This window comes from Engraulis encrasicolus, chromosome 5 (genome assembly GCF_034702125.1).
Source record: "Engraulis encrasicolus isolate BLACKSEA-1 chromosome 5, IST_EnEncr_1.0, whole genome shotgun sequence".
In the NCBI taxonomy this organism is placed as follows: domain Eukaryota; kingdom Metazoa; phylum Chordata; class Actinopteri; order Clupeiformes; family Engraulidae; genus Engraulis; species Engraulis encrasicolus.
The window spans coordinates 5,413,889-5,473,574 of record NC_085861.1 but is presented as its reverse complement, the minus strand read 5'-3'; the positions used below and the strand labels follow the sequence as shown (position 1 = coordinate 5,473,574).

Sequence of the window (59,686 nt, the reverse complement as noted above, 5' to 3'; positions counted from 1 at the left end):
CATGGAGCTTCACATGGAATATGACATGTTTTGTAATCTTAGAAATTTCATTTACAATACAATGAAGCAGGGCCGGAGCTATAGGGAGGGCCAGAAGGGCATTTGCCCCTGGGCCCAGGGCACTCTTGCATTGGTGGTGGGGGCCCAATTGTGATCTTGTCAGGTCATATAGGTGGCCCTATATGTGTGTTTTGCCCTAGGGCTCTGTGCACAATTGTTCCGCCACTGCAGTGAAGTTATATTTTCAGGGGACCTAGTGAAGGTGGGGTCTGTTGTAAAGGTGGCACTGGCCACCTTCAATGGGGCACCTAAGTCACGCCCTCTACTTCCTGGTTCATGGGGCAGGGGGAGTCAAAAAATAATTACTGGTCTTGAAAATGAGTGTTTTTTTTTGACACCAATCGAAACCTTGGACCTCCACCTATGCACCACAAATCCAAAAATCACTCATTTTCAAGCCCAGTAATCATTTTTTGACTCCCTCTGCCCCATGAACCAGGAAGTAGAGGGCGTGACTTAGGTGCCCCATATAGGTCTTAAGTGCAGGGGGAAATCCTGGTTTGTTTTCATTGTACGGCCCTTGGAGGACTTTATAAAATTTGAAGTGGCCCTTGAATGAAAACGGTTCCCCACCCCACCCCTGCTTTAAGCGGAGATTATGCGGGACAAGATCCGCTTGCAACCTGTGTATCCCTTGCCCCTGTGTGCAGTAGAGAGCAGGGTTGCCAGATGAGGCTGATAATTTCCAGCCCAAAACATGCTCAAAACTCGCCTAGAAGCACAAAATCCCGCCCAATTCTATTGATTTCTATGGCAGAAATTGGGCGGGGTTTTCTGCGAAATGCCATTTTTACCCGCACACGGCCATCCTCAGCAGCCCAATTGGGCGGGAAACAGCCCAATCTGGCAACACTGGTAGAGAGACGGTAGAGTGGGTCCACTAGTGTAGTGGAATAGAGGGGGTGGGGCAATTCGACAGCCTTCGCACAAGACAGATGAATTAAATCTCCATGAAGGCGGAAGCATGTCATGACAGCTGTCAGTTACTCAGCGGGCTTCCTCCCGAACTACATTTATGGAATCAACATTAAACTCATGACATTTCGCTCATATGCATACCGTTCATACGCTCACAGGCAGAGGAAAACAATTGCATCCAGGTACTGGGGCTGACACTAAGAAGCTGGCTAAGGTGCAAACTAGGTGAAGTTAAGGGTTAAATAATCTAATAGAAGAGCCTGAGTCCTCACGTTCTTAAGAAAATGAGGAGTCCAGGCTCTTCTATTAGTTGATTTACCTCTTAATGTAACCTGATTTACTCTTGAACCAGCTTCTTAGTATAGGCCCCAGATATTGCTATTATGCCTGTTTGTTTCTGCACTGCTCTGTTTGATAAAAAACAACCTCTTTTTGTTGCTGTCCCAAATAAAAGCTTCAGCTGCTGTTGTTGTCAATTCTTTTCTCATAAAACAACAGTACAGTCGTAATTGTAGAAAGCAGAGATTTCTACAAAGTACTTTTCTGTAAGTAAAAAAAAATCACATTGACAAACATCAACATGTATAAATGTTCAATGAATCACATGTTTTAATGGTTATAAATTAATGTTCAATAATTACAAAGAAATCAGTATTTACACAAGTTAGAAATGTACAGTAAGAGCATGATAGGTAGGGGGCGGAGCATGCAGACACAGCTTGCAGATGGCACTTAAGGTAGACAACATTTGGCAACAAAACTACTGTTAATGCGATCATGGGAGAAAACTTACTTTAGATTTTCAAGACAATTTCAACTGGAAAGTTAACACTTTTGGGGGAACAATTTTAGTGACTAGTGCCTATTTTTTTTCTTTTTTTCACAATGAAATGAAACGGTCTGAAATACTATACATCTCTCAGTGGTCAGATACTGGCTTCCTACCCATGGAACGCAAAGGATGTTGAATAATGAACTAATGAAAATTGTTATCAAATGAAATATTGCGAAACCGTACAGCTGCTACCAATTAATAAAACGAAATATTAGTGTCCAGCAGCATCATAGAATATTTTTTTATAAACGAAGGTTCACCTAAAAAATCTAAATAGATGACTTTACAGTACAGTACAGTACGGTTAAAAATGCGCAAGCATGTTCATGTCAGGCAAGTCAGTTCACTTACAAAAATAGAACGATTCATACAACTAACACATTGTCTGGATTAGCAAACAAATTGATAACACCTACAGACACCAGTTAGGGCGGCAAGTTATGAGGGGACACCATAACACTGGTGACTGAAGAGTACTTTGTGCGTATCTTTTTCTGTTTATTATTTCTTTATTGTTAAGGGTTCATCATCTCTATCATAACAGTCTCAGTTTGCTGTATTAAGAAACATTTTTGATGCTTTATCCATTCAAACGTCTCTGTTTAAGGACCAGCAATGTATGATTGTGCTTTTTTAAACTTCTTTTCCCCTTTTCTTGGTGGGACGGAGGCATGCGTAAGACGACTTAAGTCTTACTCTTCTGTAGATTGCTGAATAATATTGATGAATAGTTATTGTTTATTATTTGACGTACAGCTCAAAAGATGCAGATAGACTGAATTCACAGTGTCATGTATTTGTCATTATGTGATACGGTGTGTCTGCTATGTGCTACTATGTGACTACTACAGTACAGTACAGTACATAGTCGCCACTAATTGTCTAATAAGACTCCCTCCCTTCTTACCCTGTAGCCACACAAACACACAGACACCCTGCGTGCGATTTGTAAGGGGGGTGGGGTTGGGATTGTCCCTCCTTCTGGTTTTGACATCTGATCTTTTTATACATAGGTTTCCCGTTCACAAACATTCACGCTGTGATGAGGGGCACGATGCTAAGCAGCCACAGACGTGAGCTCGTTTTTTGAGTGACAGCAGTTTCCAACTATTAGAGGCTGAACAGTGTGCAGTCAGGAATTGTTTACAAACGGGAAACCCATTACTGTATTTAAAAAAAATCATCGCTGTTTACTGCAACTTTACGGCAACTTACTGCAATTTATATTGCTTAAAATCTGAAATGTACCCCCGCCCCCCTCTGATGTTTCGACAAATCGCACCCTGCAGACCAGGCTTGTACGAAATTCTGAATTGAATGAATTTCAATTCAAAGTAATGCCATAATACGAACACTAGGTGGTGTCATTACCTTGAATTTCTTTGAATTTAATCTACACCACCCATTGAAAGTACATAAAACACCACCACCTAGTGTTCGTATTATGGCATTACTTTGAATTGAAATTCTTTCAATTCGGAATTTCGTACAAGCCTGCTGCAGACCCCTATGGCACGCCTCATGGGTTGAGGCCTCCAATGCACATGTACTTGACGTCCAGGTACTCCTCGATGCCGTACTTGGAGCCCTCGCGGCCCAGGCCGGACTGCTTGACCCCGCCGAAGGAGGCCTCGGGGGTGGACAGCAGCGCCTCGTTCACCCCCACCATGCCCACCTCCAGCTCCTCGGCCACACGCCAGATCTGACTGAGGTCCTGCGAGTAGAAATAACCTGGCGGGCAAGAAATAATGATAATATATTATTATTAATAATAATAATACAAAGTCAATCGTCATCAGTCAAAATAACACAATGACATTTTACAGGACAGAATGAATGTGTATGTTCTGATCTGATCTGGCTAATGTCCTGGGAGTAGAAGTAACCTGGCGGACAAGAGAAATAATAACAATTATAATAATACATAATCATTTTTATGGAGCACATTTAAAGATACATAAATACAATCTACAGAGCAGAATGTTAAAATAGAAGTATGTTCTGATCTGATCTGGCTAATGTCCTGCCAGTGGAAGTAACCTGACGGACGAGAAAAATAATAATATATATATATTAATAATAATACATTTTACATGGAGCGCCTTTCAAGATACACTAGGACACTTTACAAGATTAAAGTAAAGTGTATACTTTACAAGATTACAACAAGGACACTCACATTACATTACATTACCTTGCATTTGGCAGACACTTTTTTTAACGACTTACAATCGAGGACATAATCATAGCTGACACTTTACAAGATTGCAATTTGCAACTTCACAAGATGCCTTTCAAGACACACAAATACACTTTACAGAGCAGAATGTTAAAATAGAAGTATGTTCTGATCTGATCTGGCTAATGTGAGTAGAAGTAACCTGACAGACAATAAAACACCAAAAAAGTTTGTTGACTGCGCCTATACTTTGGTTTTATACCCATTCTTTTGTTACTTTTCGGCTGCAACAATTTTGAGCATGAGACATTTTCTGCTACAGACAAGAAAAATGACAGCCATGACACTCTTGGCAACTTAGGGGAAAAAAAGACGTTACTGTAGTAAATAATTAAGTCTACTATAAAAAAGATTATAGTAAATCATTAAGTCAGCATTATATAATTAACAGACCTGCAAGGCCGACGTTGCACGCATTGGCAATGGCAAGAGCTTCATCCTCTGTGTTGAATCTGGAAAAGAACAAATAAGGTGAAAACTCATGTCAGACTTATTATTTTGCCTTTAAAATAAAAAAGGGAATGCTGTGTAAATTCCTTTTGCTATTCACAGCATAGCCACAAAATAGCCTCTTGATAAAAAAAAACTTTTAAATAACTTCAGTTAATTCAATTTACTTAAGATTGCGGATGCATTATTTGTCCCAAAAACGGACAATTAAATTTGACATTCCAAGTCTCAATAAATGAACCTGCCTCTCATCAGCTGCTATGTTTCTCCTTCAACATCACAATACCATCTGATCAGGATCCTTAAACAAATCCTTACATGCGATTGGATAAACGATCTATCGGTCACCTTTACTGACGTGCCGCCTCAGCCACTCACAATGAACTGACCCCATGGCGCAGCGGAGATCGACAGGTGGAAGAAACACCACCCAGCTACATACGTATGGAAAATCCCACCCGGCTATCCTGATATCCTGATATCCTCATATGCTCAGAAACACCTTCGACTTTTAGGTGAGGAAACCTTGCGTGGTGGAGTTTGGTGAAACAGCCAGATGCCAGGGTATCAATGTATAGTCCAAGTCCTGAATGTCTCCTCGCGGGTGCAGAGCATGTCAGTAGCTCACAGTACTCTGCACAATATCTCTTCTCCACAATATAGTATGAACCAAACATATTAGAGTTGATGAGTTGTCTCTTCTGGTTTGACTCACTTGAGGACGGGGACTAGAGCATGTCTATAGCTCACAGTGCTCTGCTCAGTATCTCTTCTCCATTATAAATGAACCAAACATACTCCTTATTCCATATGCTTTATGTCTATAAATGAGTTATGAATAAATGAGTTATTTCCCCTGGTTTGACTCAGGACGGGGACTAGCGCCCCAAAGGTCTCCTCGCGGGTGCAGAGCATGTCTATAGCTCACAGTGCTCTGCTCAGTATCTCTTCTCCATTATAAATGAACCAAAAATAATTTTTTGGTAACACTTTATTTTAGGGACACATCTACAAGTATAAGCACTAGAGATGCACCGGATCCAAGATCCGGTTCCGGATCCGGCAGGATGATAGGGTTTTTCACAGGATCCGGATCCGGCTCCAGGATCCTGGATCCTGGATCCGGTAGCCGAGGCTTTTCAGTCAAAACAGTTTGAGCCAACGTGATAAAAAGGGCCCACGTGTGTGAGTAGGCTATGTGTTTCAACCCTCCGGCAGGATCTTAAGCAGTGGATCCGGTATCCGGCAGGATCCTAAAAATCAGGATCCGGTGCATCTCTAATTAGCACTAATACATACAATGTTAATGCCTGCATAAGTAACTTGTAAGGCATGTACTAAGCAAACGCTAAGGCCTACTAGGTCCTTACTAAGGTTAAATTGGTAATAAATCCCTTATTGTGCATGAACAAGACATTTGCGAATACATGCCTAACAAATGTTTGATTTTGCTTTGTACATGTCTTACAAGTTACTTATACAGGGACATTGTAGGTATTAGTGCTAATAGATGTATCCCTAAAATAAAGTGTTACCAATATTTTTTATGTCTGAGTTGTTGCCCCTGGTTTAACTCTTAGTCACATTTCATTTCTACTCACTTGAGGAGGGGCCCGAAGGTCTCCTCGCGGGTGCAGAGCATGTCAATAGCTCACAGTACTCTGCACAATATCTCTTCTCCACAATATATGAAACAAACATACTATTTTTTTATGTCTGAGTCAGGGGTTCCCAACCTTTTTCAACGTGGGGCCCACTCGAAATTGTCAAAATGTTCAGGGCCCACCTCTGACCCAATTAAGAATAAAACTCAAATAAATCAATAGCAACACACCAAAATGTGATTATAATTTGTAGAAAATTATTCCAAGGCCCAATTGGAATATCTTCAGGGCCCACCAGTGGGCCCCCGTCCATAGGTTGAAAATCACTGGTCTGAGTTGTTTCCCCTGGTTCAACTCTTAGTCCCATTTCGTTTCTACTCACTTGAGGACGGGGAGGAGGGGCCCGAATGTCTCCTCGCGGGTGCAGAGCATGTTGGTGGTGACGTTGGTGAGCAGCGTGGGCTCCATGAAGGACCCCTCCAGCCGCTTGCCCCCCCTGACGATCACTGCCCCCTGGGACACCGCATCCTGCACCTGGTGCTCCACCTGCAGGAGAGAAACAGAACTGACATTAGCCACACAAACACTCTGAACGCTACAAGAGCGACAAAGGCACCGGAAGTAATTGTATAAACACACAGGGTGGAATACATATATGTGGACTCCCGTCCTTCACTTGTGCTTGTGGTATTGCGTTTGCTGACGCCTCGCCTCCGTGGAGAAAACAATACAGTTTCCCCGCTGTCAGCCTAGCCACAACAGCTTTTGGGGGACTGTTATATCCTTCATTCACCATCCCATTTGCAAATGAGAAAATTACATTAGAATTAAGCTTTAGTGAGGTATTGAAATATACAATTCTGTTGTCTGTGATGTCATCACAAGGTCACAAAGAGGCAAGTGAGCAAGGGAGGACGGGAGTCCGCATATCGCAGTGATTCTCAAACTGTGGGCCGGGGCCCACTAGTGGGCCCTGAAGGTATTCCAAGTGGGCCTTGAAATCATTTCCTAAAAATCTAAATCATTTGTTTGTGTGTGTCGCCATTGATTTATTTGAATTTTATTGTTTATTGAGTCAGAGGTGGGCCCCTAACATTTGTGAAAACTTGAAGTGGGCCCCAAGCAGAGAGATTCTAGAATGAGAGGGGACATATGGCGGCCATCTTGGTGACGCCTCCGGGGTGCTATTTCGCGATTAAGTAGACCAGATCTGAGAGTCAATGGGAAAAATGAATGGGGAAACTGAGTGTAGGACGGAGGGGAACCCAGCGGTTGTGAAACCCATATGGTTGAAACGACCGTGAAAAACTGATCAATCTAGACTACTTGGTTGTGTCATACGAGTCAAAATAAAGCTTTTTAAGCCACTTTTCTCACGGTTTTTTTGACAGAGCGCAGGCGCAGTAGTTCCATAACGGCACGAGAGCAACGGCTTTTCACAACTGAGCATGTGCATAATTTCGCGTGCGCCGATGCAGCCAGATGATTGGATCACTGGCAACGCAGCTCAGCAGGCACATTGGCTCTTGTTACCAGAAAGGCGGGAGATGTGCGGGTAGACGCCATATTTGCGTTACGAATCTTCACCGTTAACTTCTATGTACCTGTCCTATCTCCCCTTACTAGAATATTTCTCTGCCCCAAGTTGGAAAAGGTATATTGCGCATATTGGCATATTGCAATCCACACAATGAGTCTGAATAGGATAAGCCCTGTCACGTGTACTGTACCTTCTCTGCGGCGCGGGGGTTGATGAGGGGTCCCTGGGTGGTGGCGGGATCGGACCCGTGGCCCAGCCTCAGCTCCGCAGACATGGCCTTGGCCAAGCGCTCCACAAACACGTCGTGCACACCACTCTGCACCAAGAAGCGGTTGGAGCACACGCACGTCTAGAGGAGACACATTAAGTCAAGTCAGGTCAAGTGTACTTCATTGTCAAATACCTATGTTACAGGGTTAGCACAGAAGTTCGAAATTGCATTTAACCAGTCTCCAATGTGCAGTTTAACTAAAACATTTAAATAAGACATTGATAATAATCTCTCTCTCTCACACACACACACACACACACACACACACACACACACACACACACACACACACACACACACACACACACACACATCCATTGACTTTCACTGGCTTAGCGTCAGGCTCCCTCTTTTAACTTGGCCAACGATTTTAACTGTATTAAGCCCCAAAATAGTGGCATACCCCTTTACATTAAGAGAAATCGGAGCTTGGTGTGCAGACTTTATTTTTCAGTTTTCATAATTACAACCCTCAACACCATCAAAAGTGCCATACTTTTAGGATTACATTACAAAAGATAACAGAAGTGCCATATTTTTAAGATTACATTACATTTAGCCGACACATTTATCCACAGCAACTTACAAGCTGCAATGTTAATACACTACACACAGTCTTATGTGACACACAAGTGTATTTCATACGTGGTGCGGTATCTGTTGGGCAGCACCTTTAACTTGTCTATCCAATTTCTCTTATGTACCTAACATCTTTATGTACCTAATTCGCTTTGAACATCCGGTAACGCTTTACTTTACGGTACAGTATTTATAGTGTACTTTCTGCGTAACAACAGGGTAACAGACAGAAGTTACATGGTATCGAACAAGTAAAAAGGGGGTAATTACAAAGTAAATACTATGTAATACACATATCTCAAGAATTACTATGAAACTACTGCGTATTTTCTAACCATCTAATCATCAAACTTCTCTCTGTTACCCTGTTGTTACCCAATTAATGGTATTTACTTTGTAATTACCCCCTTTTTACCCATTAGATACCATGTAACTTCTCTCTGTTACCCTGTTGTTACCCAGAAAGTACAGAGTAATTACATATGGTAACTGTACCGTAAAGTAAAGCGTTACCGAACATCCTTTTTAAATCCTTTACTTATTTTGCTTTATCATTGTGTTGGACATTGTTGCCAGTGTTGCAACTGTACACTGCGCCTAGATGTCTTGCTTATTATCCAATTTGCCTTGTTACTTTCCTATTATTTAATGTTGCTTCTATTGTGTTGTCAGTGCTGCAACTGTACACTGCACCTTGAGGTCTTTGTTTACTTTTGCTACTTTTTAATGCATCGTCCTCTTCTTTACTCTGTGTAGGACAATGCTATCAGTGGTGCAACTGTACACTGTGCCTTACCCTGTTCTTGTTTAAATTGCTCCTTGTAAGTCGCTTTGAACAAAGGCGTCTGCTAAATACTAATGTAATGTAGATGTAATGTCTACTTGCTGGTTACCAGAATGCATCAAACTGGCAAAGTGCGCATGTGCGCTGCATCGCAAAAGTATCACTGCTTCATCACGAACGAACCCAATACAGTAATACTGTATGCCATCTGCTGACACTGAAATATTGCATGAATGAGTGCCGTAAAGTTGTCCCCCTACCGTACCTGGCCAGAGTTGCGGAACTTGGAGGCCATCAGGCCATTGACACAGAAAAGTATTTCATATGTGCAGTATCTTTTGGGCAGCACCTTTAACATGTCTACTTGCTGGTGTGACGGGGGTGTTCCTGCACAGTTCGTCCCCATAGGAGTGTGAACCTGCCACCTCGTCAACTACATCGCTTCGGCAATGGGAGTCACAGTACGAGCACGCTGAGCTAAAGGGCCGGTCTGATAGCCCAACGCTATACCACATTGTATTGAGGCTTCGGGAGGGAGGTTTACTAACATTCCACGCCACACTCTGCTAGTTGGCCTCCGTAACACTGGTGTTGTTACGTCGAAATATTCATATGCCATCTGCCTACCGTACCTGTCCAGAGTTGCGGAACTTGGAGGCCATGGCTCCTGCCACTGCCTTGTCGATGTCAGCGCTGTCGAAGACGATGAAGGGGGCGTGGCCCCCCAGTTCCATGGAGGCTTTCTTCACTGTGCTGGACGCCCACTTCAGCAAGATCTGGAGAGGGAGACATGTTCATGATAATGGGTTACTATGCTTTCCCGCCCAATTGGGCTGCTTAGGATGACAGTCTGCGGGTAAAAAGGGCATTTGGTTGGGTTTTTCTGCAGATTTATGGCCATAGAAATCAAAAGAGTTTCATTCAAATTGGGCGGGCTTTAGTGCCTCCAGGTGGGTTTTGAGCATTTTTTGGCTGAAAATCCCCAGCCTCAACTGGTAACCCTGGTCTGAATGTACTACATGTCTCCGGTGCTTAGCCCTTACCAGGCGATCACACCGCCGGCGTTGAAAGAGCTACAACACTGCTGACTCCTGCCTGGAAAGCACAGGTCAGGGCGTTGCACGCGGCAAAGGATTCAACCTGAAGCATTGGACCAAGAATCTCGACCAACCGAAGTTCGTGTTTAGAAAATGATGAACATTCCATTGGCTGATGCCTGCTGGCGTCGAGCTCATTACATATTTTTAGATGAAGTTCAACTTTTGACGCCCTCGGCTTTTGACTCCCTCGACTCTAGAAAAGCTTTTGCGGCTTTTAACGCTTCTGCCACCTGCTCTCCCATACAAAGTCAATTACCTCCGTACCTTTCCACGCGTTCAACGCCGGCGGTGTGATCACACGGTTAACCCTTACCTTGCCGGTGGCGGTGGAGCCGGTGAAGGAGACTTTGGCCACCAGGTTGTCTGTGCAGAGCAGCTCCCCCACAGCAGGAGTCGTCTCCCGGGAGCAGGGCACCACGTTAAACACCCCCGCGGGGATACCCGCCTGCTCCGCCAGCTGTAGGATACACACACACACACACACGCACACAAAGGGGCATATATTTACATTATTTTACATACTGTATAATCCCCCTAATCATCCATCAGTTAGCCGGGTGCTACAATGCTCTCATGGGATTTCCAGGTAATAGATCCATCTCTTTGGTTACACTTCCCGACATGCTGTAACATCGTTATTACAATCACCACGCCTCGCTGTTGTCCTTCACTTCCTGCATTCAGAATACTGCTATGCAATGCTACCAAATGTTTTCCATTGAAACACAGTGATGAATTAGTATCCAGGTAGCAGGTGTATCCAGGCGTGCCTCGTACCTCGGCCAATGCCAGTGCAGAGAGGGGGGTGTCTTCTTGTGTGTGTGTGAAGGGTGTTAAATACTAGTATAAGAGTGTATAGGAGTGCCACGTACCTCGGCCAATGCCAGTGCAGAGAGGGGGGTGTCTTCTTGTGTGTGTGTGTGTGTGTGTGTGAATGGTGTTAAATACTAGTATAAGAGTGTATAGGAGTGCCACGTACCTCGGCCAAGGCCAGTGCAGAGAGCGGGGTGTCTTCTTGTGTGTGTGTGTGTGTGTGTGTGTGTGTGTGTGTGTGTGTGTGTGTGTGTGTGTGTGGTGTTAAATACTAGTATAAGTATCCAGGTAGCAGGTGTTTCCAGGCGTGCCTCGTACCTAGGCCAATGTCAGTGCAGAGGGCGGGGTGTCTTCTTGTGTGTGTGTGAACGGTGTTAAAGGGACACTGTGCAGGAAATGGTCAAAAAAGGTACTGCAACTATGCTGCTCATTGAAACTGGGCTGCCAATTACCACATTTGATCTTCACATGAAAGTTTACAAATATTTTCTAGTATGGTCCAAGTACAGTCATTTTTGCAGCTAAAAATAGCTATTTTTGGAAATTCAAAATGGCGGGCCATGGAGAAGGTCCCCCTTTTCATGTATGAAAAGTGCCATTTTTCCAGTCATAATGAATACTTAGAGTGTGATGGTGGTGGTAAGTATTCATGAAAAAGGTAACATTAGTGAATGGGTAGCATGAATTCTGGAAATAAACAACTAAAAATCTCACACAGTGTCCCTTTAAATACTACTAGTATAACAGTGTATAGGAGTGCCCCGTACCTCGGCCAAGGCCAGTGCAGAGAGTGGGGTGTCTTCTTGTGTGTGTGTGTGTGTGTGTGTGTGTGTGTGTGTGTGTGTGTGTGTGTGTGTGTGTGTGTGTGTGTGTGTGTGTGTGTGTGTGTGTGTGTGTGTGGATGGTGTTAAATACTAGTATAACAGTGTATCCAGGAGAGCCACGTACCTCGTCCAAGGCCAGAGTGGGCTGTCTTCTTGTGTGTGTGTGTGTGTGTGTGTGTGTGTGTGTGTGTGTGTGTGTGTGTGTGTGTGTGTGTGTGTGTGAGTGAATGGTGTTAAATACTAGTATAACAGTGTATAGGAGTGCCGCGTACCTCGGCCAAGGCCAGTGCGGAGAGGGGCGTGTCTTCAGCCGGCTTCACCACCACCGTGCAGCCCGCCGCCAGAGCCGCCCCCACCTTCCTGGTGATCATGGCACTCGGGAAGTTCCACTGCAATGAGGACATTCACATTCACATGTTAATCAGGCAATTCATTACATCACATTCAGAGCTCTAAATAAACTGTTGATCCTGGTGATCATGGCACTCGGGAAGTTCCACTGCAACAACCACATTCACATGTTTTATTTTACTCAGGCAATTCACTCAACCGGATGATCACACCGCACTCCTGATTAAAAGGTGCCAAACATAAACAAAAACTGTGCAAAATAGAAAGTAAATGTCTACACACTTAAATCCTGTTTGTGTTCTTTTTAATAATAGGCCAAGCTTTTGGTCTCACCGAAAGCTTGGTTTGTTATCATTAAAAAGAACACAAAGAGGATTTAAGTGTGTAGACATTTACTTTCTATCTTACTCAGATAATTCATTACATTACATTCAGAGCTCTAAATAAACTGTTTTCATCAAAAGCCAAAATGGCTAGTAGATGTTAATCTAAACTAGCCAAACACGCACTAACTAATGGGTCTAAGTGGCTAGTAAGTTTAGTCTTCTCTACCAGCCAAACTGAAATTTCACCAGCATTTGGCCGGTTGGCTGGTGTTCATTTACAGCCCTGATTACATTACATTACATTAAACTGACGCTTTCATCCAAAACAACTAAAATATATTTACAAGGTATTGGTTACAGTCCCTGCAGCAGTATGGGGTTAGGTGCCTTGCTCAATGTTTCATAGTAAAAAAAAAAGTTGACATTGTTGGGGCTGTCTTTACCAAAACCGAATGTCACTTAATAATAACAGTCATAAGATGTTCATGACATTGACATAATGTCTATGACACGTCCATAACTGTATTATGACACTGTTCACTGTTCATACGTATGAGTGTTCACGCTGCCATCAAGTTAAGTGTTACCTAACTTTGGAATTGCCAGACAATACGCAGTGTTGGGTGTTTAATTTTGTTTAGTTTTTTTCCCCATAGATTTATCCAACTATTCATAAAGTTTGAAGCACAATTGGCAGCGCGTGTGTGCAGATAAGAGCTCCATCAATCCGAGAGATCACCGTGACAACAACTCACCGGGGTGATGATGGAGGCCACGCCCACCGGCTGCTTGAGGAGCAGGATCTTGCGGTCCTTGGCGGCCGAGGGCACGAAGTCTCCGTAGGTGCGGCGCGCCTCCTCCGAGAACCACTCCAGGAAGGAGGCCGAGTAGGCGATCTCCCCCAGGGACTCCTTCATGGGCTTGCCCTGATCAATCAATCAATCAAGTTCAAGTTCAAGTTTATTATTATAGCCAAATCAACAGTATAACATACAGTTGCTAGGAGTGTCTTTTGGTTTGCTCACACATTTAACAACACAGAGCTAAGACAAAGACAAGAAAACAAGAGGGGCCATAAATAAACAGGGAATTACGCATACAATAAACATTGAAAAGTGCAATAAGACATAATACAGTACATAGTGCAAGGTAGGCAGAGGTAGAAGGCCAGGCAGTGGAGTGGCTGTAAAGTGCTAGTGCATGTTCAAGTTCAAGTAGCGGATGGCTTGTGGGTAGGTGCTGTCCCTAAAACGTGTGGTGTTTCAATCAATCAATCAATCAATCAATCAATCAATGAAAAATGTGGCACTGTGATGTTACACAAAGGTAATTTCCTGATCCTTCCCCATCTCTCTATCCCACTTGCTTCCTGTCAGCATTTCATACGTCCTGTCAAATAAAGGCATGGGCTTGCCCTGATCGAAAAGTTCATAGAGGTTGGAGCAGGCTTCACCCCAAAAGTGTTTTTCTTCTTGAAAGGGTGCTGACCAAAATATTGTAAAGGTGAAAAATGAGAAAAGGTCGCACCATGCATAGGTTTCTTTATTACAGAGTTTCGGCGTTCTAAAGAAACCTATGCATGGTGCGACCTTTCATTTTTCACTTGCCCTGATCAATCAATCAATCAATCAATCAATCAATCAGTCAATCAATGCAAAATATGGCACTGTGATGTTACGACAAGGTCATTTACTGATCCTTCCCCACTATCAGTGGTTCTTAACCTTGTTTTCTTAAAGCACCCCCTTACCTGTGCCCAAGACAAACCGCGCACTCCCAACCCAAACTTCTACGGTATGCTTGCAAAAAATTATTTAAGTGATTAATTACAATGAGTATTGCTCAAGATATCAATCAATACCTTAATGACTTTAAATGGGGACCAAAGCACAATTAAATTTGGTTTTGTTTTGGCTAAATTATAATATTGTCAAGAAGAATTTTTGTTACAACCTCATCACAAACAAAATTCTGCGCACCCCCTGGAATCTCTGGTGCATTCCAGGGGGCGCCTGCATCCCAGGTTAAGAACCACTGCTCTATTTCACTTGCTTCCTGTCAGCATTTCATACCGTCCTGTCCAACGAAGGCATAAAAGAACCCCAAAAATCTTTTAGATAAATAATAAACCAAAAAAATTCTGGATATTACTTCTTATTCATTCCAATGATGAAGCACGATGCCAGCATGGCTGTGGGAGAGAGCGCTGGAAACTGATCAGCACTGCGTGTTCACAAACTTTCAACAGGGTTCCCACTCTAATTCAGATATGAAATTCCATGATTCTCCATGACTTCCCGGACCCAAAAAACTGAATTTCCATGACCACTTCCGTAAAAAGAAATGACGCTAAAAAGTGTGAAAACTGAAGATTATCTTCATCCCTAGAGCCGACGCAGAGCCACCGCCAGACTTAGGTGGGCTCAAAGCATTCTGGAATGTTGCACATTACAGCGCAAAACTAAACAGTTTCTGGGGAAGCATTGTAGTATAACCAGTAAGAAACAATGTCATACACCAAACATTTTTTTTTACTTCTACACAACTGTTAAGAAAATTCCATGATATTCCATGACTGTGCATGCAAAATGGTAAAATTCCATGACTGGAAAAACTTTCATGAAATTCCATGATATTCCAGAAATGCCATGACCCGTGGGAACCCTGTTTCAATTCCTCTTCCTTCCTTAAATCACCTTGCTATTTCATGACCAAGAGACCAGGAGGCTGTTCCAATCTTCGTACTTTCCGCCCTACCCGCACTGTGTTTGGGTACGCAGGGCGGTTCCATTTCTAATCGCGGCGGTGAAGTGTACTGTAAACTACCCGGATAACGCCCTCAAACCGGCCGTTTTTTGAAGTGTGGAGTTATGTACAATTTTCGCACTCAACGGCTGCCATGTTTGTAAAGTAGTTTCCTCTCTGGTTGAGTGTCAGATTGGTCAAACTGCCGAATCTCTGTGATGACAGCATAGCTTTGATTCCAAAGACAATAGCCATGTGTATAAGAGAAAGGGGTAACTTTTTAGGGGTAAAATTGTCAACATGAGGAACAGTGTCTTCCGTGATGAATTGTATATTGGCGGTTGGTAAACTCTGATGACACGCGACAACCGTCATTTCCGTGAAGTGTATCAGATAGAACGTGAATTGGACCTGCACTTCACCCTCAAATTTAGCCGTTAAGTTGAGGGTGGAAAGTGCACTGCATCTCAGTACACAGTGGAGAATGGAACACGCTCCAGAGCCTATTCTTTCCAGTGGAAGTACGTATTGCGCCTCTCGACTTGGTGCCTGATGGGTGAGTAGGTTTCAATAAGTAAACTAGAAGCAGGCAAGGAGAATTCGCACACCTTTATGCCGATGCAATAGTATACTTTAATTGCATTTTAGAAAACAAAAAGGTGCCGTCAACTGAAGTGCAAACATTTCGGTCACAGTCCGACCAGAGATATTCTAGACAGAGATAAGTCATTCTAGTTCATTTCTGGTATCCACTTTCTGTCAGGTGAACGCCCCTTTAGGAGACCTTCGGTTAGGAGACCTTCGGAGTCCTGAGGTTGAGAATAAATGGAGTCCCCTTAGCGCTGTAGATGGCGGTAGCGCACTTCTCGTGCAAACACCTCAAAAATAGAAGAAGAAGGAGGGGACAACGCCCCCTTAGGAGACTCAACTTGAGCACACACTTTTGCATTGGGTGGGCGGGTTTCGAAGCTTCTTTATTACTCCACCCTCTTTGGTCCGACCATCATCAGTGCAAACATTGAAAATAAAGTCAAACCCTTAAGGCCACGTACAGTTTGTACATGTAAATAAAAGAATAGGATGTATACATCCACCTGTCCATCAACCTGTATCCAAGCTTGGTTGAACTACCTGTCTTACCTATACAGTGCCATGAGAAAGTTTGGGCACCCTTTTGGAAAATCATTACATCGGTTTATTTCTCGTTGAGCTTTTGAAGTAGCAACTACATTTTAACATATGTTAAACTGTAGGTAAAGAGAAACAGTTCAGTAGTGGAAGAATTTTCATAGGTGTTACAGAAACAATTTTATGTGAACAAAAATAGGCGTGTGCATAAATATGGGCACCCCAAAGAAGGTAGTCAAAGACGTGCACAATGAAATTGTCATTCAGTGTAACGGATACCTTCTGCTGACTGTAACTGTAAAAATCATGACTCTTTTTATTTACTTTTTTCCCCAGTGAATTCATGAAAGCCTCGGCTGTCATTCACTTGAAACAATTTTAAAATCATGTTTTTTTACCATTACAGTCAGTCAATCCAGCATGCGTCCAGATGAGCCTTCTGCATAAGTTTAGCAACTTATTTCTGATGGATACACAGGAAAGCCTTTTTTATGCACCACCCATCCAACGAGATTTTGCCTTGTGAAAAGTATATGCGGAAGGACCCATGTCTAAGTCTGCACTATCAGCAGCTATGGTCTTGTGGTTCTATGGAGGTGTTCTGTAGTGTGCCTGTTACCATTCTACCATCCTTTACCCATGCCTTTTAAACTATTTTTCAGCAAACTACATTTTCCTTTCACGAGTACCATTCCTGTGGCTTTCCATGCTTTACACTCAAATGGATTTCCATTTCTGGGTGTGGAAAAACATCGTCCAAGACTTCCAGGTTACTCTGTTTACCTTTCTCATTATTCATAGTAATGCATTATCTTTGTTTGAAGTCTGCAAAGAGTTGTTCAGAGCCCACTATATTGCCACTTCCTAAGATAGAATTTAGGACAAGCCTAGTCTGCTATTATTTATGGTAAATAACATTTTAATGTCCAATCACTGCTGTCTTAGTGACTGAAGGCGGGATTACAAAGTCATTAAAACCAGTTTGTGCTGCAAAGGTGAGCTCTACTTCATATTAATGGTATACCTTCTTTGGGGTGCCCATATTTATGCACAGGCATATTTTTGTTTAAATCCACATACAATTGTTTCTGTAACACCTAGGAAAATTCTTCCTCTGCTGAAATGTTCCTCTTTCCCTTCAGTCTAACATATGTTAACATGAAGTTGCTACTTTAAAAGCTCAATGAGACATAACCCAATGTAATGATTTTCCAAAAGGGTGCCCAAACTTTCTCATGGCACTGTATACAGTAAGGGCGTGTCTTTATTTTCAATATTTGCACTGACTGTAACCGACTGTAAAGACTGTGACAGACACGTTTGCACTTCACTTGCGTAGCACTTTGTTTTCTAAAATGCAATGAAAGTACACTACTGCATAAAGGTGTGTGAGTTGCCCTTGCTTGCTTCAAGAGACCAGAGCAGACATCACAATTAGCCTGAAGGGCAACTAGTGTCTCCTACATATATTGCAAAGTGATGTAGTACTGCGTGATGGAGACGTTATAAAGGACTGCTTCACTTACTGAACAATAAGTAGAATTTAATGCAATACTACACCCATGTGCGTCATATGACACCTTGACAAATGCCGGTAATCATTTATAAGTGTATCTGCCACTGTAACAAATTAAACAGTCAGGTGAATAATTGATTACATCTTGACTCAGGCCATCACCTAGAAATGCAAAGTTGTTGGAACAAAATGACACACTCAAATAATACTCACACATTCTGCAGTTATAAGCTTGGCAAGGTCCTCCTTGTTGGCGTTTAAGAGATCAAACCATTTCCGTAGGAGGACACTTCTTTCCTGAATACAAAGATGAATTGAGAGTTTAGCTAAGTGGAAGACAAAGTGAATGCATGGGTTTATTTTCAAACATATATCCCGACACCTGAAAGCAAGCAAACAAAACACTACAACACATTATACCTTTTTTGATTTGACACATGGCACACTCCTAACTGTAGGAGTTCACTATGGGTAGACAAAATTGTCCAAGACAGTAGACAGGCAAAACTGGACCTGAACAAGATGAAACTGGATCCTTGAAAGGTCTCTTCAGTTCACAAGATGTGCCATCACTGAGTGACATATTACATAGGAGATGGGTGCAATGGACAAAGGCACCTTGACAGGAGCAGTTTATGAATTAATATTTCAATACTAAGTCGAAATGGGAGTTGGAGAAATCACCCAAATATTGTTCAGTTTAGTCCATTTTGATCTCATTTCATAAGGCTTTATTTGCATAGCTGTCTTCTGCAGACATATGAGATATTTGCACTGTAGCCTACATGATTCACACAGGAAAACAACTATTAAGCAACATCTCAAGGCTCATCATTAGCTAATAATTTCAATAAACAAAGGAAATGTCTGGTTTCAACATTTTCAATTGCATCAAATCAGAGAGCTTTCCTTTGAAAACATATGCATACCATTGATGATCTGCAACATAGATAGCCTACATATCGCCAGAGACCTGCTGTTGTTATTATGTTACACTCTGCATTGCTTCATGAATACTGTACAACTGCGTGATGATTACGAAGACTGCAAAATGCAATAGCTTATTAGCTAGCTGTTTATTTATTAGCTAGCTGTCAGTTCTGACTGTCCTTCAAAGGTCTTCGCCAGCAGAACACTAGAACTACTTGTGGTGCAGGACTTTATCCCTGACAACTTGCAACACAGATGACATAATTATCCTACCTTTGCGGTTTGACGCTTCCACGAATAAAACGCCTTGTATGCAGCGTTGACAGCGTCCTGTGCCTCCTTCGTTCCACAGTCAGCTACCTTGGCCAGCTCCTTGCCTGTCGCTGGGTCTAGCACTGGGAACGTGGACGGTGCAGACACCCAGCGTCCATCGATGTAGCCCTGAGTGCGAAGCAGCGCTGGGGCAATGTCGAGGCTGTACTCTCGGTGTAGCATAGAAGGCAGGCCTGGTGCAACCTGACGGAGAAAGCAGCCAGTTCTCACAAAGCAGAATGTACCCATTGCAGGGACCTGTCACTATCCCAAGACGGCAAACGACACTGTAATCTTGCAACTTCAACAGCAACAGTCATTGAGAAAACGGATATTCTTGATAGAACCAGTCTGGTAGGCGCGCGGCTCTGGGTAGGCGGTCGCAGTAACACGTGATCTGTCATTATTGTAGCCACTTCACTAGAACTAAAGATTCTCTTACACAACAGAGGGCTAGAAATGATGTGCTGTGAATGCAATAAGCCCTTCAAAGGGTTGTAATAGCCTTTGAAATAGCTACCTTTAAAATACGCTCATGTTCCTGTTTTGGAAAGAAAACGCACACTTACCGACTCGTCCATTTTCAATCTGCTGTGTAACACAAGACAGAACTCCACAAACTAATGAACACGCCCTCGTCAGGTTGTTCATCGCATTGTTGAGTGAAAGGGAAAATCTGTTTCCTCCTCATGATGTAACTACAAGACATCCGGTATTATACATGTTACATTATTACCATTTCTTGAAATTGTGCATTACTAAGTTTGTCCCTCCCCCAATTGCAGCCATCTGGCCAATCACTGCAAGCTTTACTTTGTCATTCTGTGCATGTGACTGACAAACTCCTTGTATCCTTGCATCAAAGTCTACCCATCAGGTTTCAATTTTCCCCAGAAAACTGGCAAGCATGCTATTCAACTATATAGCTGGGAAAAATGACACACACTCGATGTATTTATAAGAAATGCAATGTTTAATTTAAATGGATTTGTATACAGTGTGCATTAAGTTGAAGTCAAAACCAAAATCGGATTGAGAAATACAAAATCATTTCAAATAAGTTTCTTTTTCCGTAAGTCGCGAGCATTTGAGAACACATAATGTGGTAAAACAAAATAATTTTAACATCCGTTCCTCTCACGTTTCCTTCACTCTCTCACTCATACCTATGTAGAATATACAAAGTGTATATATCAACTGTTCCCAAGCAGACTCAGCAACTGGTATTATTCGACAGGGCACCGACGTTCTTTGTAAAGATATGAATTAATTAAAAAAGAAACATTTTTATTGACAGCGAATAATATATACATCCTGCATGTTTTCAGAAGATGTGCCATAAGAGGAAATTATAAGCATACAAAACCTGTTTATAAAAAGTTATTTTTTAAAAATCCAATCAAAAACACAAACAATAAACAAAAAACAAAGCACTACAAACAAAAACACTTTGGGCTGTAAAGGAAAAGTAGCTACATACATTCAAAACATATAAAACACACTCTGTTAGACTTCGTAGGCATTTAAATAAAAGAGAAAAGAACTCCTCTCCTCAAGAAATGGCTTTGAAAGGCATCATCTTCGTCCACCCTATGAAATAAGCTGCAGAGAGAGAGAGAGAGAGAGAGAGAGAGAGAGAGAGAGAGAGAGAGAGAGAGAGAGAGAGAGAGAGAACATGCATTTGACTAAGTAATAATGATTAACGGAAAGTGAATTGGTTCAATTTATTCATCTAACAGTTACTTCGACCAAGACAGTACCCACCAATTCCATAAATGGATGAATAAGAAATTAACTGACTAGTACAACACGTTAAGTATTAACATATTAAATACAAAATCAGACCACAGAACAAAGATGTGTATACAAAGGCATAATAAATGCTTCATAATTTAAATTTGAGACAGGAGGTCACAGCCAGCAACCAGGCATTGATGTCACATGATAGCGCTTTATCTTTAAAAGTTGGGAAATTTTGGAAACTTTTCAATAGTTAGGTACTTAAGTTGACTCAGCCCCAATTTTGTATTCACAATAAAAATTTTACTTACACTTTTCACTGTCTGTTTGATGTAATCCTTTCTGCTGGTCAGGTCAAATTCAGGATAAGCATCGTACACCTACACACACAAAAGCACAAACATCATATATCATCGGACAACAAACACGTCTTTTTGATTAATCTTTCATAAAGTCCATACAAGCATCAATTCTTTTTGAAAGAGCTGGGGACACTGCATATTCAATTCCAATACAAATATAATACACCAATTCCACAACTTGTTTGAACTGCTGCCACTGTACAGTGCTGTGCTGTAATGTAATATCTGCTTGGAGAACTGACCTTCTGGCAGAGTTGTTTCATGGTGACCTCCTCCAGGTTGGCATATTTTAACAGTAATGTATTGTATTGTAGTGTAATGTACTGTACTGTAATGCAATGTAGTAGAGTGTAATGTAATATACTGTAATGTCATGTAGTGTAATATTGGAGAGCTGACCTTCTGGCAGAGCTGTTTCATGGTGACCTCCTCCAGGTTGGCTAGTAATGTACTGTACTGTACTGTACTGTACTGTAATGTACTGTAGTATAATGTAATGTACTGTGCTGTAATGTAATATTTGCTTAGTGAGCTGACCTTCTGGCAGAGTTGTTTCATGGTGACCTCCTCCAGGTTGGCATATTTTAGCAGTAATGTAATGTAATGTATTGTAGTGTAATGTATTGTAGTGTAGTGTAATGTAATGTACTGTACTGCAATATACTATCATGCAATGTGCTGTGCTGTGCTGTGCTGTACTGTACTCTTGGTGAACTGACCTTCTGGCAGAGTTGTTTCATGGTGACCTCCTCCAGGTTGGCTAGTAATGTACTCTTCTGTACTGTACTGTAATGTACTGAAATGTAATGTACTGTACTGTAGTGTAATGTAATGTACTCTTGGTGAACTGACCTTCTGGCAGAGTTGTTTCATGGTGACCTCCTCCAGGTTGGCTAGTCATAGGTCTCTAATGTAATGTAATATACTGTACTGTAGTGTAATGTTGGTGAGCTGACCTTCTGGCAGAGTTGTTTCATGGTGACCTCCTCCAGGTTGGCTAGTAATGTAATGTACTGTACTGTAGTGTAATGTAATGTATTGTAATGTAATATCTGCTTGGAGAGCTGACCTTCTGGCAGAGTTGTTTCATGGTGACCTCCTCCAGGTTGGCATCCTTCAGCAGCTCCTGCACCAGGGTCTTGATCTGCTCATCTGAGGGCGGCTTCTTGATCATCTTGATCAGAGGAGTGTCGTCGTCAGAACTGTCATCCGAGTCTACTGGAAAAAACACACAATTAAAATACACACACACACACACACACACCACAGAGACACACAGACACAGAAAATGGCTGATCCTTATGCATGTGAATATGCAAACATCATGCAAACAAAAATCAATCAAATGTGTCCCTTGAAGTGATCATTTAAAAACACACCAAGCATTTAAAAAACACACACACACTGTGTGAAAATGACTGATACGTAATGCACGTTTGTGAACATGCAAACAAGACATCATGAAATTATATTGATGAAATGTGTCCTAGTCAGTTCCCATTTTAAATGCGACAGATGTGGACATGCACTCGTCTGCTATGCGGCTGACTCGGGTTCGATTCCCAGCCCGGGTCCTTTGCTGGCCCTTCCCCGTCTCTCTCCCCACTCGCTTCCTGTCACCATCTTCGCTATGCCATCATAAATAAAGTCAAAAAGAAACTAAAAATATATTTAAAAAGGTACACTGTGCAGGAAATGGTCAAAAAAGGTACTGCAACTATGCTGCTCATTGAAACTGGGCTGCCCATTACCAAATTTGATATTTACATGAAAGTTTACTTAGTAATCAACAAATGTTTTCTAGTAAGATCCAAGTAGTCATTTTTGCAGCTAAAAAATGCTATTTTTGGACATTCAAAATGGCGGACCATGGAGAAGATCCCCCTTTTCATGTATGAAAAGTGCAATTTTTCCAGTCACAATGGATACTTAGAATTTGATGGTGGTGGTAAGTATTCATGAAAAAGGTAACATTAGTGAATGGGCAGCATAAATTCTGGAAATAAACAACTAAAAATCTCACACAGTGTCCCTTTAAAATATATATATATACCCTGTATATAGATAACATTTAAAAACGTGATCTTCATTACCCTGCAGGACCTGCCGCTTCTTGGCCGCCTTGTTGCTGCTGCTGTCCGCCTTCTTGGTTTTGGGCGCTGGCTTGGCCTGCTGCTTCTTGGCGGCTGGTTTCTTTTTCGGCTGTACGAGAAAAAAAAGAGAAAAAAAGAGAGAAAAAAAGAGAAAAAAATAAAACAATAAACAAAGACAATAATCCACATGTGTCTTAATATTTGTGCAATAAATGCGTCATGGTAGCCCAAACATTATTCTATTGCACTTGTTACTTGAAAGATGTTGCACAAGTACGGTAACTGAAGTTTCTTAATTAACTACGTTCACATGCATTTCTAGTGAGTTCAATTGTAAGTTTCGGGTGGATGTGACCTTGTTACCATATACTAAGGACAATGCAAATTAAAATTAAAAAATGTCAACAACAACAAAAAAGCTGTCTACTCCACCTTCTCGAAGTCACTGCCGTCGTCATTGTCGCTTCCGTCCGAGTCGGATTTGTCAGTGGAACCAGACTCCTCGTCCTTCACCACTTTCTTTGACACCGGTTTCTTCTTCGCCGGTGTCGTCTTGGCAGGCTTCTTGCTAGCCGCTTTCTTCGGAGTCGCCGGTTTCTTCTTGGGTGGGGGTTTGGACTTGGGAGGCTAGTAAGAGAGGAACAGAAATGCTTAGTTAGAAGTAGTTAAAAACGGCCCTCCCGTGGCCTAACGGTAGGGTACTGGGCTAACACCGGCGACCTGGGCCGGCCTGTTAAGAATAAAGGTGATCCCCCCCCCCCCCCCACCAAAAAAAAATAATTGAGAGGATTGTCTGATGGTTGGATGTCATGTCTCCCTGTTCAATTTGGACTAAATAAGAGCACATCCTATCAGCTGTGCCAGGGGCAGGACAAATTCAATTAAATCCATAACAACAACATAGTCTAAAACACTATTTAAACTCCCCGTTCTGTGATTAAATAGCGTTCTAATACTAACAAACAGAAGTTGCATCAGGGGATGCAGACTTTGTCTTCTTTCTTGAGGCTCTATAACTAACTCTGGAGGAGGACTCTGATGAAGACGCATTTCGAAACGTTAGTCTTACTGCACTGAAAAAATAAAAAGCAGAAAATAGACATCTGTGTGGCACCAGATTCTTTTCCCTTTGCACTTATTATTTAGTCCTGCTCTGGTTGCACCGGATTGTCAAATTAGAAGCGTGGAGGGCGTATTTCCTTTGTTTTTAAAAGCTCTATAACTAACCTTGTCTACAAAGTCGTCATCATCCTCCTCCTCATCCTCCTCAACTTCCTCTTCGTCCTCCTCAGAGTCAGAGTCGTCAGAGTCCTTCTTCTTTCGACTCTCTGGGGCCGACGACGTCTTTGTGTCTTTAGCTGTTGGCTTATCATCGTCACTGTCATCATCCTCGTCGTCATCGTCACTGCTGGAGTCGGTGACGATGGCTTTTGACTTGCCCTCCACCGTCGCCTTCTTTGGACTCTTGACCACCTTGCTGGCCTTCTTCTTGCCATCCGACGCCGACGTGTTCTTCCTCTTCTTCTTTTTCTTCTTCACAGCTACTGGCTGTAAAAAAAAATAAAAAAAAATAAATAAATAAAGATTTCCATATGCAATCGACAATCGAAATAATATTTCCTCAACAATATTTCTCCCTGGGGAAAACAGTGTTCAGAACAGAAGTAGGGTGCGCACATCCACAAGTAGTTGTCCAGGTGAGTAAGACCCCTCTGTTGGTTCTAAATGTTGCCGTATATGTTATAATGAAATAAAAGTATTTTTGGAGTTAATACACAGTGTGCAGACCGCTTCATCACACTCCCTGGGGAAAATAAAAATCCATCTATCTACCCAAGTAAAGGGAGGATAAATCACAGCACACTGGACTTCTTTGCTGGTAGTTTATTTGGTGAACAACACGTTTCGCTGCTGCCTCATCAGGTGCGTCGTTCACCAAATTAACTACCAACAAATGAGACCAGTGTGCTGTGATCCATCCTCCCTTTACTTGGATTACTTTTACTGCACATCAGCAGCACCAGTGGAAACTGGACAGTGGTTGTGCACAGGGACTCAGCTTTGAGTACTCCATCTATCTATCTATCTTACTTCCACATTACCTCATGGAAATTGAACACACTCACAACAAACATCCTTGACACACTCAATATTTTGTGCATTTTACACAGGAAAGTCACGGATGAGGAAAAAGGATGAGTCGCACAGAAAGCTCAAGTTAAAAATGGAAATTGTGGCCGTAAAAGTTAACAAAGGAAGTCATCAGGACAAAGCTGGAGCTACATACGTTTCGGACCTAGTCCATTCTCAATGGCCCTCATTTATCAAAGCAGCGTACGACGAGAATCGTACGTACGTCCTGGGTACGTTCTTTTTCTACGTCCAGTTGGCATTTATCAAATCTCATTGTAAGCACAGGGAAGATGAAATCCTACGACTGCTCTCAGACGGTGTACGCCGTTTTCAAGTTGGGCTTGAGATGACTATGATCAGCAGTTGTAGCGCAACAACTCATTATCATAAATATGTGACCTACATAATTACAAAATGTTTTTACATTGTATATTTTGGCTATAAGCCAACTTCTAGGCTACTTGTTTGAATTGGTGCACCCTTCCTGGGAGCGCTGCGTTAATTTGGCATAGGTTACCAGCCGCAAGAGACTTCTAATTTGTGATTTGGCGTGATGTGTGAATAATTGTGCAATATACAGCCGCGTATTGGAATGTGCCCTCAGTCGTGGAATCAATGGACCTACGTCCCTTCTTTTTAACAGCTGGGAGTTCAGGCGCAATCAATACATACAGTAATAATCTCCCGGTTGAGTTTCGCCATTACGCACGACTATCCGACTACACACCTGACACGTGTGTGTCCGATAACACTTTATAGTCGTCCATTTAGGTGGCAAAAGGGCTACGTCGTATCCTCTCGAACAACTGGAGCGCAGGAGAGAAGCAGGGTGCACGTGAGCGCGAGAAGGACAGCGCACTGGACATGTAAAACTCTCCTTCCCCAACAAATGGGTGAGGGCACTGTTTGTTTGCCAGTCTCACGTAGGAACCATTTCTTGACCTCGTTTACAAAAATGTTTATCATATTTAAAAAAAATAAAAAATATCATGATATAATATAATAATATAGATATAAAAAATATCTTCATTATGTCTACTGTAGTCAATCAAACAATTCATTGTAAGCATTTGGAAATCAATCTCTACCCCTTACATATTGAGAAACACTGCTGACTACTGCTGTTGATTATTTCCACGTGTTATTTTGTTGTCTACCTCGCGTAAAACCGAATTTCAAACTGTCAATCAACCAGAAACGTGGATGTTTTAGCCGGTTTGAGTCTCTCCATGTCGCAAACTCAGGGGTGTGGTTTCCTTCCCGCCGTTTTAGAGAAGGTGTGATTATTCTAATTACGATGGTTTTTAAACGCTGGATTTATCAACAGCCGCTTGCTCTTACGATGGGATTGGAGAGGTACACATGTTTAGTAAATCGCACGTGAGCTTCGTCGTACGACGAGATCTGCGCTCATTTCTGCGATGGTTTCTACGCACGTTTGATAAATGAGGGCCAGTGTCTCCAGTAGTATTTTACGCACGCATGTACAGCCACACTCCGTACCTTTCCTGTGTTGACGGGGCTCATGAGGAAACCCATTATTCTCTCCACCAGCACTATGTGGTTGCCACTCCGCTCAATGTCCAGCACTTGACATATGCTCTTCAGCATGCTGTTGGGGTACCTGTATGTGGGGAACATGTATGATTAGAAATGTTTATCGCACTGTTCTGCACAGTGTTGCCAGATGTACGATAATTATCGTATTTGTACCATAATTTTGTCCATTCTGACCTCTGTACAATACATGTACAATACAATACAATACATGTACAATCGATTGTCATTCAGTTCATTTAGATTTTCATTTCAAAACAACAATCTGGGTCTTGTACGATAATTTCCTCCCAAACAGCCCCCCAAAAACGATAATTTTGTGGTTTTGGTGACAATTCAGCATTTTCCATCTGGCAACACTGTCCTGCATCAGTATTGTTGGACATTTCAGAGGCGAGTGGTGTGGGGGGTGGGGGGGGGGCATACTTTGTCAAGACTTTTATCTTTCTTGAGTACAGATCGCTGTCCGCCTGAAAAGGAAATCCGCTGAACAATCGTAGATTCTTCTTCATATTGGCTGCCTTAAAAACAAAAGAAAATAATAAGTCAAACCGGATGGAGATCCGTTTACAGATTACTTTGGGTACATTTTTGCAGTTTCCAATACTTACAGCTCCGGGCCGATCAAAGAGAACCTTATGGAGAGGTTTCAGGAGTACGGCTTTAGTCTTCCCGATGTTATGATTGATTCGTGCAATTTCACCAAGCTTGTCGCCACCACCTTGAATCAGTGAAATGGGACAGATCAGGAGAGCTCAGTCATCTCCACTGCATTCACACAATATTCTATGTCAAAACAGCCTTTTCAAAACATGATACTCACCAATTTCAACCTTCAGGCGTTCTTTGGGTTTCGCAAACTGCGTGGCCTGCACCAGTCTCTCCACCTTCTTTGTTTCTCGTTTGCCTTCTAGAATTTCCCCAGCATCTGCACCAAAAATATTGCATTCAATCACAAATCTCCCAAATATACTGACAGACTACACACTCTAGCAACTGAGCATCTGCACCAAAAATATTGCATTCAATCACAAATCTCCCAAATATACTGACAGACTACACACTCTCACTGACTGACTACACACTCTAGGAACTGTGGGCCACAAAGGCATTCCAAGTGGGCCCTGAAATCATTTTCTTCCAATCCAAATAAGAAAAAAGTTTCTTGTTGCTGATGAATATTTATTTGAGTTGTGTTGTCTTTTTTTGGGCCGGAGGTGGGCACCAAGCATTTGTGAAAATGTCAAGAGGACCCCAAGTTGTAAAAAATTGGGGAACCCTGCGCTATAGAATAACAGAGAAAGACTACTTACTGAATAATGGGGTCTTTTCCTCCTCTTGCGCATCGTCGTCGGATAGCTCCATGGGTGCCCTCTCGTCATCAGACATCTCTGCAGCGTTTGTACAATGTGTCAGCGAGAACTAAACACACATAGATAAAGCAAACACAGACACAAATAAGTGATAATGCAGTACTGTATGTTATGCATTACTCGCAAAATCGTTCGAGCAAGCCCGCTTTCCAGTGTAGAACAAGGTTAATAGCTGTCCAACTCAACTAACCAGCTGAAGTTACCTAAATAGGGGGAAATGTTCTAAATGACCGCACAGTGTAACCGAAAACCAGCCCCTATCTTCGAGGCATCCAGTGTAATTAAACGCATTGACTCTACCGATAGCCCAGCAAGAGTAGGTTCCAGTGGTCCTAGGCAGCTACCCAGCGTTGTCTGTCCAAACTGAGCGCAGACAAATTTGGCGCGCTACTCAGCTGCTATGTTTACAGCCACTCATTCATGCCTTAACAGTGACGTGCTAAGGAACCACCAAAGAGGATAACCTAGCCAGAAGTCAAAGTTTAGAAGCAACGTTTTCATGTCAGATGCAGTAACATGGCAAGTGACAACTTATGCACATAACAACAGTTCATTTAGGAAGCTGCCTTGAAACTGACAGGTAGTTCTACGAGTACCCTGGCTAGCTGCGACTCAGGGATGCATGAATGTTACCATAGCCCGCCAACTGCAAAGCATCACATTTAGACCGAATCTGCTCGCTATTCTCGTCCATTTATCCACGAGCTGCCATCATACATGCTCGCACCCAAGAAAACAAAATCGCACAGTGGTAGAAAATAGTTTGGCTGCTATACATTACCTCCCCATCCGCGTAAGGTAAATATCAGTCGGTCCGTAAAGATTTCCAAAATGGCGGTTTCAAATTTGGAGGCTGGGCTTCCTCTGACGTCACTGCAATTATTTATTTATTTGTTTGTTTTGTTTGTTTTGTTTATTTATTTATTCGTCCATCCAATCATTCATTCATCCGTTTGGTTATGGTCAAAAGCACGTAGGTTATTATTTTTAATGCAGGGAAAATGTTCCCCCCATTTCCCCCATAAAAGTTGCCAGAAAAAGTTGCCCTAGTAGGCCTACATTTATTAATAAACTTTAAAGTTCCCAGCATTGACCTTCAGATCAAATAGGCTACCTGAATTCTAAAGCCTAACAATAGGATAAATAATATTGCAAAATCGAGGAAACCAGACCATAATTTCTCATTTTTGTCATTTTAGCGTCTTGTTTGACTACACTTGCCAATCCATCCCTTGCTGCTTACAGGCGCTAGATGGCAGCACTCAGCTACCCAAAAGTTCAGTCCAGTTCAGGATACCACTGAATGGTTGTGATCATAACGCTTTATGATTTAAAAAAATTGTTGTGATCATAACGGTCTGGATTTTTAATAATCCGTGTCTGCTCTTTGCGTTGATCAGGTAGCCTATGACTTCGCCATGGGTTTGCTATGTTCAACAGATCCAAAGAAGACAATTGAATTGAGTAAGAGTTTGGAGCATGTAGCCTCAAGACGTGGCCAACACTTCGGAACTTATTTGGAAAAATAATGCTACCATAATCTAACTGGCGACTTCAACTCAGTCTTTCATCTGTACCCCTCAAACGCCACTGGAAGATCTAGATCTGTGCTTGAAACATGACGCATTTCGGACAAGGATTGTGTGTGAGTTCCTTAAGGAAGAATTATGCTTAATTTATGCTCTTTATGTTATCCTCGCTATAATGACCAAATAGCCTACTATCAACACATTGGCAGAAACCACGTAGGCTAGTTGCCTAGCAGCATCCCCTCGTCTGATTTGACTGGCTCGAGCTGTGCGTAAAAGCGCGCGCTTCATGCGCACCTGAGCGGCACAGCTGTGGATGCTGTGGAGAGTTCGGACTCTACCGTTCTTTCTGGAGATGGGAGACAACTCATGATCCGCATCATTAATTTTACTATGAACTCCACCTGAAACATTTCGGATTTCAATGTGAAATATAACCTATTCTTCTGTCAACCCCATTTCACCAACTGGGATTAGTTTTTGGAGACATTGCGTTCCAGATGTGAAATCTTGATTTGGGGCAGGTAAGTAGGCTACGCAAATCTATTTTGTTTGAGACATTATCTGTTTGCTAAGGCATTTAGCTATACTGTATTGTTGTTGTGTATGCTATGTAGCCTAAAGTATCTCAACAATTAAAAGAAAACACTTGGACTATTTGCTAACTCGGCTAATTAACACATTATGTGCCTCCTGACAACATAACAGAGTGGATTTTCACAAACCTGAATTAATCATTACATGAATGCCATTACTTCAATTAATTAGACAAGACAGATAAATTATTAAAGTCATGAGCTCTGAGACGGATAGACATTCTTTACTGCCTTTGGTGCAATCGACTTTCTTGGCAAACCCTGTTGTTCAAACAATATATTCTCACCATTCTTTGTTTAGGGCGTTTTGCCTCTATGACTGAGATATTGAAGAATGGGACAGGAAATGAGTGGGAGGAGAGAGATGGGGCAGGATTGACATGACCCATGCAGGAGTCAAGTTCAAGTTCATGTACTTTGGTGTGCTTACGTCACGAATCCCAAATACAGTCAGATAAAACAAAAACATATATGCCAAGGGGCATAAATGACAACATAGGCTACAACAACACTGAAAAGCACATTGGTAAGAGAGAACTGCAGCTGGTACATTGTGGAAAATAAGCAAGGGGGTAGGCAGGCAAGGAAGTAACTGTAGTGCTAGTGCATAAGTGATGAATGACTTGTGGGTTGGTACTGTCCCACGTACGGTATTGCTTGGTATGCTGCTGTACCGTCCTTCTCCCCATGTGGTTTAATAGATGGTGTAGATTGTATATTGTGAATAGATGTTGTGCTGGATGAGTGGGGTCAGAGGTGAAGTTCTTGGCTTTCGTGAAAATTCTGATGTTGTTATAGGACATATGAGGTCATGAGCAAGTGGTTAGGGTGTCGGGCATAGAGGTAGAAAATAACAGAGAGGACACAGCAATTTGCGACAGCACTGGGAAATGGCAGATGGAGCTTCCCAACTTCCGTAGGTAGTGTAGGTACCTTCAGGCAATGCAAGTCAATGGAGAACATGCCCACCCCAAAAAATTTACCAAAACGGTGTGAATATGAAGTAACACATTAATCAAAGACCAGATTTGAAATGTCAGGCTAAATATGTACTTAAATAATATGAGATGATAAAATACAATTAAAAATCAAATAATATCTTTTATGAACATATTTAGCAACACACTTCAACTATTGTCCTTGTATAGTGTGTTGATGGACATTTTCACATGATTAAGCCATTTTTGACAGAGGTGAGCCTCGTTCTCCGTTAATTTCCATTTCTCTGATCTACCTACAGATAATGGCCGCTGCAGATTGCCGTAAAAAGGGGGGGCGGGGTCACCTCTAGTATTATTTTCTACCTCTATGGTGTCGGGCTTGTAGCCCAAAGATTGCCGGTTTAATTCTCGACCTGCCAGGTTGGTGGGGGGAGTAGTTAACCAGTGCCAACTTTATTTACAATTTTTTAGTTCAGACAACCTTTGTAAACATTTTTGTACGCAAATAGGACAGAATAGTGCTGCAAATAGTTCATCTTTCATGAATATCACCTTAATGCATGAAAATCAGTCATTTTGGAAAACGGCGGCCATATTGAATTCTGGGCAAAAATTGAGGTGGCCCCATTATGTTTTAATCTCTTCCAATAGGCCCTCTGGTCAGTAATCCACAGAGAAAACGTCGGTAGGATGAAAGGCCTAATTTTTCCACCTGGTGACCTGCCTATAGTTGTTGGCTAACCATTTTATTTGTTTAGCAGTTACCAATGTCTTAGTTCAATTTACCAACATTTCCTCAATTAACGACACAAGTCTCTGTTTTCACTAGACTTTCCACTGCCTGTCGTCATGACGAGTGGCATCTCCACAGCACCGCAGTTCTATGGCGACCGTCACCGCACGTCCGTGCTGTCCCTGGGCTCCAGCGTCTTCTACAGTGATGCCGCTCCGCTAGCCGCCGAGCACGAGCACGAGCACGAGCACACCTTCGACTTCTTCATCATCAACGTGGGCGGTAGTCGCTACATCCTCTCCCATGAAGTAACTAACTAATCACATTTACATACTCAAGTACAGAGGTGTCAAAAGGAAAAGTAAAAGTAATTTATTTTTTTAAATTATATTTTTAGGGGCTTTTATGCCTTTATTTGATAGGACAGTCTGAGATGGTGACAGGAAGCGAGTGGGACAGAGAGACGGGGTGGGATCGGAGAATGACCCCGGCTGGACTCGAACCGGGGTCTCCGTGGGCATGCTAGCCTAAATGTGGGGGTGCTTAGCGCGCTGCGCCACAGCGCCCCCTAAAGTAAAAGTACTTTTGTGGTGTAATTACAACACTAGCACATGGCATTACATCGCTGTTACACCATTTACTCGATTGTACCTAATGAGATAGATAGACTGTGTTGTAACTGAAAAACACTGAAAACCTAACAAGGACCCAGCACAAACTTGATCCAACCAGTGCAGAGTTAGCTGATCGTAAGACAAGTACACAGGTCTACTGGTTACTCAGATAAGTTACTTGAGTCGGAAGGAAACTGTGTTTCTATTTTTTACTTTTACTTTTACTTTTGACACCTCTGCTCAAGTAGGGTGGACTAGGCTAGGCTACCTCCTCCTAGTGACGCAACACCTTCGGCGTCGGTACTAGTCAGGTCAAGAGCAATGCAACATCTTTTCTGAGCTCCGGAGAAATTGGGAACTCCACCCACTTTGTCGGGAATCAATCAACTTTGAGCAGCTCCAACGGCCCTGGGTAGAGACGTGTTCAAGGCAATGATGTGGTTTAAGCAGAGACATTCTATTGGGACTAAGAAAATGTTTGGTTTAAACTTCGGCACAGCCTTTTCTGGCCTCGACCAGTAGGAAGGAAGCAGAGGGAGGCGGACCAACCACACCGTTTAGGAAACGTTCATCGTTATGCTCTTGGTCAGAACAAGTCTCGAAGAGTGATTTGAAAGTCGATGATAATCAGGCAAGTAGGGTGGACTGCCCTTATGTGGGACACACACTGCCTGCATAATGTGGGACACCTAAGCTCCAGTGGCTGACGCTGGCTCTTCACTAAATTAAGGAATGTCAGTGAAACTATGGTAAAAACAAAGCGCTAGTATCATGTAACCAAACTCAGTTTACATTTAAACTGTCCAATCAGAAATTAGGGCTGAGCCAATCATCAAACAAGAGGTACCTGCTGTGAGAGCACCCAGAAGGTCAGTGACACAGTTTTGACTAAATTAGTTTTTAAGAGTATAAAACCATTAATATCAATACATTCATGCAACTTTTTATCCTTATGTATTTATGACATGTTTTTTTTTTTCATTATAAAATAATGCAAAATGTTTATTTACACATTTTTCTTACTGTCCCACTTTAGGGTAGGTTGTGTCCTAATGTGGGATGGTGTGCTTAGATAGGACACTGCTGAAACCATAACCTTGCCCAGAATGTCTGCTTTATGTAATAAGGGTGGTGATTTAACTGTTCCCAGTGATGTTTTAAACATCACTGTGTAGTGTTAAACTGCTTTATTACTACATATATTTAAGGGCAAATGAAAGGTATTTGAAAGGTTGATAGCTGCGGGCAAGTGTGTGTGTGTGTGTGTGTGTTGGTTGGGGGGCTCTCAATATTACATTTTGTTCCATGAACAGCGTTCACTTCATTAAATTGTATTTCAGATCACAGTGGCAAAGGCATGAAAGACAGAGCGAGCGGATAAGATGAGAAAAGACAAGGAATGTCAAGAAAGAATGTCGAGAAAGAAAGACAAGAAAGACGACAAGTCAAGAAACGACAAGACGAGAAAACTCAATCAGTGGAAGCAGGACAGGATGAAAGGAGCAATAGAGGAGTACAGGCGGGTGATTGGGGACGGTGGGGTCCCCAGCCTAAGGCTACTGGCCAGGACATGGAACGTGCCCAAGTCTACGCTTCAGCGCAGGGTGAAAGGTGACGGTCACTCTGACCACACTATAGGAAGGAAGCCAGTGCTCAGCGTGGAGGATGAAGGAGAGCTTGCAGACATAGTGGCTACCTTAGGGAAGAGAGGATTCCCTCTGAGGATGGCCGATGTGCAACAACTGGCCTATCAGTTTGCTGCGCAGAAGGGAATTAAGGGATTCAGCACTGCACAGGGGAGAGCCGGGTACAAGTGGTTTAGAGGGTTTTTGAGACGAAACCAAAGTCTCAGAATCAGAGAGCCAGAGGCTCTCTCAGCCAGCGGCGGAGGAGCTGATTTAAACCCCAGCGTTGTGGAGGCCTGGTTCAAGCAATACAAGGAGACAGTTGACCGACTGGGGTTGACGGACGCTCCAGATCATATCTGGAACTGTGACAAGACAGGGCTCCAAGACCCCCTCCTCTCCAATAGGGCGGTTGCTGAGGCTGCTGGGTCATCATGTTCTGATGAAATCACAGCAGCGGGAGAGAGAGGAGAAACCACAACTTTACTCTCTTGCATCAATGCCGACGGTAGATATGGGCCCAATATGGTGATCTTCAATTGCAAGAGGATGAAGGCCAACGGGTGGTATGGGGCTCCGGAAAATACCTTCCTCAGTATGTCCGACGACGGCTGCATAAATGCAGATTTGTTCACTGAGTGGGGCCATATTTTCATCAAAAGCCTGCCGAGAGACGATCCACGACCCCATCTGCTGCTTGTGGATGGCCACTTCTCCCATGTGTACAACATTGACTTTCTAAATGTAATGAAGGACAATAATGTGTGTGTGTTCAGCCTCCCTAGTCCTCACACCACACACTACATGATGCACCATGCAACTAGAGCTCTATTCAAGAGTCTGGAACATATCTGGAGGCTTGAGGGACGGAGGGTCATGGCAGAGAGCGGAGGGAAGCGCCTTGACAGGGATTTGTTCATGCCACTGTTCTCCAAGGCTTGGAGGAACGCTGCCACACCCCAAAATGCCCAGGCTGGATTCCGCGCATCAGGGATATACCCTTTCAATCCTGATAAAATCAACAAAAGTCTTTTCAAGCCATCAAAAACGGTGGAGAGATTTCCAACTTTACCAACCCACGAGGAGGATGATGATGATGATGATGATGATGATGATGATGATGACGCTGATGACCAGTATATTCCTGACCACACCCCTCTGCATGATGCTGTCCAGCCTGAAATCCTGTTGTAATAGAAAACCTTTCTACAAGTACATTATAATTTTGACTGAATATAGACTGATGTCACAAACGATGGAGAGACTCATTCAGCCTGCCTTTCCAACCCGTGAGGATGATGAGGATGATGATGATGATGATGATGATGATGATGATGATGATGATGATGACGATGGTGACTCCTTCTAGGATCTTCCTGACTACACCCCTTGCCACCAGAGCTTAACTGGGGGAGAAATAGGGCCAGGGCACTTTTGTCTTAAAGGGGCCCCTCATGGGGGATAAATAAGGCCTGGGCACTTTTGTCTTAAAGGGGCCCCTCATGGGGGAGAAAATAGGGCCTGGGCACTTTTGTCTTAAAGGGGCCCCTCATGGGGGAGAAATTAGGGCCCGGGCACTTTTGTCTTAAAGGGGCCCCTCATGGGGAAGAAATAGGGCCTGGGCACGTTTGTCTTAAAGGGGCCTCTCATGGGGGAGAAATAGGGCCTGGGCACTTTTGTCTTAAAGGGGCCTCTCATGGGGTAGAAATAGGGCCAGGGCACTTTTGTCTTAAAGGGGCCCCTCATTATTAGCGGTGCAGAGCTGGCTCCCTGGTAGGCCCCGCACCCTCGTGGGCCCCAATTTTCAGAAAAGTACATTTAAAAAAAAAAAAAATCCTACTGAGAAATGCCCGCTATGTCACCCTCTGCCACCCTCTGCATGATGAAGCTGTCCAGACTGAAATCCTGTTGGAATCGAGAACCTTTTTACGAGTTCTTCCACGAGTACTGTAATTTTGACTGAATTCAGACTGTTATGACTGAATGACATGCACAATATTCTGCAAAATAAAGGACATTATGCATGGTTGCACACAACATCTTCACTGTTTTACTTGTTCCACCTGTCTTGGATCAATGTATTGGATGATGCCTGGTGCCAAGTGAGAGACAGAGGTCACAAAGGAACAATATTCAAGAAAACCAAGCAATGAATTCTTGAGCGGAAAGCTAATTAAAAGTAACTCAATACTTTTACTCAAACTATATTTGAAATTAAGTACTTTTTATTTTGCTTGAGTAAATGTTTAGATAGGTACTTTGATTTGAGTGGGAATTAATCAAAGAAATAAGTAAATAAATCTTACATACTGGTGCACTGTGTAGGATTATGGCCAGAGTGGGTATTGCAACTATGCTACTCATTAAAACTGTGCTGCCTATTGCCACATTTAATCTTTTCATGAATATTTACTTAGTAATAAACTAGTATTTAGCATGACCAAAGTCCAGTTTTGCAGCTAAAAATGTCTATTTCTGGAAATTCAAAATGGCGGACATGGAGAAGATCCACCTCTTCATGAATTAAAAGTGCAATTTTTCCCAGTCATAATGATTATTTAGAATTTGATGGTGGCAATAAGTATTCATAAAAAGGTCAAGATTTTGTGGAATAGGCAACATGAATTCTGGAAATAAACTACTAAAAATAATACACAGTGTACCTTTAAGTAAACCAATGTTTCTGTATTTCCCCTCCTCCCTCATGAGCTCCTGGCCTCCTATCCAGAGACCAGGCTGGGCAGGCTGGCCCTCTCCTCGCGCGACTCCGCCCTGGACCTCTGCGACGACGCCGACCTCCTGGAGAACGAGTTCTTCTTCGACCGCAACTCGCAGACCTTCCAGTACGTCATGAACTTCTACCGGACGGGCCGCCTGCACGTGCGCGAGGAGCTGTGCGTGGTCTCCTTCCTGCAGGAGATTGAGTACTGGGGCATCGACGAGCTGCGCATAGACTCCTGCTGCAGAGACAAATACTACCGCCGCAAGGTAGGCCTAACACTTGCTATTTATTTATTCATTATTATTGATATTATTGTTATTATGCGGCAGGGTCAAATACTACCACCGCAAGGTACCTAACACTTGCTATTTATTTATTTATTTATTATTATTATTATGGCATCGACGAGCTGCGCATAGACTCCTGCTGCAGAGACAAATACTACCGCAGCAAGGTAGGCCTAACCGCACGAATAGACCAAGCGCGACGCGATTGAAGCGACAGAGAATCGCTTCTGTGCAGCAAGAGCGATACGAGCGATTGAAGCGACTAGCATATGTCCGTTACAGGCAGAAGGCAAAGCATTCAAACATTCCCATTGGCTGTGGTCACTGACCTCTATACAGTCATTGGCTGTCGCGGCTGGTCGCCGAACCGCATCATAGAAAGTAGCCAGGATTTCAACTTCAAACTGTCGCTCTCTGCGTGCAAATCGCCTCTAATCTCCAGAATCGATTTTGTCGCGCGACTCAATACAAAGTCAATTACTTCAGTCGCTCGCCTCGCTCGTGTCGTGCTTGGTCTATTTGTGCGGTTATACTTGCTATTTATTGGTGCTTTAAATACTTTGTAAAATGTTTATAATTATTATTAAAATTAGGTATAGGGCAAATGTTAGGGACTACCTTGCGCCGATAGTAGCAGGACCCTTCAGCAGTGAAGGGTGAGGATTGAACCTGCAAACCTGTGATCTACTACAGTCCAGCTCCCGGGAGAGAGACTTTATTAATCCCCAAACAGGAAAATGAATAAAGTCTCTCTCTCTCTCTTATTTTTAAATTGCTTTGTTTTTACCCTCACACTTTTATTGTTCAGTGTCTGTCCTTGGGTATCTTGAAAGGCGCTTTAGATGCAAATTATTATTACAGTAGTAGTAGTATTGTTGTTGTTGTTGTTGTTGCTGCTATTGCTATTATGATAATGATTATTATTATTACTACTATTACTATTATTATTACTATTACTGCTTTTCAATCTCACTGACAGGCACTTCCACTTCATTTTAATTATCAGTTTATTTTCTATTTTACATATTTTATCTATTTTATTTTTTCCCTCATTTTTATTTTATTTTTCAATTTGCATTCTACTTCTTTTTGTTATTTTAAAACATTTATTTTTATTGTACTTTTTATTTTTATTTTATTTTTGCATTTTAATTACTCTCATTACTCTCCTATTGTTAATTCACTGAAGCTTTGTTGTACTTTCCCTATTGTTATGTATTTGTTTTTGATTGTAAAGTGTCCTTGGATATTTTGAAAGGCGCTCAAAATAAAATGTATTACTATTATTACTATTATTATTACTCAGGAGCTGAAGGAGTCCATGGACGTGCACCAGGAGCAGGAGCTGGCGGATGGCGAGGAGGAGGAGGACTTCTCGGGCGCCGTGTGCCAGGACGTCAGGCAGCGGCTCTGGGACCTGATGGAGAACCCCGCCTCGTCTCCGGCCGCCAGGGCGTTCGGCACGCTGTCCATGCTGTTCGTGGTGGTGTCCATCGTCAACATGGCGCTGATCTCGCTGGACTTCACGCTGCTGGGCCAGGCGGTGCTGGACGGCCTCGAGTACGTCTGCATCATCTGGTTCACCGGGGAGCTGCTGCTGCGCTTCGCATGCGTCAGGGACAAGTGCAGGTGAGGAGGCTATGGGGCACCTAAGTCACGCCCTCTACTTTCTGACCATGGAAAAAAATGGAATGGAAATGAATGGGGCGAGTCATGGTGGATTTGTGGTGCACAGGTGGATTTTATAGTTTTTGATTGGTGTCGTAAGAACCATCATTGCAAGCCCATTAATTATTTTTGACTCCCTAGGCCCCATGAGGTGATAGGAAGGGGTGGAGACTTGGGTACCTTATTCAATGAACATGGTTAATTGATTACCCTAGCCAAGTTAACCTACAGGAAAGTGGTCAACCTCATAATACTTGGCAGGCCTCTTTTAGGACTTAAGGACTTCAGGCTCTTCTATTAGATGATTTACCTCCAGTGGTGCGTGAGAGACAAGTGCAGGTGAGGAGGCTATCCTATGAACATGGACTTCAGGCTCTTCTATTAGATGATTTACCTCCAGTAGGGTAGGCTATCCTATGAACAAGGCTCTTCTATTAAATGATTTACCTCCAGTAGTGCGTGAGAGACAAGTGCAGGTGGGTGGGCTATCCTATGAACATGGACTTCAGGTTCTTCTATTAAATGATTTACCTCCACCTCCAGTAGTGCGTGAGGGACAACTTGAGTGCGTTTTAATATGCGACCTTGCCTCCTCCACTTGCCTCCTCCACTTGCCTCCTCCACTTGCTTCTCGTCATGATGACATCACTGACAACAGCATTATAGTTCAATATCTTGCAAAAGCTCAATTGTAAAGTCTTTTTCTCATTTGCAATTGGGATGGTGAATGAAAAACAGTCCCTCAAAAGTTGTTGTGGCGAGGCTGACAGCTGGGAAACTTTATCGTTTTCTCCACGGAGGAGGGGCCAGGAGGTGGGACGAGGAGACAAGCACAAGTGGAGGAGGCAAGGTCACATATTGGGATGCACCCCTAAAGTGCAGGTGGGTAACTTACTCCATAGAGGTAGAAAATAACACTAGAGGTGACCCCGCCCCCCTTTTTACGGCTATCTGTAGCGGCCATTATCTGTAGGTAGATCAGAGAAATGGAAATTAACGGAGAACGAGGCTCACCTCTGTCAAAAATGGCTTAATCATGTGAAAATGTCCATCAACACACTATACAAGGACAATAGTTGAAGTGTGTTGCTAGCTATGTTCATAAAAGATATTATTTGATTTTTAAATGTATTTTATCAACTCATATGATTAAAGCAGTGTTGGGTAAGTTACTTTTTAAAAGTAATTAGTTACTTTACTTTAGTTACTGCTTTCAATTGTAATTTAATTACTACATTTAAAAAGTAACTCATTACTTATTACTTTACTTTACTTTTCGCGGGAAAAGGGATTTTAACCAGTGTAGTGGCACAACTCATAATACACCTGCTTCCCCAGGTTGTAGGCCGGCTGTGTAAATGGCCTAATATTTTAATATGTGCAAACTGTACCTCTATGGAATCCCTCATATAGGGCCTAGGCCTATTGTCATTCTCAGATCTAAAATGCATTTCATGATTGCCCTGTTGTCCTATTTATAACAGTGTCAATAAATTTGAATCTAGTCTAACATTACGGCATAGAATAGAATAGAATAGAATAAAATAGACTTTTATTGTCATTTCAGCATGAAAATTGCCTTCGGTCTCACTGAATAAAAACAGAATGAGTAGGGTGAGGTGGCCATACCAAACAGAAATGTTTTAGGTAAGGACACCCTAGGCTTACATATTTACTCTCCTCGATTTTTCAGCTTAGCTACTCCAAATCCTTTCAGTTTCCTGATTAAAAACGACCTTGGATTGTATGCATCAACATTATTATTAAGGATTCTACGGAATGCAGAATCCGTTCGTGCTGGAAGACGGTGTGATCAGGCACATTTGAATAGCCTGAAGAACGTGGCCTCAACGCAATAGTGTTGCTTGCGCTGTTGTTCTCACGTTATTCCCAATTAGTCTACTTGAGTGTACTTGAGTACTTGAGTCTATCAGTGAGCACAACAGAGGCCATGGCATTTGCGATGGGTAAAGCTGTTTCCTTCATGCATGTGCGTAACGGTGGACTCGGAATGACTGTAGATTTAACTGCGCAGCGAATCACTTTCACTTTACCTGGCGTAATGTTAGAAAAAAATGATGGTGGAACTCCAAGTATTGTAGTATATGTTAAGCACATCACAGCGCAACGGGCTCATGGAAGTCCCAGTGAAAGACCTTGCATGCACGAGGAGGAAGGAACATCAGTCTGCGTGCGCGCGCTCTCACACACCCACACCCGAGAGCTCGAGAAGGGCTGGGGGAAAAAACAGCCCAGACAGAGAGCTTCGCGCATCTAGAACTAATATCAGCAAACCTGAAGATGATTTAAAGGCTCAAATAACGAGTAACGACCGTTACAGCAGTGCAGTAACTGTAATTACATTACTGAAATTTGAAGAGTAATGCGTTACGTTCCTAAGTTACTGCCAAAAGTAATTAAATTACGTAACGACGTTACTTACGTGTTACTTACTTAACGCGTTACCCCCAACACTGGATTTAAGTAGATATTTAGCCTGACATTTCAAATCTGGTCTTTGATTAATGTGTTCCCTCATATTCACACAGTTTTAGTCAATTTTTTGACAGGCGTGGGCGTGTTCTCCATTGACTTGCATTGCCTGAAGGTACCTACACTACCTACGGAAGTTGGGAAGCTCCATCTGCCATTTCCCAGTGCTGTCGCAAATTGCTGTGTTCTCTCTAGTGTTATTTTCTACCTCTATGGGGTACGCTATCCTATGAACAAGGACGTCAGGCTCTTCTATTAGGTGATTTATCTAGTGCAGGTGGGTAGGCTATCCTATGAACAAGGCTCTTCTATTAGATAATTTACCACTACCTCCAGTAGTGCGTGAAGGACAAGTGCAGGTGGGGAGGCTATTGAAGAAGGACTTCAGGCTCTTCTATTAGATGATTTACCTCCAGTAGTGCATGAGAGACAAGTGCAGGTGGGTAGTACGTAGGCTATTCCATGAACATTGACTTCAGGCTCTTCTATTAGATGATTTACCTCTACCTCCTGTAGTGTGTGAGAGACAAGTGCAGGTGGGGAGGCTATTCCATGAACTGAACCCTGGCTAAGTTAATCTACATGTAACCTACCTCCAGTAGTGCGTCAGACACAAGTGCAGGTGGGTTGGCTATTCTATGAACATGGCTCTTCTATTAGATGATTTATTTACGCCCTATTATGTACTGTATGTGTCCCCTTGGCTTCTGTCATTTCCTCCCTTAGTTTTTGTTTTGTCTGATTGTATTGTCATGATTTGTGAGTGAGTGTCATGATTTGTGAGTGAGCACACCAAAGTACACTCCTAGGAACTGTATTTGTATACTGTTGATATAATAAACTTGAACCTGAACTTGAATAACCAGTTTCTTGGCCTCCCCCTCCCCCAGGTTCAGCCGGAGCGTGGTGAACATCATCGACCTGCTGGCTATCCTGCCCTTCTACGTCACGCTGGCCGTGGAGAACCTGCACGGGGGTTCCACCGAGCTGGAGAACGTCGGCCGCGTGGTGCAGGTGCTCCGACTGATGAGGTCCCTCCGAATGCTCAAACTGGGACGACATTCCACAGGTAACCACATTCCACAGCTAACACCATTCCACAGGTAACGACATTCCACAGGTAACAACATTCCACCGGTAACAACATTCCACAGGTAACGACATTCCACATGTAACAACATTCCACAGACAACACCGCCATTCCACAGGTAACAGCACCATTCCACAGATAACGCCATTCCACAGCTAACAACATTCCACAGGTAACAACAGCTAACGCCATTCCACAGGTAACAACATTCCACAGGTAACAACAGCTAACGACATTCCACAGGTAACAACATTCCACAGGTAACAACATTCCACAGGTAACAACAGCTAATGCCATTCCACAGGTAACGCCATTCCACAGATAACCGCATTTCACAGGTAACAACATTCCACAGGTAACAACAGCTAAGGCCATTCCACATTCCACATGTAACAACATTCCACAGCTAACACCATTCTACAGGTAACCGTCATTCCACAGGTAACGCCATTCCACAGGCAACGCCATTCCACAGGTAACACCGCCAATAGCATGCTAACCCACTAAAATAAAATATAAGAATCATACTAACCCACTAAAAAAAAAAAAAAACAAGAATCAGACACTTGACAGTGCAGCTTTTCTAAAAAAAAAAAATGTACAGATCTGTTCGCTTGCATCCAAACACCTTGTAAAAATCAGTTTGGAGTTGAGTGCACTTCCTGAAACAAAGGTTCCCCCTCCATATGTAACAGAGGTGTTCCAGCACAGTCCGGCCCCCCGGGGGCCGCGAACTCACCACCTTGTCAACGCTTTAGTTCGGCAATGGGAGGCACAGTACAATTCAAGTTTTGGCAAAGGACGTGCTGAACTTCTTGGAAAAAACGAAAGTCTTTGGGTGCGCGAACTTAAAGGGACACTGTGTGAGATTTTTAGTTGTTTATTTCCAGAATTCATGCTGCCCATTCACTAATGTTACCCTTTTCATGAATACTTACCACCACCATCAAATTCTAGGTATTCATTATGACTGGAAAAATTGCACTTTTCATACATGAAAAGGGGGATCTTCTCCATGGTCCGCCATTTTGAATTTCCAAAAATAGCCATTTTTAGCTGCAAAAATGACTCTACTTGGACCATACTAGAAAATATTTTTTTATTACTTAGTAAACTTTCATGTAAATATCAAATTTGGCGATAGCCAACCCAGTTTCAATGAGCAGCATAGTTGCAGTACCTTTTTTGACCATTTCCTGCACAGTGCGGATTTTTCTTACTTAGGCACAGTACAATACCATTGAGCTAAAGGGCCGGTCCGATAGCCCAATGCTACCACACTGTATTGAGGCTTCGGCAGGGAGATTTATTAACGTTCCGCGCCACACTCTGCTAGATGGCCTCCGTTACACATAGCCATTCCCTCCTCCTCTGGCAGTAGACTACCAGACCTCCATAGCCATCCCCACCTCCTCCTCCTCCTCCTCCTCCTCCTCCTCCTCCAGTAGACTATAACCCCCCCCCCCCCCTCCATAGCCATCCCCACCTCCTCCTCCGCCTGTAGACTATACCCCCTCCATAGCCATCCCCTCCTCCTCCTCCTCCTCCTCCTCCATAGCCATCCCCTCCTCCTCCTCCTCCTCCTCCTCCTCCTCCTCCTCCTCCAGCAGTAGACTATACCCCCTCCATAGCCATCCCCACCTCCTCCGTCAGTACTATACCCCCTCCATAGCCATCCCCACCTCCTCCGTCAGTACTATACCCCCTCCATAGCCATCCCCACCTCCTCCGTCAGTACTATACCCCCTCCATAGCCATCCCCACCTCCTCCGTCAGTACTATACCCCCTCCATAGCCATCCCCACCTCCTCCGGCAGTACTATACCCGCTCCATAGCCATCCCCACCTCCTCCGGCAGTACTATACCCCCTCCATAGCCATCCCCACCTCCTCCGGCAGTACTATACCCCCTCCATAGCCATCCCCACCTCCTCCGGCAGTACTATACCCCCTCCATAGCCATCCCCACCTCCCCCTCCAGCAGTAGACTATACCCGCTCCATAGCCCATCTCCACCTCCTTCAAAGTGTGTTCCACCCCTCCATAGCCATCCCCACCTCCTCCGCCTGTAGACTATACCAAAAATACTGAATCAAACTAAGATAAGGCAAGGCAAGGCAAGGCAAGGCAAGTTTATTTATATAGCGCATTTCATACACAGGTGCAACTCAATGTGCTTCACAAAGTTAACAAATGTAAATGAAAGGAAACAGGGAAGAAAGAAGGAAATGAATTAGAGTCAAAAAACATTTAAAACATTAAGATAAAACATAAGGTAAAAATAATAATAAAATAAAATAAAACAATTTAAATAAACATAAAAATAATAATAATAAAAAAGAATGATATGTAATTTAAGCTAGGGGAAAGCATCTGACAACAACTTTGTCTTGAGTCTAGATTTAAAGCTATCAATAGTGGGTGCAAGATAACGCAAAACAAGCCCACTCAATGCAAAAGCGTGTGCTCAAGTTGGGTCTCCTAAGGGGGCGTTGTCCCCTACTTCTTCTTCTCTTTTTGAGGTGTTTGCGCAAGACGTGCGCTACCGCCATCTACAGCGCTAAGAGGACTTCATTGATTCTCAACCTCAGGTCTCCTAACCGAAGGTCTCCTAAAGGGGCGTTCAACTGAAATAAAGTGGATACCGGAAAAGAAAAAAAATGACGCTTCTTGTTAGATCCACCTTCTTTGACTATACCCCCTCCATAGCCATCCCCTCCTCCTCCTCCAGCAGTAGACCATAACCCCCCCCTCCCATAGCCACCTCATCCTCTGGCAGTAGACTATAGGACATCCTTCAAAATCCAAAGGTTTCAGTACAGTGTGTTCAGTACAATAAACCATATGCACTGAAGACCAAGAGTCGAAGTCAGATGATGCGTTTTCTTAATGGAGAGAAAGAGAAAGCATATGTACACATGCATGTATTCATTCATGTTATGACAATTTCCCCTCGAGGTTCCAATGAGCCAGACGCACATATGCCAAGACAGAAAAAAAAATCTTCCAGGGCTCTGTATAACTTGCTTTGATGTGTTTTTTTTTTTCTTGGAATGAGAGAGCGAGGAATTCACTTTGAGATGCACGCTCTGTCATGAATAATGAGCAATGAGCATGAGCAATGATGTTAGAATGGCACGAGGGTTCCGGAACAGTCTGGGACATCACATTCAGTTTCATCTGGAAAAGAGATGGAAATGAATAAATGAATACAGAAGAAGCGCAACACCACATGTGATAGTTCTTTCTCTCTTAACTGACAGATGTGGAGTGGTGCTAACCTCAATGAGGTGCACTATTGTTTCAAGCGTATCCTTCAATTTCTGAGGGGAAAAAAAAAACGCCTTCACACGTCTTCAAGAGGAAAAGATAGCTTTAATAACGCCTTGGCTCTAAAGCTACTGTGTCATTGATCTGCCTGCTCGGCTGACAGCTGTACATGTACGTACTTGATTTTCATAAGAGAACAAGATGACATTGTCGTAGTGCATTTGTAGCCTGTGGGTGGGATTTTCTTTTTCATCATCAAAAGAAACATGAAGACCTGTTCTGCCCTACAAAGGCAAAGTGCAGTAACTACGCTGACATTGAAACTGAGAGAAATGCCTTCAAAGCCTTGGTATTAGGTTGGATATTGTAGTCACTGCAAATTTGACATAGCAATATCTCTAAAACATCAAACATGACACGTTTGGACCATAAGGCTTTGTCACAAAATAGAGGAGGTGTAATGAAGACCATTTTCAGTCTTGAGTCAATTTTGTCAAAATATGTAGTTACTGCACTTTGCGTTTGTAGGGTATTGTTGTTCTTGGTGTGTGTGTGTGTGCTAATATGGAAGTATTTCCTGTTGTATGAGTCTACCACAGGCTTTTCTCATGTTGATCCAGCAATGAAATGTGGAAGCTGCAGTCGTTTTTTAAGATTTAATCATATAAGACAGAGGAAAGCATAATGTAATATCCTTCTCTTGGCTGTGTACATTCATAATCAAAGAACCAATTACTGAGACCTGTCTTCTTAATGGCACACTGACAAAATTAACTGTGTTTCTTTCCACAATATGAGCTCCCCGCTAGGTATGTGGTAATGTGATCACAAAGATCACACAGAGACAAGCCTTAAATAGCGGCATATGTTTTGCACCTTACGAGAACTGCTGAAGCATATTTTGGCACCAACATTCACACCCTCCGCTAAATCCGTGAATACAAAAGTCTAATTTAATCTTAAAAGTCTAAATAAAAGCTTATTCTGGGACCATAAAAAAACGCTTGATCAGTCAGATACAGACAGTATGTTAGTGGTAGAAATTATTTAATCTTTAGATATTGCTTCATACTTGTGTGGTGTAAATTGTCAGTTTGGTCAAGATGTGCTAACTGTGAAAACAGTATGTGGCTTAAAATCAGACCAAACAACATAATAAGTAGTAGCCCCAATAAATAATCCAATGTAAAGTTTAGGCAGTAGTATTTCTCAGCAGTCCGGTAAATTCTTATGGCCTGGTGGTATAGGCTGTTAATGTCCAGTCTTTTAGTCCGGCTCTAAAGGGACCTGTACCTTCTACCTGAGGGTAGCCATTGGAACGAGTGATAGGCTGGATGGTGACAGTCATGCAGGATGTTCTGCATGCTCCGTAGCTCAAAGCAGCTGATACTGTATATGGGAGCAAAACACCCCAATGCAGCCGTCCTGTCTTCGGCAAAGCAGCTGATGGATATCATACAATAGTGATAGATGGATGCTAAAATGGTCAGCTCAGTGGGCACAGCAGGTACACTGCAGCCTACACACACCATCCACACCCCCAGATACCATCTCTCCTCCACACCATCCACACCCCCAGATACCATCTCTCCTCCACACCTGCTCTTGGAGAGGAGAGGAGAGCAGAGCAGGAGAGGAGAGCAGGAGAGGAGAGGAGAGGAGAGGAGAGCAGGAGAGGCGGCAGGGAGGGCTATTCTGCTATTCTAGTCCAGAGGAGTAGATGTGTGCGCACATACCACCCGATGGGCCAGGTGCAGGACAATGAGAGTAAATCCAGTGAAATAAGTCCAGTGAAAAAGAGATAAAGTCCGCAACACTGCTTGTCTACTGTGAATTTATTTTAAAGAGCGCAACGTTTCGACCTTCAGGTCTTCATCAGGCAAAGTATGGAATCATGTGGCATTGTACTTTGCCTGATGAAGACCTGAAGGTCGTAACGTTGTGCTCTTTAAAATAAATTCACAGTAGACAAGCAGTGCAGTGTTGCGGACTTTATTTCTTTTTCACACTATTCTGCTATTCTGCCTTGGGGTGTGGTGGCGAGAGGCGGGAGGGATGGCTATGATATTCTGCCTTGGGGTGGGGGCGAGAGGCCCTCTCTTGTCAGCTTTCCTGCAGCGACCATAAGAGTGATATCCTGTCTTGGGGTGGGGGTGGGGGTTCATCCGGGTAACACTCAGTCATGTGCAGAAAAGATGAGAGCCTGGTATGAACTCAGGTGATTCGCAGGTAAGCACTTGACGAATGTAACTGGTGCGGGCACCGGCACCAGCACCGCTCTGGTCGACCTGAAAACAGTATTATTGGGGCGAGAGGATGAGGAGGAGGAGGAGGAGGAGGAGGAGGTGGAGGAGGTGGAGGATAAGGGGTGAGAGGAGGAGGAGGAGGAGGATAAGGAGGAGGTGGAGGATAAGGGGCGAGAGGAGGAGGAGGAGGAGGGAGATGAGGAGGAGGAGGAGGACGAGGAGGGGGGAGATGAGGAGGAGGAGGAGGAGGAGGAGGATGACACAGTCCTCTGGTCCTCAGTCCCCAGTTCAGCAGACCAGTGCCTTTAATGTCCCATGAATCTACTCGGGGGAGGAGCTCTGTTCCACATCTAAGAGGATGTTTAATTTCCCATGAATCTACTCAGGGGAGGGGTCTCTATTCCACGTGGCCCTGAGGGGATGTTTTATGCATGGACGGGGCATCAAAGATACAGGCTATAAGCAAAGGCGGTTTGCTGTCCCTCTGCTAGAACAGGACTCATTCTCATCTAGAGCTTGCACACAAAGGGGAGGGAAAAAAACTGCATTCAAACTGGGTTGCAGGGAAGCCGACAGGAGGGGACAAAGGGGCCCATTGTCCCGGGCCCAGGGAGAGAGGGGGCCCAGAATTGAGTCCTCATTACATTGTGTGTATTGGGCTGGGGGGCCCTTTAAAGTGACTGTCCCGGGCCCAGGGAGAGAGGGGACCCAGAATTGAGTCCTCATTAAATTGTGTGTATTGGGCTGGGGGGCCCTTTCAGGTGACTTTGTCCTGGGCCCCGGCAAAGCTGTCAGCGGCCTTGCAGGGTTGTGTCACAACGCCCTAGTTTTTTTTTTTTTTTCCAGTTTCCAGATACTGTGGTTGTTGTGCTGCATACTGTTTAACTTTTTGTCCTTGAGTGTGTTGGGAAAGAATGGAAGTCTGAAATAGCATGTGCAGATGGGTCCCCACTAAAAGGTATGTAGGTCTGTAAACACAGTGATATCAGAAGCCCTCCTGTGTTAGGCCTACTGTGAAGAATAATGCTGCGGTCACACCGCCGGCGTTGAAGGAGCTAAAACGCTGCTGACTCCTGCCTGGAAAGCACAGGTCAGGGGCGTTGAACGAGGCAAAAGATTCAACCTGAAGCGTTCGACCAAGAATCTCGACCAACCGAAGCTCGTGTTTAGAAAAATGTGAACATTCCATTGGCTGCCGCCTGCTCTCCCATACAAAGTCAATTACTTCCGCATCTTTCCACGCGTTCAACGCTGGCGGTGTGACCGCGCGATAACTAATCGGTTCAGGCATTGGCTTTGATATAGTCATGTTTCCTTTGTCTTGGTTCACATCCTGTGGGATAGACTAACAGTAAAGCCATCTATTGGAAGCTATATGTTTCTTGTTGACGTTACAAAGGATTGGGTTTTATTAAGGTGATACAGCAGTGAATAATTATTAACTAAATAAAATAAAATCTCAAAAGCAAAACAATCAATCACAAACAAAAACGTGTGAATGAATTATCCAGATGTTTTTTTGCCCTCTCTGGTCAAGCAGAAGCGATGCCTGGTTCACACCGGACCATATCAAAAGTCAGCTATGGTCTGGAGACCGCCTAGTGAACTTCACGTAGGGGAGGTCTGGTTTACGATGGCCAGCGGCTGTTTATTGGCCATATACTGTATAGTGCAATCATGTCAGTTGTATTCAAGCTGATTCTCCTTCTTCTTGCACAGGTCCATTAGTGTTTCATCAGTATTCCTGATGTTCCTGATGGTTTTCCCTCCTCCTCCTCCTCCTCCTCCTCCTTCTTCTTCTTCTTCTTCTTCTTCTTCTGCAGGTCTGAAGTCGTTGGACATGACCGTTACCGAGTGCTACCTCCTCCTCCTCCTCCACCTCTTCCTCCTCCTCTTCCTCCTCCTTCATCTTCTTCTTCTTATTCCTTCAGGTCTGAAGTCGTTGGGCATGAACCTTTACCGCTACCAGGAGGTGGACAGCTCCTCCTCTTCCTCCTCATCCTCTTCCTCTTCCTCCTCCTCCTTCATGTTCTTCTTCTTCCTCCTCCTCTTCCTCCTCCTCCTGCTCCTCTCCTCCTCTTCCTCCTCCTCCTCCTCCTCCTCCTCCTCTCCTCCTCCTCCTCCTTCATGTTCTTCATCTTCTTCTTCTTCGTTCTTCTTCTTCTTCTTCCTCAGGTCTGAAGTCGTTGGGCATGACCATTACCGAGTGCTACCAGGAGGTGGGGCTGTTGATGCTCTTCCTGTCGGTGGGCATCTCCATCTTCGCCACGGTGGAGTACGCCATCGAGCACGACCTGCCCGACACCACCTTCGCCAGCGTGCCCAGCGCCTGGTGGTGGGCCACCACCTCCATGACGACCGTCGGCTACGGCGACATCCGGCCCGACACCGCCATGGGAAAGGTGAAATATTCTATCATATGTCTGTCATCATCATTATTATAGCAGATAAGAGTTGTGTAAATGTTTTTTAGGGAATTATTATTTTGATGTTTAGAGAATGATTTCAAGGCCCACTTTAAATGTTTTCAAGGCCCAGAGAGTGAGAATCACTCCCCTGAACCTTAACCCGTTAAAACACGGCGTAGTAAATTTGCTGTTACCAGAATGGCAATGAGTCATAGTAGATAACTAAAGGCCCTGTGTTATGTCAAAGTAGAGTAGTATGGATATATTAAAGGGGCATTCTACCGGTGGAGACATGAATATGTATCAAAGTGGGTCATATATGTAGTAAAATAGTAGCATAAATTTCTAATTTGGTGCCTTCTTGGCCTAGAAAAGGCAGAAAATGGCTTTTTAGTGCTTGTGGATTTGTGACACCAATCCCCATAATGCATTGCAATGCTCAAGTTCCACAGGCCACACCCAGGCAGCTCTGCCAGTAGCCCCATACGACTTTGTTGCTGTCGATCAACATCGACGAAGGGCGTGAGCGAGAACTTGTCGTCACGATGTGGGTGTTATTAAATACAGCGCATTTACAGTCGGCCAAAAATATGAACGAGACTATGAGCTCGCACCGGTTTGCTCTACTAACACACCACATGTGAGGAGTTGGGGGGACAGGCAGTGAGGAGGAGCTGAAGTGGGGACCTGCGCAAACTTGTGTAGAGGTGTGAGACAAGACCCATATACACACGTGAGTGAGTTGTTGACCAACCAGTTCATGGGCGCGTGACCTCGGAGGCAGTCCGCAGACGAGCGTTGAAGGCAGGGGCGGTTTTAGGAAATCTGAGGCCCTGGGCAAGAAACAATTTTGAGGCCCCCTTTAAATGATTAATTAATAATCGATGATGTATGCAGGCAGTGGCGTAACAACGGAACCCATAAGCAAGATTATCTAGGTGGGCCCCACATTCAGTCAATATTTATATGGCACATTATCATACACAACTGTCATTCAGTGTGAGAAAGAGAAGAGAGAAAAAAATATTGCTATAGATAGTAGATAACTATCACCAAAGGCAGATGAAAACAACGCTGTTTTTGATTTCTTTTGAAATCATACTGTTGGGGCAGGTCTTATTTGGACATCTAGCTGGCCCCAGCAGGCAGCATATGACTATGCCATTTCACTTGATTTGACCCTAGACACTACCAGAGAAGACCTAAGGCATCTAAGGATGATATTGCTCAAGCACATCCACAATAGCCTATATTTAGGGCCCAAGGCATTTAGTGACATTAAGACTATCAGGACTACTTTAAACTAAATTCTCAAAACAGAACAAAAAAACCCTCACTAGCAGCCAATGAAATGACCAAATACTGGAGTGTTGTGATCTCTTTTGCTATTTAGAATTCTAGCAGCAACATGTGGATAAGTTGCACCTGCCTGAGTGACTTTTACAATAGCCAACTCTGCATGTAATAAAAGCAGAGATTAATTTATCGTTAAGGTGACAAATGATTTAGTTATACTTTTGATGTGAGCATTCAGCCTGCAACACGTGAGAAATAGCCAGGATAGACCCACACTCGTTCCATAAATGGGAAAAGAAGATAGAATGAGACAATTCGCGGTAGAGGGTTGATTACAAAAGAAAACTAAAAAAAAAAAAAAAATGGTGATGCGCCCCTTCAACTAAAACATAGCCCATAGCTCAACACACCGATGAAAACACAGTCACGAGTCGACAGACACACCACGGTGCACCTTAACGCACACTGCACTCTTGAGCCAGTGAACACCCAATACAGAGGAAACGGTGACTGAAGTCTTTCAGAAACCGAAATTAGGCAACAAACGAGAAACAACAGGCACCTTGCGCCAACTGCGCGTGCACACATCTGTTGAATAGTTAACAAGTCCCCTCTCTAGTTCTAACTAATAACTATATCGCTCACAACTCTGAAGTGAACCAGCTTGCTTCGTGACGTGATATAACAGCTAGACTACAATAGCAAAACGTCCGTCATGCTAACCAGAAATAAATGCAGCGAACCGACATTAGAGCTATCAACTTTTGACTATAGTTACACCGAATGACAACAATGCGTGAAGTATATCATGATACGGTATCAAAATTGTGCTGCGGCGGACATCATGATTGAAAGGAATAAACCCCTACCGTGCCTTCTTTGTAGCTTCTGTACAACATATCTTCTGAATATCCATTATGTCCATGCTAGCACTGGCGATTGAAGGGACTTGGTCATTTTACAATTCTGTCTCTGAAGTAGAGGAGCGCGGAGCACAAAGTAACGCAGGGCAATTTGTAACACGGACTTTTTATCAAGATGCACAAATCATGTTCTGCCTACAACATAGGCAAACGACTGAGTTTTCACTGACAACCATAACTTAATGTGGCTTATGTGGCTTATTATCATGAAAGGACAAGCTCCCACGCGTCAGGGCCGAATCAGCTCTCTAGGGCAGGCTGACATTAGAAATAACGGTAGAACATTGCCGATGCAACTGGCGCTCTCTCCAAACAGCCAGACAGGCTACTACCGGTAGGCTATAATGTATCCCACAATGCAAGGCCGCAATGTACAAAAATAAATCAAAGAAAATTCACATAAATATCGTTCTTTTATGGTCTTCATTTATATTTGAAACATTTATTTGTATAATTCTACCACCCATGTGACCTACAGTTGCTAAAAGTAGGCCTAGCCTACTATTAATTTTCTTGTGACATAATGTCGTGTTCAAATGTAAGTCCCACCGTCGTGCTGAAGTGTGGCACTGGCTATATATATGACATGCCAATTCTAAAGGTTTTTTGACGTATAGGGCAGGCGCGAGAGCCTCAAATTTGCATAGAACATTGACTTGTCAAGCGCGCAGAAACCGTCATTCTGAATTGGGGGGCCCCGTACTGCAATACAGGGCCCCGAGAGCTTGAATGCTGATTTCAGGTGGACTTGATGTGGGGGACGATGGGGCCCCTGAAAGTTCGGGGCCCCGGGCAATTGCCCGACCTTGCCCAATGGTAGAACCGCCCCTGGTTGAAGGGGATAAGCAACTGCAGAAGTTGCAAGATCTGACTGCAGTCGCATTCATCCCGCGATAGTTTGACACCATGTGACATGTCACCTCGTCAACGCAACATCACCGAAATTTTGAAGTTTGACAAGAAATCTAACCGTCATGCAGCATTTTCATCCAGGGTGCATTGCTGTCTAAATGCGCATGCATGCGTTGACGACAACTCGATCGCACCAAGTGACTTACTGGAGCCTCAATGCCAGTGATTTCAAAAGCACTGGCACACTGATCTGTGATAGGTCTGTTAGCACATTAGGTCCAACCCCCTATTGGTGAGGTTGAAAGGGTGGGGAAAAGGCTTGTAGTCTCAACAGAAACCCACCTCTCTTACATTTCCTCCTACAATGATGCAAAATGACGATTTTTACATCATTGTAGGAGGAAGTGTTAAGAGGTTAATCCAGATTTCTCCTGTCTCAGGGGTAATTGAGAGAGTGTTGCACGACCATTCAAAAGTATGACTGGGTGTCTAGCAATGGAAAGCCTAATGCAAATGGGTGGAGTGTCCCTTTAAAGCGTGGCTCTGGTGGTACGGCGTGCATTAAGGGGTTAATCCATGCCTGATAATTCCCCTTGTTCTCCAGGTGGTGGCGTTTCTATGTAATATAATGTAATATTACCTGCCAAGGGACTGCATATTTAATATAACGTAATATAATGTAATATTACCTGCCAAGGGACTACATATTTAATATAACGTAATATAATGTAATGTAATATAGTGTAATTCCCCTTGCTCACCAGGTGGTGGCGTTCCTGTGCATCCTGTCGGGCATCCTGATCCTGGCGCTGCCCATCGCCATCATCAACGACCGTTTCTCCGCCTGCTACTTCACGCTCAAGATGCGCGAGGCGGCGCTGCGACACAGCGAGGCCCTGAGGCGGCTGGCACGCGGGTCCACGTCCGAGGGCATGGGTGGTGGCGTGGGCGGTGGTGGTGGCACAGTGCCCCCTGTGGGCCTGAACCTGAGGGACGCGTACGCCCGCAGCATGATGGAGATGATGAGACTGCAGGGCCACGAGAGGGCGAGCACACGCAGCAGCGCAGCCGAGGACCCCTGGTGGTGACGAGTCGTAGTGCGGGGGGCAAGGAGGAGCGCCAAGAGGGTCAGCCTTTGAGGGGCGTTGTGAGTTAGGCAACTTACCATAGCAGGTCTACGAGTTCTCTCTCTCGTCATATCCATAGAACCTCTCTGGCGCCAGGGTCGCCCTTGGAGGGGCGTTAGAGGGTATGAGAGGGCACGAGAGGGCGAGGAGCCCTGGTGGTGAAAAGTGGTGGCACGGGGTCGACCTCCAACGGGGGGGAGAAGACAAACATGCGTAGCAGAGCAGCAGAGGTGATATGGAGATGAGAGGGCAGAGGCGATCCTACAGTGACTTGAGTTCATGGTGCTCAATGCCACCTCCTGCAACCCCCTGTCTCGGTCCTGCCCTTGATGAAACCAAAATCGCCCCCCTGGGGCCCCCAGCTAATGACTGCCGGTTGGTTTCTTACGAATTGCATTGCATTGGTTGCCCATGGTAAATTGCAGAGTAGCTCTTCCAGCAGCTTACAGCAATTACACGCAAACACACACACACACACCACACACACACTTCCTTACTTACACGCTTTTTTCTTAATCTCTGTTGTAGACTATTTTTCTATTCATGGCCATTTTGGCAGCTGTTCTTCTGTCTGTATGTTGGACTTACTACTGTACATGATTCACAGTAGACTGGTAAGAGAAATATCTGCTCTATGTGTTCCTGGGGTTAGACATTTGGCTGGGATTGGAATGGCCCTGAGATTTTTTTTAAATAAAATTAAATATATACTGTTGCACATTTACTATAAGTTAGACTGTACATTTATGGCCATTAATTTAAACTACTAGGCTGTTGTGCACTTAAGTACAAGCCATTTATTGAAATGATGCAATGAAAACATAAATCTATAGGCTACCCTAACACATACAGTATGGTGTGTAAACACACTGGATAGGACCTTGTTTACCCTTACTCTTTAAGTCTTACACCAAGTGGTTGCTACAGTACCACTAAGAATGTTCCCACAAGCCACTTGGGGCAGTCATGGCTCAATGGTTAGAGCACTGGTCTTCAGGTCAGAGGATTATAGGTTCAAATCCCAAGCCCACCAGCACCTTCTTCCATGTCTGAAGTGCCCTTGAGCAAGGCACCTAACCCCACATTGATCCAGGGGCTGTAACCAATACCCTGTATCTAAAATACCTGTAAACCGCTTTGGATAAATAAAAGCGTCAGCTAAATGTGATGTAATGTAAAGTCACTTGAAAATTTAGCAAACATTTCTGTATGTACAGATTATTTGGTAGTTATTTCTGTTCTTAGAGAATTCGTAATTGGCCAGGCACGAAATATGCAGTGGGATGGCTCACGACTGTACTCTCCTCTCCCAACCACAGCACTGGGGTGCATTTCTCGAAAGCGTAGTTGTTAGCAGTTAGCAATTTGAGTAGTTGCCAATGGGGAATCGCATTGCAAACAGCAAAGTAGCTAGCATAGTTAGCAACTATACTTTTGAGAAATGCACAGCACTGAAGAGCAGGAGGAAATATCATACTCTTGTTTTGATAGCTACATTTACACACACACGAAAAAGTACTTGAACAAGATGACCAGCAAAGTGGGTTTATGTGGGCATCTAGAGTGCCTGTTACCAAATGCCCAACCATGATGCACCACCAGCACCAGCTGCAAAGCAGAACTAGGCTTATATTCCCTCTACAGTACTCATGCTGAAGACTGCAAAGAACTTGGTACCAAAATGAAAAAAAAACCTCAAGCAGGGAAAACTGACTAATAGATTCCTCATGTTGTGCAGCCCATGTAATGTATAATTTATACTCCTCCATGTGACAACTTGCTCTTGTGGTACAGTAGCTGCCTTTTCTTCCTCCATTCATATTCCTTCTTTGCTGTGTTGTTTTCAATAACACTTGGAGAGTTGATTTAACACCCCCTATATATTCTATTTGGCCCCAGCTCTCTAAGTATTCAGAACTGTATTTTTACTGTCTAAGTCTTTGTAGCAACTTGCTCTTGTTGTCCGGGCTGCCTCGTCTTTCTCCATTCATATTCCTTCTTGGCTGTGTTGTTTTCAAGAACACTTGAAGAGTTGATTTAACACCCTCTGTACTAGATTCTGTTTGGCCCCAGCTCTCTAAGTATTCATAACACTGTATTTTTTACTGTGTATTTCTTTGTAGCAACTTGCTCCTGTGGGGGTAGCTGGCTAGTATTCCTTCGTTCATATTTCGTCTTGGCTGTTTTTTTCAATAACACTTCGAGTCTAGAGTCGATTTAACACCCTCTATACCAGATTCCGTTTTTTCCCAACTCTCTAAGCGTTAAACTAAGTGTTAAGAGTGTATTTTTTACTGTGTATTTCCCCGTAGCCCAGTGTGTTTATATATGTAAAAAACAAGCAGTATGTGTGACAGTAGAGTATGTGGCTGCTCTGTGCTGCATAATAAAACAGTTACCAGGTTCTTTGTCCCCATTCCTCATCCTGTGGGAGTGTGTGTGTGAGTGTGTTCCTGTGAAATGTCAGCGCTGTATCCTTCAGAGAGGTCAAGGTAACCCCCGTGTGTGTGTGTGTGTGTGTGTGTGTGTGTGTGTGTGTGTGTGTGTGTGTGTGTGTGTGTGTGTGTGTGTGTGTGCTTGCATGCGTGTGTGTGTGTGTGCGTGTGTGTGTGTGTGTGTGTGCTTGCGTGCATGTGTGTGTGTGTGTGTGTGTGAGGGTGTGTGTGTGCTTGCGTGCATGTGTGTGTGTGTGTGTGTGTGTATTGTCAGGCATCACCGTGCAGTGTGCAGTGCAGAGCGAAGGAGTTGCAGTAGATGAGAGACTGCTGGCCCCAATTTAACTAGCGCCTTGTCAGGGAAGCTGCCAGTTTGTCTCAGAGTATGCAGGCTAGGCCTGATGTGTTGCTGCTGTGTATGGGACACACGGGGAGCCGACAGGGGGGAACAAAGGGGTCAGGTCGGTTGTCCCGGGCCCAGGGGAGTAGAGAGAGAGGGGGCCCAGAATTGGGTCCTCGTTCGTTACATTGTACTGTAGTATGTATTGCATGGTGGTGAGGGGGCCCTTTCAGATGACTTTGTCCCAGGCTCGGCAAAAGCTGCCAGCAGCCCTGATGGTAGATCTACATCAGTGTTTCTCAACTGGTGGGCCGCGACCCAAAAGTGGATCGCGGAGGGGTCATGGGTCACCGTGGTGTAAAAAAAATCGTAATTCATTCATTGGCTAAAAAATAAGATAGAAGCGTGCAGTCATTCGAGTGTCGCTAAAAAAATTGGGTCGAGACCGAAAGACAGTGGAAACTGGAAACTGTTCCAGTTGAGAACCACTGATCTACATGTTATGACAGACCTCCAGAGCAGCCCTCATGCTACATGTTAGATCAGTGTTTCTCAACTGGGGTGCCGGGGCGCCCTGGGAGGTGCCGCATGCCCCCCTCAGGGGTGCCGCGGAAACGTGGCTGATAAATGAATTATGTAACATAATACATATTTGGCTAAATTGATCAGTTAATGCTAGTCAGTGGAATCTTTAATTGCCATTTACGCACAACAAAGTAAATATAGGTCGCCCCAGTCAGCTCCAACTTCGAACGTAGGTTGTGTGACCAGATGTGTTACTTTTCTAAGCTTTTGTGGTATCGGATGCGATGCCATGTTGTGGCTTGTTGTTTTGGGGTGCCTTGAGGTTTTCCATGAATTGAAAGTGTGCCTCGCCTAAAAAAAAGGTTGAGAAACACTGTGCTAGATGACACACCTCCAGAGCTGGAACTGCAGGTGATGACTGGCACTCTAGTGCAGGAGAAGATCATTATCCCCATAGACTGGTACACAGGGCTGTAGTGGCCATATGGCATACAGGGCATTATCCCCATAGGCCACATGATGGAGTGGCCATGTAGCATACAGGGCATTATCACCATAGTACAAATGATGGAGTGGCCATGTAGCATACAGGGCATTATCCCCATAGGCCACATGATGGAGTGGCCATGTAGCATACAGGGCATTATCACCATAGTACAAATGATGGAGTGGCCATGTAGCATACAGGGCATCCCCATAGACTAGTACACATGATGTAGTGGCCATGTAGCATACAGGGCATCCCCATAGACTAGTACACATGATGTAGTGGCCATGTAGCATACAGGGCATCCCCATAGACTAGTACACAGGGCTGTAGTGGCCATATAGCATACAGGGCATTATCCCCATAGACTAGTCCACAGGGCTGTAGTGGCCATGTAGCATACAGGGCATCCCCATAGACTAGTACACATGATGTAGTGGCCATGTAGCATACAGGGCATCCCCATAGACTAGTCCACAGGGTTGGACTGGCCATGTAGCATACAGGGCATTATCCCCATAGGCCACATGATGGAGTGGCCATATAGCATACAGGGCATTTGCCTGGTGGACTAGTGTAGATGACTTTGGCCTGGCCCTCCCCTCAATGTAGTAGTAGTGTCTTTTTTGTCCTCCATGGGGGACATTTCTTAATGGGATCAGTCGCCACAACAGGACTCCTTGAGATAGTCTGATATTAATAAAGCATTTTTGCTGTTAGGGTCCAAATATCTCATAGTAAATAGTTAAAATTTTGTCAAAGGCTTGCCATTCTGCCACTCTTAAAGGTGCACTGTGCTGGAAATACACTGAAAGAAAAAAGTTGTTGGATCTACATGATTTAGAGTCGTACATAAATCCCACGCAAATCTTATATGTAAACCTGACAGTATTTTT

At 43.6% G+C, this 59,686-nt stretch overlaps 3 protein-coding genes across 5 annotated transcripts; 1 reads left to right on the top strand and 2 right to left on the bottom strand.

The window, feature by feature from the left end:
• Positions 1-1,555: 1,555 nt before the first annotated feature.
• Positions 1,556-19,697, bottom strand: aldh5a1 (aldehyde dehydrogenase 5 family, member A1 (succinate-semialdehyde dehydrogenase)). The gene is made up of 10 exons (XM_063198543.1): positions 19,287-19,697; positions 18,297-18,380; positions 13,450-13,620; positions 12,290-12,406; positions 10,694-10,837; positions 9,913-10,056; positions 7,837-7,995; positions 6,489-6,652; positions 4,446-4,504; positions 1,556-3,544 (listed from the first exon to the last, which is right to left on the bottom strand). Exons 1-10 carry the CDS (start codon positions 19,572-19,574, stop codon positions 3,333-3,335), a joined length of 1,542 nt encoding a protein of 513 aa, XP_063054613.1. The 5' UTR covers positions 19,575-19,697; the 3' UTR covers positions 1,556-3,332.
• Positions 19,698-20,275: 578 nt separating this feature from the next.
• dek (DEK proto-oncogene) lies at positions 20,276-29,452 on the bottom strand. Of its 3 annotated transcripts, none has more exons than XM_063198539.1 (12): positions 29,365-29,452; positions 28,524-28,632; positions 28,034-28,138; positions 27,822-27,931; positions 27,637-27,731; positions 27,157-27,277; positions 24,748-25,068; positions 23,953-24,147; positions 23,521-23,629; positions 22,497-22,645; positions 21,377-21,445; positions 20,276-20,927 (listed from the first exon to the last, which is right to left on the bottom strand). In XM_063198539.1, exons 2-12 carry the CDS (start codon positions 28,597-28,599, stop codon positions 20,916-20,918), a joined length of 1,362 nt encoding a protein of 453 aa, XP_063054609.1. In that variant the 5' UTR covers positions 28,600-28,632; positions 29,365-29,452; the 3' UTR covers positions 20,276-20,915. The 3 variants fall into 3 exon arrangements, with proteins under 3 accessions (XP_063054609.1, XP_063054611.1, XP_063054610.1); XM_063198541.1 differs by having other exon boundaries at positions 22,497-22,642; XM_063198540.1 differs by lacking the exon at positions 29,365-29,452 and adding an exon at positions 29,180-29,322.
• Positions 29,453-34,408: 4,956 nt separating this feature from the next.
• On the top strand, positions 34,409-55,044 carry kcnv1 (potassium voltage-gated channel modifier subfamily V member 1). The gene is made up of 6 exons (XM_063198431.1): positions 34,409-34,942; positions 37,331-37,609; positions 38,937-39,259; positions 42,682-42,860; positions 50,573-50,799; positions 54,641-55,044. Exons 1-6 carry the CDS (start codon positions 34,409-34,411, stop codon positions 54,962-54,964), a joined length of 1,866 nt encoding a protein of 621 aa, XP_063054501.1. The 3' UTR covers positions 54,965-55,044.
• Positions 55,045-59,686: the final 4,642 nt, after the last annotated feature.

Bases quoted from the DNA above. Each gene is read 5' to 3' on its own strand.
- kcnv1 (XM_063198431.1), top strand. From the start codon at position 34,409: ATGTCGAGAAAGAAAGACAAGAAAGACGACAAGTCAAGAAACGACAAG. The intron at 42,861-50,572 runs GTAACCACATTC...CTTCTTCCTCAG, and splicing joins ACTGGGACGACATTCCACAG to GTCTGAAGTCGTTGGGCATG. The intron at 50,800-54,640 runs GTGAAATATTCT...CTTGCTCACCAG, and splicing joins CCGACACCGCCATGGGAAAG to GTGGTGGCGTTCCTGTGCAT.
- aldh5a1 (XM_063198543.1), bottom strand. From the start codon at position 19,574: ATGGGTACATTCTGCTTTGTGAGAACTGGCTGCTTTCTCCGTCAGGTT. The intron at 13,621-18,296 runs GTGAGTATTATT...TTGATTGATCAG, and splicing joins AGCTTATAACTGCAGAATGT to GGCAAGCCCATGAAGGAGTC. The intron at 7,996-9,912 runs GTACGGTAGGCA...TGTCTCCTCTAG, and splicing joins AGTTCCGCAACTCTGGACAG to ACGTGCGTGTGCTCCAACCG.
- dek (XM_063198539.1), bottom strand. From the start codon at position 28,599: ATGTCTGATGACGAGAGGGCACCCATGGAGCTATCCGACGACGATGCG. The intron at 28,139-28,523 runs GTAAGTAGTCTT...TTTTTGGTGCAG, and splicing joins GGAAAAGACCCCATTATTCA to ATGCTGGGGAAATTCTAGAA. The intron at 25,069-27,156 runs GTACGGAGTGTG...TTTTTTTTACAG, and splicing joins GCCCCGTCAACACAGGAAAG to CCAGTAGCTGTGAAGAAGAA.